Source organism: Cornus florida, unplaced genomic scaffold (genome assembly GCF_030987335.1).
Source record: "Cornus florida cultivar Cherokee Brave unplaced genomic scaffold, ASM3098733v1 CherokeeBrave_3.0.0_Hap2_Chr10, whole genome shotgun sequence".
NCBI lineage: Eukaryota > Viridiplantae > Streptophyta > Magnoliopsida > Cornales > Cornaceae > Cornus > Cornus florida.
In genome coordinates, this window is record NW_026775580.1 from 64,046,988 (window position 1) to 64,119,076 (window position 72,089).

The window sequence follows — 72,089 nt, forward strand, 5'->3', positions numbered from 1 at the left end:
ACATTCAAGTTTGGGGGTGCATTTATGCATTTTTGGTTTCATAATTTTTGCTAAGCAATGATAGTATAACTTGACACTTGTCGGAGACGAAGCATATGTTTAATACCTTGTGTATAGAAGTAATTGACATTTTTGAAAATAAAGAAAAATTTGAGTTGAAATGATCATGTAGATTCAAATTAGTCTGTATAAATGTCTCAATTAAATTCTCGCTGGATTTGACACTCTTTTAAGCTTCACAATGCACAGATGCACATTGGAAACTTAACTGTGAGGCATGCAACTTGATCGACCTTGACCTTGGCCTAGTTAATTTGATTTGATGAACCTGATAGATGAATATCTTTGGCATGATTTAAGTTGTCTAAAAAAAAAACTGAAAAGGAAAGAAAATAATGACCAGTTGACGTTCGTAGCCTTTCCAACTCGAGCTATTAAGCCCTAGGAGTGTCTCTACACTTAACACCCTAAAGCCATCTGGTTTGGGAGTTGTTGGCCTAACGCTTGCTACAAGGGTTGGTTAGAAAGCTTAAAGGACTTAAACATTGCACGGTCACTCAAAAAAAAAATAAACTGGTAATAAACATGGTTCGTTGGAGTTCGTAGCCTTTCCAACTTGAGCTATTAAGCCCTATGGAGTGTCTCTACAGTTAACACCCTAAAGCCATCTGGTTTGGGAGTTGTTGGCCTAACGCTTGCTACATAGGTTGGTTAGAAAGCTTAAGGGACTTCAGCATTGCACAACCATTCTATGTTTCGCTTATGAGTTACAATAAATTGTCAACAAGCAACAAAAGTTGTCTTGTAAATAAAATCATGCCTTAGGGACCTCATTTAAAGGGGAATTCAATGATTTGAAAACTTGTGCTTTGGAATTGGAAAAGAAAGTAAAAGCCGCATGTTGAGAATCTAATTCACTTTCACTGAAGCTAGAGTTGATTTCCATTCAAGAGATGATAATTGAGTTATTTATATAGACTTTGATGTTGATGCATGTATGTAGAAATGTATTTAGCCAATTTTTGTATCAATGCTTCATATATGCAAGGTAGTCTTCCCAATGACCCCATCTCCAGCTCTTTTTCTATTTCAAGTTATTTTTGAGAAATGTATATATCTTATTTTACCATGGATGATATTTTTGTAGTAGCAAGCCCATGGTTGTCTTTTCATTAAATTTTTCATTGTAGTTTTGCTAAGGGACTAGCAAAATGTAAGTTTGGGGGTGTGATAAGCGCCGAATATTATATATTCAAGCGCCCTAAATTGCATTAGTAAAGTCCGTTGTACGTTAATTTATGTAGATTATCTTCATTTCTATGTTTTTATGCATTTTCAGGTTCATTGGCCAAAATGGAACAAGAATAAGGCCCTGTGGAATCTTGAGCAACAAAAGGTGCCAATGCTGAATTCTGGCAGCAGTAGAACCTGGACTTTGATTGCCATTTTGACCTTCCAAACTCGAGAACTGGACTTTCCTCATAACATAAAAGATTTAGGGCTCTGAATTAGCTTTCTAAATCTTCAAACGGTTTGTCATTCGGAGCTCGGAGCAGAGAGTTATGGCCTTATTACCAGAGGTGCACAGAACTGCCTGGCAGCAATGAAATTCTGCCTTGATCTTCATTTTCGACCAACCATCCTTGAGAATTGGATCTTCACTAAAACATGAAATATTTAGAGCTCTGAATTAACTTTCTAAATCTTTAAACGGTTCATCATTCGGAGTTCGGAACGCAAAGTTATGTTTGTTTAACCAAAGTAGGTCTGGGCAGAGCAAGTGAAGCATGGAGCTTTTTACACTAAATTCGAGTGCTCGAGGCCTTGCTTAGAGTGCTCGAATTTTGGGCAGAATGCCCTTCGGAAATGGCTCATTTCAGCCCACTTGCACCTTGATTTCTTCATTTTGCTTTCCTCTTTAATGAAATGGTTGGAGATGTTGGTTGGTGGCCTTTTGGTGGTAGATAAGAGGGATATGAGCCACACAATAGGGGAGAGCTTCATTCTACAAGATTAGAGGAGAGAGAAGAGAGCAAAAGAAGGAGAGTTCTTGAAGCTTCAAGGAGGGTGCACGAAAATGGAGATGAGGATCAAGTTTCTTCTTCAATCTAGGGCCACCATGGGTAACTAAACCCTCTTCTAGGGATGTGATGAAGCCCTCTCTAGTAAGCATGTTCTAGCCTTAGTTTATTTTGGGGAAAATGATGTATATATGTGATTATTTCACAATCTAGAGTTACACTTGATGTAATGAACCTAATTTCTTATAAATGATTATGATGAATGTATTATCTTGTCTTAGATCATATTTTCTCATGATTGTATGCCTTGCATTTCTATAGTGACATTGGAAATGAGATTGTGAAATGGGTTTCTTGGCATGTTGTATGAGAATCTTGATATTCCATAACTTAGGACCCTCCTTTGATGGACTATTCTTGACTCTTGACTTCTTGTGCTCCTATCATGTGATTAAAGGCTTGATAATCTCTAACTTAGTAAGCATGTCCAATGCTACACACTAGTTTAGGTAGTTCAAACATGTGCATCTTTGATAGGTTATACTTGCCAATGATTTCATGAATTTCTTGAAGGAATGTAGTAATTTTGGTTGTAGCATTCCATGGTCACATATTTATGTTGTTTCCCCAATTTAGCTCTAATCTAGCATGTGTTTAGGGATGGAGCGGATTCATTTCCTTAGGCTTCTCTACTTGTATTATATCTCTGTACTTCCTAGCACATTACTATTTTATGCATTCGAAGTTCTAAGTTTAAGTGACAAACAACCAAAACCCTCTATAAACCCCTTATCATTCTAAGAACAATTCTAGACACTTAGGTTGCCATAGACTAGCGCAGTCCCAGTGGTTCGACTTGCCCGACCAATAGCCTTATTTTACAATGATTCGTGCTATTGCGAAGGTTGATGTTTAATTGACCAACCGATCATCTGCTCAAATCAAACATCAATAAAAACACCCGAGTATGACTCACATCACATCACCTAATCATCCTCAAACTGCCGTTCACGACACATCCCCTAGCCATCACCAATAGTAACAAACACTGGAAACACAATCCCTATTCAGTAACTCGTGCCGTCAAAACTACTTTCAAAATAAGCACCACTAAGAACCAATGACTTTATCTCCCTCCATAGAAGTGAGTCGACCAAATCAACCAAACCTTTACCGATGATCTCTAATAACACAACAAACACATACACAGGTTCATCCACCCACGGACGCGTACAACTGCTAAATGGAGAACAAGACTTACGACGAATGACGTCCTTACTAGGACTAGAATAAATGGAAAAGGTAAGGAACCCCACTCCCACCAGAGACTGACGACTCGCACCTGAATGCATCTGACAACCTGTCACACACCACCCATCAATCGTCCAACCATGGATACCCAATCTCACCTGAGATGAAATAAACTCCTTACACATAAGGAGGAGAACCAACTGAAAACATATACAAGACTACGACCATAACTCTAAGTGACCTCGCCACAAACGGACCGTCATACTCAGTCAACACTAGAACCTTACATACGTTACCCTGCAACACCCATGCTAACCAAAACCAATCAGATAAGAGCACCCATTGCTCACAACGTACAAACATTAGGAATATCCATAGCCTATCGGACACTGCATCCTGTTCTATCTGGAACCTGTTACTCCCAAATGACAACCTCTATGCTATACAATGACATTAGATCACCCATTACATCTCTACATTCTGGGTGACACTCCCTCGAACACCGTGCACACACGACCTATGACCTCAGTCACAGCAACCCATTGACTCGTCAAAAGAAAAAGGTACCTATATGGCAACATTGTTCTTATTTGCTCTAAAGACTAAACCATTCATAATTATCTCAACTAGCGCATAATCCCATCACCTACCTGACAACACACAATAAACAATTCATACTCTCTAATCTACCTCCGATCATACCTTAAACCATTAAGATCATCAGTACTAACATCACACTATAACACCATAACACCTCTACTGCCACTCATTCTAATAACAGTTCAACCCTATGATTCCATCGGACCATCAAGTCACCACTAAAGGATTTAAGATTATATCATCGTAACAAAAAAACAAGCATTAGTCTTGATATTCCCCATAATGATTACTACATACCACTAGAAAAGAACCTCAATACGGTAATATCTTGCCGACAAGTCCTCAAAACAAAATGAGCACAAAAATCCAGAATGCCCAACAACCAATTGTCACCTCAAAACCATCGACGATACAGTCAATCACTAACGCTTAATTGGCTACTCAAACCACTCTTTCTAAGTAATCCACATGCCTAAACAGGAGAACTTCATAACATAGGTTCAACACCATTACCTCCCTTTTTTACCGTTCCTCAGAATGCCCCGACAAAAGTCAAATGGGGCTACCAACTAGACCTACGAGATCACCGTCGTCCCAATCATTCTAATCATCAGTCTATCTCTTCGGATCCTCAAACAACTAGCACTATCTCCTGATACCCCAGACACAATTGAAATATAACCCTAGTCCATAGCTTCCAAATTCTAAAGCATAGTCCATTTGGTACACAATACCCATCATCTATCACCTTATCTGCAATTGACTAGTACTTTAATGACCTCATACTACTTACCTTATCGCACAACCTTGCACTACACAGCTAAAACTAACCACAATACCTCACCTCGAGACTCTCTCAATAGTTGTGACAACCTATAACCTAGTTCATCCGCTAAGCCAAACAATCAACTCACCGAGAGTCAATTACCCGCAACACGCTCCTATAGCTGTCCAAAATGACGGCACCAACATGACTCCAGTCAATGCTTACGTCACCCTAGACCTACAAAGTCCAACAAGTCCCCTTAACAGTTGTAACCAATTGGCTTCTTCGGACCGTACTAGAATACCCAAAATATACGTTTACACCCCATTGACTACACTCGCGACTCTAGCAACCTCTATCGCACCTATCACAAACCGGTTCGAAGAGAACCTCAGTACCAAATGGTGACCTAAGTCACAAACACTAACCCCTAAAAGTACCTCATGAAACCTTACATTGTACACTTGACCTCCATGATCACAGGAACCCACACACTAACACATGAAACTTATACGTCTCACCCTGGACACCACACTCTGCTATACGCGATCGTTCAAAAGTTATGCCCCAAACACCACACTATAAAACAACAAGAAAACTGGAACAACCACACACTGCTTAATGCAATCCGCGAGCTAGAACTGGCACCCAACATCCCTAGAACAATCGAGCTCCTCCCCTATTCAAGTCAAAACCTACACAACCATCAATGCTACAATAAGTACTCTACTGTACTAGCAACCATCCCGTACCCAACTGTATGTACACACGTGAACACACATACATAATAACCGTACCCCATACCATGATATAATCGTGTCCTATCATTTAAAAGTAAATAAACACCCCGTCTTTCATTTTTTCAAAAAAATACTTGCATAACTATGCCTAAATATTCGTCACAATACCATACGAGACATACTTACACCTACCGTGCTCACTATTTGCCACATTATAAAATTACACACACCATGCCTACCACTTGTCATTACCATACTTCTTGTACTTATCATCTCATTGCAATTAACATGCTTTCAATTACCTCACATAAATATACCGTATATATGGCCATGTAACAAAGATTTTAGCATTTAAACAAGTAGGCATGTGATCATATAAACAAGTAGGCAATTAAGTATGTTTTTCAAATAATTAAACACTTTGGCACATAAATTCATAAACTATGCAATCACATTCCACACAACCCTAGGTAGGCCTCTACCCGTCATCCAACTGGTTTTCGAACCATTGCTCTGATACCAAATTTGTAACGACTCCAACCCGAGGGTCCGAATCGCTAACCGGGTCCTTATCCGAACCCGAGGTCAACTACGGATATTACCGTCCTTTCCTATGTCAATATGTAATATACATGTCATCCCAAGAAATAATAATAAAATGAGATCATAGCTACAAAGTATGTCAAAACGGTCTACTAACCCAACGAACCCTGTGGAGGAGCGTCGTCCGCCACTTCCCGTCTGTGTCCTGAAAAATGTTAAATGTAATGGGGTGAGCAATGTGATAACCCTTTTTTTAAAAAAATTTTTAATTTTTAATTTTATTTTTTTTATTATTATTTTGAGTTCATTTTAGTGGGAGGTGTGGTTGCTATTTTAAATAGTTTATATATATATATATATATATATATATATATATATATATTTATATTAGTGATGATGGAATGAAACAATGAAAATGAAATAAGGGTGGCTGTTTCGTGGAAAGTGGAATTAGAATAAAACAAAGAAGTGGCGTGGTCCATTAAAGCATGTGATGGGTGTTATAGTGTTTGGATATATATATATATATATGTATAGTATGCTTGTATCTGATGGAGTAAAGAGGGAGCAGTATCCAAATGAAAGTGGGAAAAGAAATAAGGCAAAAGTTATTTTGGCGGGCCCCATTTGATTTGGTTTGTTTATATATATATATATATATATATATATATATATATTTTGTGTGTGTGTGGTGGAGTGGAAAGAAGGAGAATGTGTGGTGAAAATTAGAGATAAGGATGAGAGGTGGAGGAAGTGTGGAAAGAGAGAGAAAATTGTGATGATGGTGGTTGTGACTTGTGGGGCCCACTGAAGACTTTTTGGGCCAAATTTTTATGGCTTTGAATTACCTTCACATGGGTTTGGTCTCATAGAATAAAATTGTAATTTTTGTTTTGTGTCTATGTTAGGTAATGAAGATATGATAAGGATGGAATGTGATATTGTCTGATATCTTTTTGAGGGTATGGTAAGCAGTGTAGACGTGTGAATGGAGTTGGTGGCTTGAGTCGGTGGAATGGCCTTTAAATAAGGTGTATGTGTTTGGGTTTCTGTACGAGGAAAACAACATAGAAAGAGAGCCGAGACAGAGAAGAGAGAAAAAAATGAGAGAGTGAGAGAGAGAAATAGAGTGAGAAAATGGACTGCAGACAGAGAAGTCCGAGATTCTGTAGAGGAGGTCTTGGAGCTTGAAGGTTGATGATCCAGTGAGGAAATCTTTTTCAGTGTAGTCTATACCTTGAATGGCATGGGGAGGTTTTGCTTCAATGTTTTTATTAAATGTTTTCATGAAATGTATATGTATTTTGTTTATACTCACATGTATATTTTATTTTGTAAAGCTGTTTTATTAAACCTCCATGAAATTCTTGTTATGGTTTTTCCTACTGGGACTTTTTGTCTCACCACCCTCCAGTTTCAGGTACTGAAGATGAACGGGGATTGCTGGATACAGGCTTAGGATGAAGAGTTGGCGTTGCGAGTTTTATTTTTATTATTTGAAGAATTTTGCATATTTTTTTTGAGGAAATTGTTTTGTATAAAAGAGGGCATTTTTTTTTTTTTTTTTTTTTTTTTTTTTTTTTTTTTTTTTTTTGTGATCCTGGGTGTATTTTGATGTATCTGGATTTGTATAAATTGAGGATTTTGTTAGAATTTTTGGGTCATGACAAAATAGTATCAGAGCTGTACCTAGCCAGAAGTGTGAGTGTAGTGATGATGTAGACGGGTGTCAGTGGGCGAGTGTGTAGCACTGGTGAGCTACCACTTGTAGCCGGGTGTATGTGGGCAGATGACATTCACTGGTAGCTACTGGGATGGTTAGTTGGTGTGGTTAGGCAGGTAGCCCAGGTTTGTTATTGTTTGTTTTTTTAGTGGGTGGGCGGGTGACGCATCGACTAGCTACCACAACGGTTACGGAGTGTGTTTGCGGGTGACTAGCACTGTCAGCTACCACAACGTTCTACATATCACTATATTTCACATCGCCTGGGGTAAGGATTTGGATTTTGGTTTTGTGGTTGTTGGTGTTTTGGGATATACGTAGACTGTTGGACCTGAATTTCGGGGACGAAATTCTTTTTAAGTGGTGGAGATTGTGATAACCCGTTTTTTTTTTTTTTTTTTAAATTTTAATTTATAATAATAATAATAATAATTATTATTTTGAGTTCATTTTAGTGGGAGGTGTGGTTGTTATTTTAAATAGTTTATATATATATATATATATATATATATATATATATATATATATATATATATATCTATATTTATATTAGTGATGATGGAATGAAACAATGATAATGAAATAAGGGTGGCTGTTTCGTGGAAAGTGGAATTAGAATAAAACATGGAAGTGGCGGGGTTTATTGAAGCATGTGATGGGTGTTATAGTGTTTATATATATATATGTATAATATGCTTGTATCTGATGGAGTAAAGAGGGAGCAGTATCCAAATGAAAGTGGGAAAAGAAATAAGGCAAAAGTTATTTTGGCGGGCCCCATTTGATTTGGTTTGTTTTCATTATATATATATATATATATATATATATATATATATATATATATATATATATATATTGTGTGTGTGTGGTGGAGTGGAAAGAAGGAGAATGTGGTGAAAATTAGAGATTAGAAAGAGAGGTGGCCAAAGTGTGGAAAGAGAAGAAAATTGTGATGATGGTGGTTGTGACTTGCAGGGCCCATTGAAGACTTTTTGGGCCAAAATTTTATGGCTTTAAATTACCTTCACGTGGGTTTGGTCTCATAGAATAAAATTGTAATTTTTGTTTTGTGTGTATGTCAGACAATGAAGATATGATAAGGATGGAATGTGATATTGTCTAATATCTTTTTGAGGGTGTGGTAAGCAGTGTAGACGTGTGTATGGAGTTGGTGGCTTGAGTCGGTGGAATGGCCTTTAAATAAGGTGTATGTGTTTGGGTTTCTGTACGAGGAAATCAGTATAGAAAGAGAGCCGAGACAGAAAAGAGAGAAAAAAATAAGAGAGTGAGAGAGAGAAATAGAGTGAGAAAATGGACTGCAGACAGAGAGGTCTGAGAGTCTGCAAAGAAGGTCTTGGAGCTTGAAGGTTGATGATCCAGTGAGGAAATCTTTTTCAGTGTAGGGTTCTCTATACCTTGAATTGTATGGGGAGGTTTTGCTTCAATGTTTTTATTAAATGTTTTCATGAAATGCATATGTATTTTGTTTATACTCACCTGTATATTTTTATTTTGTGAAGCTGTTTTATTAGACCTCCATTAAATTCTTGTTATGGTTTTTCCTACTGGGACTTTTTGTCTCACCACTCTCCAGTTTCAGGTACTGAAGATGAACGGGGATTACTAGATACAGGCTTAGGATGAAGAGTTGGCGTTTCAAGTTTTATTTTTATTATTTGGATAATTTTGTATATATTTTTTTTGAGGAAATTAACTTTGTATAAAAGAGGGCATTTTTTTTGTGATCCTGGGTATATTTTGATGTATCTGGATTTGTATAAATTGAGGATTTTGTTAGAATTTTCGAGTCGTGACAAACAAATTGCTCAGTAGGTGGTGCCTAAGACGCTCCTCTTGTGACCCCGTAAATCCAAACAATGAATAAAACAGTGGGGAACGGAATCATGCTAAGCCGGGGAAAACACAAAATCGATTTGTTTCAAGTTCAAAATAAGCAACTGTCGTGCCATAGTTGCAATGCCATGTATGTCACTCCCCATTTTCAAAATCATCCATCACTTTTTAAACTGTTAATATAACCTGTCCGTTGGTGACTCCGCAGCGACACGAGAGAAGGATTGGCTACTGTCCCTAACCCTTGGTACTTCCGCGACGTCATTTGGGGCCAAGATAGCTCAACCACGCTAGGGTATTTCCCCTATTTCTCTCTAGGTTACAGTAACACACCGGCCCTTTGGTGACTCCGCGGCGACTGGGTTTTTTTAAAACCATTTAATCAAATTTCTTCCTAAAAAAAAAAATCCCTTTTCACTTTCATTTTAAAATACTTTGCTCTTTTCTTTCATGCCCAATGCTATGAATGTATGTCACGTATTTTTCCTATAATTTGAAAATAAAGGAAATTTACACTACACAATTTTACATGCTTCTTCATAGTAATTTCTAGGGAATTAATAGACATCGTAGGCTTGGAAATTAACATTTAAGCATGCTTTTCACATAATTTAATCAACATACGTAAGCATAGACTTCAAAAAAATAGCAATTGTATCATTTTCAAAGTAATCAATTCAAATAAAGCATGCTTGATAACAAATATTTAATGGAACTTCACAAGGGAATAAGAAATTGGGAATTAAGAACCCCTACCCTGAAAAGAAATTTTCCTCACTGGATCATCATAGCCTCAAGCTTTCGGCCTCCTCTGCAACTCTCGGACCTCTCCCTGTCGATTCATCTCGGCTTTCACTCACTCTCTCTCTCTGCTCACTCTATCTTTCTCGACTCACTCTATAACGACCCGAACCTGGGGGTCTGAACCGTTAGTCGGGTCCTTACTCGAACCTGAGGTCACCTACGTCAACCTAACATTTCAAGTGCCAAAACATGCTCACTAGGGTCAAGACTAAGCTTTTCCAAGATTTCAAACAAACCCAAGGGTCAATAGTGGATAAACGGGGGAAAGATAAAGAAACCCAAAACGGAAGCACTTCGGTCAATAGAAGTGGAGCTTCGGTCGGCCAAAACAGACCCTCCTGAACCGGTTAGCCGAAACTCTCCGTTGGTCAACCGAAATAAGAGAAGCCGAGAGCGTGCAAAGTTGGTTCAGTCGATTGAAATGAGAGATACTGAGAGGGTGCGAATGGTTCGGTCGACCGAAGTGGCATTTCGGTCGACCGAAGTGGCATTTCGGTCCACCGAAATGACCCTCCCGAGGCTGGAACCTGCTGCTGGGGTGCTGCAATCTAGAGACAAAAATGAACTAAAACAAAGACTTATTTAATATGATAGACTTGCTCTAACATCTCACAAATGAATTGATCTACAATCATAAACAGGTGCACCAACTCATGAACACATCAAAATAATGCTTGATTCAAATTACATAGTAAGCACATCGTCACTTCAAAAGTCTTTATTTACAACAAAATGGATTCTAGGTTTCAATTACATAATCATTTACATGCCCAATAAACTTAATACATCTTGTTACATGTACTACACAAAACAAGTTCAAGCTCTATAAAATTACATCCAAAGTGCTTTCCAAGTTCCTTCAATTCAGTGGTGGATTTTCATCCGCCGTTTCTTTGCCATGACCTGAAAAATCTAGATTATGATGGGGTGAGCGAATCGCTCCGTAGGTAGCACTTAAGACACGCCTCTTGTGTCCCCGTGAATCCATACAAAGAATAGAGCCATAGGAAATGGGATCATATCATGTCAGGAATGCACAACATAATAACAAATATCAATATAACCAATGCAGTGCCATGAAATGCAATGCATGCCAATGTCGCTCCCCATTTTTATCCAAAAACCATCACTTTCAAACGGTTAATATAACCCGCCCTTTAGTGACCCTGCAGCGACACGAGAGAAGGATTGTCTAGTGTCCCTGACCCTTGGTACCCCCGCGGCGTCATTTTGGACTAGCTAGCTCAACCACGCTAGGGCAATCTCCCTAGCTCCCTCTAGGCTATATTAACCCTCCTACCCTTTGGTACCCCCGCGGCGACCGGGTTTTCACAAAACCAAATTATCGAAACATTTTCCCCAAAACTCCCCATTTTCATTTCAAAACAATTCTGCCCATTCATGTCCCATGATATGCATGTACATCTCATGTTCTTAATGTCATGGATATGAGGGTTTTCATACTACATAATAGAGCATACTCCACAAGTATTCTAGAGAAATTACACATACCTTCACATCTCATTTCTAGCAAGTTCTATAACAATATAAGCATGGGAGATCAACTATTAGACAAAAGAATTAACTAAACAAGCATGTTCTCATATAATTCACATAGCAATCAATTCACATGTAACATTTACATCATCTTTAGAACAATTAATTCATAACAAACATGCTTTACAACAATTTATGAGATATAATTCACCAAGGAGCAAGAAAAACATGAATTAAGAACCTCTACCTCTAATTGAGCAAAACCCTTGAAATGGGTCCCCAAATTCGAAACCCAAAGAGAACACCAAATTTGAAATTGTTGGTACTCACGCGTAGAGCTCGTCGTGCTCTCCGTTTTTCCTTAAACGGCACTCTAAAATTCCAAGTATTGAAGTTGCAATCAAGATTTGAAGCTTGCAAATCAAAAGGAAAAAGAAAAGAAGAAGAAATGAAGGAGGAAGAGAGGGATTACAGGGAGAGAGAAAGTGAGAGACCAAAATGGTCTCTAAGCCTCATATTTGAGTTAGTGGTGGGTCCCACCATTCCCATTTTATTTTCTCTTTTTCTTTAGTTTTAATTTCTACACCACACATAAACATGTTTACACATTAAATTTACAACTACATAAAACTCAATAAATAAGAATAAATATGATGCAAATGGACCCAACCAAAATCCCGCACTCAAGATGTGAAAAGACGAAAATACCCTTACACCAACAAAATTCCAGAAAATGAAAAATGCTGAAAATTGGAAACATCACACACTCTCTCTGTGTTTCCTCTATTTTTTTCTCTATGCTCTTCTCTAATTCACTCACCAAAGTCACAAGGCAGATACATTTAAAGTAATAATGCACCGACACAACAAACCATACAATCTCTCTCTAAATCACCACGTGCACAATTCAAGCTGAAGTAATCTTACCCAAAAAATCAGCTAGTGGACCCACACATCATCACAAATATCACTCTCTTATCTCTTGAGCCGACCTGCCCCATTTCTTTTCCATCAGCCATACAAGGCCACGTGCATGCACCAAAGCCAAAACAATCTTTTTACCAAAAAGTCATCCTGTGGGCCCCGCAGATCACTATCAAAATCATTTCTCTCCTTCTAAATTCGGTACCTGGCCTTATCCTTCCACCAGAAACATTAAGGGCCAGTTTGGTAGGAAAGTAATGGAAGGAAAAAAAAAGAAAGGAAACGGAGGGTGATGGGATTTTGTGTTTGGGGTGAAATATGAGAAAGAAAAGAAAGGAAATAGAGGGGAATGGAGGGATTCAATTTGGTAGCACAACAATTTTTGTTATACTCCCAAAATTGGGAGGAATCGGAAGGCAACGGAATGAAAGGGCAACAAAATTTTGTAACTACCAACATTGCCCAAATTGATTAGTTGATTTAGACCCAAAAAAAAAAAAAAAAAAAAAACCATACACACAAGTTAGTAGTTGCACAGAGAGAGAGAAGGGGGGGGGGGGTAAGCTTGAAAAAAACAGTGACTGAAGCTTGCGAACGGCGAATGGCGAACACAAATTAGAACGGCGAACGATGAACGGCGATGGAAACTGAAAGATATGGGTTTTGATTTTTTGAACAATCTGAAATGATATGCCGATATGGGTTTTGAACTTTTGATTCTTGCAGACAGATATAATAACTGAAAGATATTGGTTTTGATTTTTTGAACAATCTGGAATGATATGCTGATCTGATTTTTGTAGATTTTGTAGTTTGTAGTTGCAGATAGAGAGAGAGAGAGAGCGTGTGTGTGTGGGGGGGGGGGGGGGAGGGCAAGTTCACAGTTGAGAATGAGAATAGAGATGGAGCGATTGGGGAGGCTAAAATGATTTGCCCTAAGAATATATATATTTTTATATTACATAATTAAATTTATATATTTATCCTTTAAAATATAAAAGGGTATAATAGTAAATTTACTAAAATACTTTTCTTTCATTTCTTTTCCCAAACATGTTCATTATCCTTTCCTTTCTTTTCCTTCACTAATCAACCAAACACGATAGGGGGTTAAAATTATCCTTCCCTTTCCTTTCCTTTCCTTTCCTTTCCCTCATAACTAATGTTATCCTCTTCCTTCAAACCCACCGTACCAAATATAGCCTATATATATATATATATATATATTAAATTAAAACTCATTAAACCATTCAAGTGGGACCCGCCCACTTCCACTTCACCATTACAATATTCTTTATTTCTTCATCTCTTATCATTTCGGCAGCCATATGCTATCTTCTTCTTTCAATTGATACGGGCGCGAATCACCTACTGTGAGATTCCTATGCAGTTCTTGTTGTGAGTTTTAAGTGGCCTACATTTTGCCACATCGTTGATCATTTAATAGCTCTTAAGGCAGCGTTTGAGTGGAATTGAGGCAATGTTTGGATCATTCTTCACCATCAATTATAAGTATCTTCACACATAAAATAAGTTATGCACATAATACAGACTAAGTAATGTCACATACAAACTTAACTCAATTCAACATATTGTGTTTGGCAATTATACCACCATTTATAAGTATCTTCACCCTTAAATTAAGGTATGTACATAAATGGTGATGTTACTTTTAGACTCCTGTGATATTACTTTTTAGATCCTGTGATTTTACTTATAAATGGTGGTATATCTTCACCCTTAAATTAAGGTATACACATAAATGGTGATGTTACTTTTACACTCATGTGATGTTACTTTTTAGATCATGTGATGTTACTTATAAATGGTGTATCTTCACCCTTAAATTAAGGTATGCACATAAATGGTGATGTTACTTTTAGACTCCTGTGATATTATGTGATGTTTCTGATTTTTAGCATTTTTTATTTTTTTTTCAGGATTTTGTCGCCGCAAAGGTATTTTCGTCTTTTCACGTTTTGCGTACGGGATTTTAGTTGGGTTTAATTGCATTTCATACTTTTTATTTTATGTGAATTATGTAGCATCCCTATAATGGTGCATTGCATATATTTGTGTGGTGTGGATTATAAAATAAAAGAAAAAGGGAAAAGAAAAAGATAACGGTGGGACCCACCACTATCATATTTGTAGGCTAGAGACCACATTTTTTTTTTTTTTTGGTCTCTTATCTCTCACTCTCCCGTAGCTCTCTATTCTTCCTCTCTTTTCTTCTTTATTTCATTTTGTTTTGCAACAAACTTTGAATCAAGATTACTCCTTCAATATTTGGAATTTTTGAGTGCCGTTTGCGGCAAAACGGAGAGCACGGCGAGCTCTACGCGTGTGTACGAGCGATTCCAACTTTGAGCCTCCCTAGGAATTTCAAAATTCTTGACCCACTTTGAGGGTTTTGCACAATTAAGAGGTAGGAGTCCTTAATCCATGAAGTCTTGTGCTTTAGTGAGTTAATCTACTTGAATTGTGTCTTAAAATGCTTAATTGTGTTGATTTAGTTTAAAATGACTTGATTGAGATATGTGAACATAAGAGGATGTGTATTAAATAGGTTGTATGAAAATCATGCTTATATGTTGAGTTCCTATGTCTATTATGTTTTTAAGATGCTTAAATTATATAGAATCAAGCCAATTGCTTAGTTGAGGTGTATATTTGCTAATTGAGTAATTGTGGTATTAAAGATCTATGTGAAGAACATATCTATGTGTTGATTCTTGATATGCCTATCATGCTAGATTTCATTGTATGAAAACATGTTGTAGTTCATTAAAAATTCTTATGAATTATGCTTTGCCAATTAAATTTTGAGTGATTGTAGAATGATGCGCATAGACATGATATTGATACATTCATGCATTGATATTGGGCATGAAAAAGGGAAGAATTGTTTTGATACGAAAAAGAAGAAGAATTGTTTTGATACGAAAAAGGGAAATTTTTGGGAAAGTGTTTTGATGAAATGGTTTTATGAAAACCCGGTTGCCTCGGAGTCACTAGAGGGTCGGTAGGTTAATGTAACCTAGAGGGAAGTAGGGAGACTGCCCTAGCGTGGTTGAGCTATCTGGTCCTATAATGACGCTGCAGAGGTACCAACGGTCAGGGACAGTAGCCAATCCTTCTCTCGGCGTTGAGGAGGTACCAAAGGGGGTTACATTAACAGTTTGAAAGTGATTGATTTTGAATGAGAAAATAGGGAGTGACATCGGCATGCATTGCATTCCATTGCATCATATTGATTAGGTTGAGATTGGTTGTTATGTTGTATTAACCCGGCTTAGTATGAGCCCCATTTCCATTGCTCTATTCTATGTTTGGATTCACGGGGACACAAGAGACATGTCTTAAGTATCACCTGCTGAGAAAATTGCTCACCCTACATACTTAACAATTTTTTTAGGTCTTGGAAAGGAATTGGCGGATGACAATCCACCTCACACTTGAGAGCATTTAGGAAGCATTTTGGATGTATTTTTGTAGAGCTTGAACTTATTTTGTAAAGATGTTGACTTAGGATGTATTACTTTTTCAATATGTAAAATATTTGGATTTTAGCATGTGCATGGCCAGTGGGGTAATGTAATTGAGTTGTACCAACATTTAATCCTTAGTGTATTTTGGTAACGTGTGGTAAATTTTGTTAACGTTGTAGTTATTGTTATTGTGGATGTTGAAATGTATTTATGTATGTACGTGAATGTAGTGGTGTGGGTGATTGGCTTTCAAAGTTGGTGTATCTCAGTGATAGTGAGTGAGGATAACCCAAACCAGTTGACGTAAAACTCCATACGTCGACCGAGTTGCATGAACCAGTCGACGTTGTACACGTTCCAAACCAGTCGACGTGTAACTTCCCACACATCGACCGGTATCTCGGCAGTGGGATTTTTCACTGTTCATAACCCAAACCAGGTGACGTATAATGCATATATGTCGACCGGTTTGAATTGAAAAATTAATAATTGTTTTAAACTTAATGAATTCAAAATGTTTTTTATTCCTTAATTACTCATTAATTTAAATTGGGTATCCAAATAATTTAATTGTAATAGATGGGTTGGGTATGGTTCTTGTCCCATAAACATTCTTCTTTTAATTTTTCTAATTACACTTTGGCACCCAATTGTTATATGAGTAATTACCTTATGGCCCAATCAAAGTGCAATAAATATATTTTAACCACCGAAAAGACAATATTGTCCTGGGCCTTATTTTATTTATTGCATGACACAAGTAAATGACGATTATGCCCTCGAGTCTCAAATTATTGATTTATAGCAAATTACCATCTTGCCCTTTTTGGACCATGATAATTGAATTTAACGTGAAAGGACCGTATTACCCTTGGACAATTCCAGGTCGGGTAAGGACCCGTTTAATGATCCGGATCCATGAGGATTTGGGTCATTACATATTACTTTTTAGATTATGTGATGTTACTTATAAATGGTGATGAAATGATACTTATAAATAGTGATGTAATTGCCAAACACGGACTTAGTGTCTGTTTTATGAAGAAATACGTGGCTAAACAAACGCCACAAGACAGTAGACTACAGGAACTGCATAGAAATCTCACAGCAGGTGATTCGCATCCCAACTAATACATAATATATATATATATATATATATATATATATATACACACAAATGCTTAATAAATCAAAAATCCATTTCTCCTATATGTAACAAAATTTAAATAAAATAAAAGTCTCTAATAAAAAAAATAAGCCTCCAATCATAATTAATCAAATTAATTACGAAAACTAAAAATATAAATATAATCTTAAAAGTCAGGATTGTCACATATATAGTGCCGCCACCCCCTACTGAAAGTTTATTATTTATAATTAAAAATTTACATACCTATAATTTTCTTAAAATCCTAAAAGTACCTCCACTAAATTATGACAAAATCTCACTATATATATTTGTTCCCATTGAATTTTTGGGCTCTAAATAATCGAATATCTCTAACTCCCTCATTTTGTTGCTCTCTGTCCCCATCCATTGCCTTTCTCTCTCTCTCTCTCACACACACATTTCTCTCTGTGTGTATGTATATATGTATTATAAATTTGATAATAATAAAATTCATTTCTTTGTTTATTATGGTTCAAAATTTTTCAGTCAAGTTGCATTGTACTCAATAAAACTATCAACTAATGTTACAAATTTTTTATTTATCATGGTAGTTTGATTTTTTTATTCTCTAACTGTTGTCCAACAATGTCCTTGCTCTGTCACTAATGGTTGTTATTGATAAAGTCTAACCACGACGCCCAAAAGTCAAGTATGAGAAATGAATATTCGTAAGCAAGAGTATTGTAGTCTGTCTTCATTTTCACACACCTTGTATTAGTTGTCTATTCCCATGTAATTGTATGCCGGCCAGTACCGTCTATATATACCCTTCAAGCTTTTAAAGGATCCCCACCCAACCATAATATTTACTGCCACTAAAGAGGCCAATATCATCTAAAGCAAAGCCATGATAAGCTTATTAGAAAAAGCACTCTCTAACCTATTTGTTTTATTCTTGTTTATCTTTGTCCTTACGTTGGTTTCTTCTTCTTCTTCTTCGTCTCATGTTGCTTCTTCTGCAACTAATTCTATGGGTGCTGCAAAGAGAACTGAGGGAGAAAAGGAAGCAAAGGCTCTTCTAACATGGAAAGCTAGCCTTGACAATGAAAGCCAGTCTCTCCTGTCTTCTTGGGTTGGAGGCAGCCCTTGCAAATGGGCCGGAATCAATTGTGACGAGTCAAGAAGCATCACAAGTTTAAACCTTTCAAGTTATGGTGTGAGAGGTACCCTCCATAGTCTCAACTTCTCATCCTTTGCCAACTTACATAGTCTTGACCTTTTCAATAATTCACTCTATGGGACCATTCCATCACATATTGGAAACCTCTCAAAACTCCTTTTTCTTCGTCTTTCTATAAATAAAATCACTGGGGGAATTCCATCGGAAATAGGCCAACTACCAAGTTTAAGAATCTTTTACCTCTCCAGAAACCTCATCAGTGGTTCTATACCACAAGAAATAGGAAATTTGAGCTCGCTTACTGACCTCTCGTTGTTCAGAAACTACCTTAGAGGTGCAATCCCTGCTTCCATTGGAAACTTGGGAAACTTAACCGCTCTACACCTCTGTTATACTTTACTTTCTGGACCAATTCCTTCCAGTATAGGAAACCTGACAAAGCTCACCCAATTGCACCTCCAAGAAAATCAGTTATCTGGCTTCATTCCTGCTGAAATAGGAAAGCTGAAATCGCTCTCTCTTCTAAGTTTGTTCAGCAACAAATTAACTGGCTCAATACCACAAGAAATTATTAACCTTACATGGTTGCATACATTGCATCTAGGTGACAACATGTTGTCTGGGTATCTGCCACAAAATATATGCCTCTCGGGGGTACTTGAAAACTTCACCATCTATAACAACAATTTTGTGGGTCCTGTCCCAAGAACCCTGAAAAACTGCACTAGCCTGCTTAGAGTGAGGTTTGAAAGAAACCATCTAACTGGAAATATATCAGAAGACTTTGGCATATATCCTAATTTGGACTACATTGATTTGAGTTATAATAAATTGTATGGAGAACTTACTCCTGATTGGGGGAAGTGTCAAAGCTTAAAAAGCCTGAAAATATCCCACAATAATATTTCTGGTAGAATACCAGCAAACTTTGGGGAATCAATTCAGGCACTTGACCTCTCTTCCAATCATCTAGTAGGAGAGATTCCCAGGGAAATTGGTAGGCTGACTTTATTATTCAACCTAATTTTGAGCGATAACAAATTTTCAGGCAATGTTCCATCAGAAATTGGGATGCTATCTAATTTGAGACATCTTAACTTGGCTGCAAATAATCTGAGTGGTCCTGTCCCCAAAGAAATAGGAAATTGTGTTAAATTACTGACCTTGAAATTGAGCAATAATAGATTTGAGGGAAGTGTTCCTTTAGAGATCAGTGGTTTGCTTTCTCTTCACGATCTTGATCTTAGTCAGAATTCACTTGTGGGAGAAATACCACCAGAGCTCGGAACAATGCGCCACTTAGAAGTATTGCGTCTTTCCCACAATGAGCTCTCTGGTTCCATCCCATACACTTTCAGCCAAATGTTAACCCTGACATCTGTTGATATGTCCTACAATCAGTTGGAGGGCCCTGTTCCTAACAACAAAGCCTTTCGTGATGCTTCAACAGAAGCATTTACAGATAATAAAGGCTTGTGTGGTAACATCACCGGTTTGATGTCCTGCCCCTCTAGGAAGATCCACAAGGCAGAAGGTAAGAAGGGTCGCTTAATCTTGATAGCGGTCTCTTCTTTAGGCAGTTTGTTTGTTCTCTTTATCATTGCGGGTGTATTATGTTTCATTTGGCTGAGAGTGAGGAACAAAGGAAAAATCAAGCCAGAGGATGCCCAAAATGTTAATTTGTTTGCAGTATTGAGCTATGATGGACAACTGGTATATGGGAACATCATTGAAGCAACAGAGAACTTCAACTCCAAATATTGCATTGGAGAGGGTGGATTTGGAAGTGTTTATAGAGCTGATCTGCCTGGCGGTCAAGTTGTTGCTGTGAAGAAACTTCATGCAATAGAGGATGACAGCACGGCCGGTCTGAAAGCTTTTTTAAGTGAGATTCAAGCACTAACAGAGATACGACATCACAACATTGTGAGGCTCCATGGTTTCTGTTGGCATCCACGACATGCCTTCTTGGTTTATGAGTTCATGGAAAGGGGAAGCTTGGAAAGTATACTTAACGACGATCAAGCAGCAATGAAGTTTGGATGGAGTAAGAGGGTAAATGTTATTAAAGGTTTGGCCAATGCTTTATCCTACATGCACCATGACTGCTCAACACCAATAATTCATCGAGACATATCCAGCAAGAATGTTTTGTTAGATTCAAAGGAGGAGGCAATCCTCTCGGACTTTGGCACAGCTAAAATTTTGAAGCCAGGCTCATCCAATTGGACCTCATTTGCAGGTACCATAGGATACACTGCTCCAGGTAATTTGCCTTCGAAAAAAGCTTTAAAAACCTATTTTCTACTACTGAGTTTAGCTTCTTTTTCTGGACAATATTTAGCATGATTGGATACATATATTTTGCAGAGCTTGCTTATACAATGGAAGTCAATGAAAAATGTGATGTATATAGCTTTGGAATGGTGATAATGGAAGCACTTCTTGGAGGCCATCCAGGAGTTTTCGTCACATTTTTATCAACTTTGACATCATCAACTGCCCGTCATACACTGCTGAAAGATGTGTTAGACCAACGTCTCTCACAGCCCATGAATGAAGTCGCAGAGGATGTGGTCTTTATGATGAAGCTAGCTCTTGCATGCCTGTTATCCAGTCCACAATCTCGGCCAACCATGCGACAAGCTTCTCAACAGTTATCAGCTCAAAAGTGGCCTTCACCAGAGATGTTCCACATGATAACATTAGGACAACTGTTTGACTTTTAGTAATTTTGACTTCCTACTTGTGTTTCAATATTTTCTCATCTCCTAAGATTTCTGATCTTTGCCTCTGTATCAATGAATTAAAGGTTGTTGCAAGATGGGATGAGTCTCTCCACATATGGTTTAGAATGATGACAATAGGACCCAAAAAAATGTTAATGACGTGTTTCAATCTCAATTCCATCGAACTATTTTTATTATATGGAACCTGTACATTAATAGGATTATAAATAATAGCATATATGAGATTTCTAACCTTAGAGAAGTTTTCTCTTTGTTTTCCTTCTCCTATTTCTAATACATACTTAAAAAAGGAAGAAAGAAAGAAAAGCCAAATACATCATTGTTAACGAGGCATGTCCTACAAAAGCCAGCCAACTCTAGCAGCTCCATAACTAGTGATGGACCTAGGAATTTTGTTGAGGGGGCCACTATTGAAGGAAACGAATTTAAAGATAATTTTTTTATAAATAAAATAAGGTTCAGAATAACCTAATTACTTCACGAGAGAGAAAATCAGATTCTTTTAGTATCTTTTAAAGAGTAATACTTGCATCCTGTGCAGAGGATGAACTTCATCGTTCCTGATGACATGGCCACCTCTAAGAATGACACCTGTCCAAAACAAAAAAACTGCATTAAGATGGGCAAGACCCATTTTTGAGGGTTAAACCCGTTTCCCTCAAATCTCACACGTATCTACTCTCTCTCTTTCTCTGTATATATTTCCTGTTCATGAGAATGGTGGAGAGAAACGGCGATGCAAGAGTCCGGCAGAGATGAGGACAGCGAAGGATGGTTCTTGGAGGATCTTGGATCTGTGAGCGAGTTGGCAGTGTGGAGGAGAGCTCGGAGGCGGCGCCGTCAAAGAAGAGGTTTTCTTGGAAGAGGAATAGGGTTCTGGAGTGGTGTGAACAGTCGCAGCGGAGCTGAGGGTGAGAATAGCAGAGAGTAGCGGCAGAGGGCGACGCGTGCGTGATACTGAGGGTGACGCGTGAACATGACGCGCCCCTGTTGTTGGTGCGAGTACATTCGGTGCCCTATCGCTGTAACTCGGACGTTGGTTCGCGACGAGGTTCAGGTTTAATTACGGCGGCGAGGTTCAGGTTTAATCACGGCAGTGAGGTGGTTCACGGCGACGGCAGGTTCATGGCGACGGTTAGTGGCGCACGACGGTGGTGACCACGGCCATGACAATTTTTGGAGATAGTGGTGTACCTGTATTTGGTGATTCAAGAGTTGCACATTTGGTCTGAAATATCTGGTTAATTCTCGATTTATTTTGTTGTTGAAGGTTTTTGATCAGTGAAGCTGGCAATTTTAGAGTGAAAATACTTGTCAGAATTGCTCTTTTCGTCCAAAGGAAGATCTGGTTATGTACAAGCAGGCTTGTGGATGAAAAAGATGTAAAAAAAAATTGATACCAAAAAAATAAAAAGGCCAGTGTAGATCCTCTCCACCACATCCTCCTCCGCATCTTCAATTTCTTCCTCTGCCTTCCCTTTTATTTGGATGACATTTTTTTTTTTTTAATCTTAATCTCCAGTCCCTCTCCAGTCCCTCTTTCCCGATCCCAGGCATGTCTACCTTCATTATCGTTTTTTGCTCATATTCATTTATATGGCACAAAGCATTCACACCTTAACTCAGAAACGGATATTCCATCGCTCCATCAAAAATCATCTAAATAACTATATATATATATATATATATATATATATCTAAATGAATCAAAAAAACAAAGTAAACAAAGGAGTCAAGAAAATCAGTACTCCATAGTAACAGATTCAGATTCCTCGGGAGGATGGGGAGCTGAAGGTGTGACGCTCGGCGAAAATAGAGGCGGCCACCGTCAAAGACTCGTTTGATCGGAGGAGGATCTTTGCAACGGTGAAGCATTTGACTGATAATGAAAACGGGTTTAACACCCAAAAATGGGTCTTGCCCATCTAAATGTAGTTTTTTAATTTGGGACAGGTGTCATTCTCAAAGGTGGCCACGTCAGTAGGAGGATGAACTTCATCCTCCCTGCTATTACTCCCTTTTAAATCTAAAAAAATCAATGAGGACAAAAGTATATATAATGGAGTATTTTAAAAAATTAAGTGGGGGCATTTCTTAAATTTTTACAAAATACATGAGTAATAATACAAATAAAAAAGTTTCCACTAGTCCTATGCTAGGTCAATGGCTGCCCATAACATAAACCAAAACGCTACGCACAAGTCAACAATGCTAAACCCATGAAAATTACAAGAGAATTTTTTTATTTTTTTTTAACCAAAGCATGAGTCACTGAACCAGAACAAGCTGATAGCAACCCCAATTCCCCAAACCCATGAAAATTACCAAAAAAAAAAAAAAAAAAAAAACTCATAAATTTTGGAGAACTCACTTGGCTTCCAATGTTGCTTATAACAAAATCAAATTGAAAACCCCTAACAAAAAAAATTTAGGAGAAAATTTTAAAAATGAAGATAAGTAGGGTTGGATTGCCAACAGTTATGATTTTAAGGAGAAAGGATAAGAGAGAGAGAGAGAGAGAGAGAGAGACGTTGATGAACTAGGTCTTGAGCTGAATAAACTTTATACTTCCATTCTCCAAGGAAAATCTCTCTAAACCTGTTCGGGTCAACATTATGAGCTTAGCCAAAGTAGGCCCAGGGAGAATGTGCCCCTGCCTGGCCTAGCTATAATTTGTATGATTTTTTATTTATTTTTGACATATATATGAATTTTTTAAAATAATGACCCCTAAAATTTTTAATTTCTAAAAGTATCTCTTAACTTTTTCTTTCTTTCTCTTCTACTCTTCAAATCCCTTTAATTTCTTGAATTTGCCTTCTTCAATCAAACTCTATTTTTTTCTTTTCAAAGTTCTCTCATTTTTCATTCTTAATTTTTTTTTTTTTTTTTTTTTCTACTTCTTAAAATTCTTCTTTTTGCACTACTTATATATAATGTGTGTAGTAGATAACTTTCTTTTCTCTTCTTATTCTTTTTATTTCTCTTCTTTTTATTTAAATTTATTATTTTAATTTTATGAACTTAATGGATGTAATTTCATGCAGCACTTTCAAAATACATGCATGGTTTGTGGTTTGGCCCAACTTTTTGGTTGAAGAGTTGGCGTATAGAGAGAGAAAGTGTAAGATAGGCTAAAATCCTTTCATTTCTTCCACTCCACCGACACTCTCTCTTCTCTCTCCCATTCTTTTCTTTTTCATTTTACTTCAACCATTTGACCTCCAACCTTTGAGATTTTGAGCTTGTCATAGAAGGAAACTTGACGGGGACTATGAGAAGAACAAAACCCCTCAATCAATTTCGGATTTGGAGCACATTTTTCCTTTGGAGTAGCTAAGGTTTGCTCCTAATTTGAGGTAGGGGTGTATTATGCTTATAACCTGGGAGTTCTTGGAATTTTATGACCATTGTGTGAGTTATGCATACACTTGTGTGTGTGGGTTGGATTAGAGAGCTTATATAATGACTTAATTGTATGTCCATAATGTTTTATTGAATTCTTATGTTAATTTTCTTGTGTAACATGTTATTTATTTTATTGTTGACATTATTGATGTTTGTTAAAGTGCTAAATCTTAGTGTATACAATTACTTGTAATTAAAGTGCCTCACATGTTGTGGTTGTTCATGGAATTATTATATATTTGTTATGTTGTGAAGGTTAATTTTGAAGATATATAAATCTATCATAATTTTAAACACTTAAAATTTGATATAATGATAACATGAAATCACATGACTTTAAAATACACAGTTTCTTGACATTGCAACAAAGATTATGCCATTATAGTGATTTGGACCATTGGGCATGGATTGTGTGATTAATATAATTTATGTGCGCTTGTGAGGTGCAATTTGGGCATATCATGTTATATAGAATATTTTGTAGACTTGTTTGTTGATTTTGGGAGATACTCGGGAGTTGTTACTTTGAGAATGCGAGCGCTTGGCGCTCATGGGTGAAACATGAGTTTTTCCACTTTATATTAGCCAATCAGTTCGTTTCAAGTGGACTAATAATCCGAGAACGACTATTTTTATTTAGGTGCATAGCATGGCTATGTGACCGGGAGTGTGGGTGTGTTCCAATTTATCCCATTACTTGATTTTGACTTTTATTTCCAAGTTGGCATTTATGTGTTATTACAACTTGTGGATTTATGTAAATTACACTATATGGTTTATGCTTGTCTTAATGAACGGATTAAAATTATTTATGCTAGACTAGGATGATCCTATTTAGGTTTCCCTTGTGTTGTAAATAAGAGCAAGAAAATAGAAGAGAAGATTCTTCTATATGACTTAGATATGAGTACATGTGGGTTTATATAGGAACCCAAGACATACACTCAATACATTAATTTAGTTAATTACCAGAAATTAAGCTAATCAAAATCCTATAATCAAGCTAGTAGATTTTATGCATCAGAATATTCCTATAATCAAGCTAGCAGATTACATATAGCTGTTAGACCAAGAGGGGGTTGAATTGGTCTAATTAAACTTTTTCTTTAATGAAGGCAACACAAGTTAAACACTAATTAAGCACATAACACAAGGTATACAAGGAAACCCTCTGAATAGGGAAAAACCTTAGTTTTTGGCCTCAGCCAATAAAAGCATCCACTAGTTGTATGTATCTTGTTACATACTCAGCTGTCTCATTCTCTGCACACACCCATGCATCAGAATAGACACTAGTTTTCACAGCGCATCCACACACACTACTACACCACAGCGCATCCACACACTCCCCCTGTCCTCAGCAACCGCTCTTGGACCCAATAAGCTCTCACAGCTTAATCAACAATGGGGTGATGGATCATGCCTCACTACCATTATCAACAATGGGGTGAGGATGTAAAGCTTCACTACCATTTACAATAAGTATCAACACAACAACACTTGTTTTATGCAAGTAGTTACTCACTAAGCTGTCCCACTTTCCAACCACCTTCTACTCACTAGGACACTGACTTTCACTTCACTTACACATACACAAGCTCATCAACAATAAGCACACTTGCACTCCCCTTGTCCTAAGCAATCCTGCTTGGACTTACAAGCTCTCAATAGCCAAATCAACAATAAAATAAGGTGTTAATATACCAAGTACACAATGCTTCAGCTGCAACACAAGATAAGAATGAACACACATAGCTTGAAGTAGAACAATATGAAACCCTAGCTTTCTCTTCACTGCAACTGGAAGGATCGAACTGTAAAATCACAATATAGCTTCACGTGTTGCTCACACTAGGTTCCTATAGCCTTGAATTAGTTCAACTGACTTGTTCAAATAATTCTTGATCAATAGACAGCAAGTACATAACACGTTCAACAAACAAGGCTTTAAAACCCTGAGAAGGGTAAATCAGTCAAATCACCTGAACCTTGAGTAAATGTAGGTTCTCACAGCTTCACATAATCATAGCACACTTGCACAAACAATGTCTTCAATAAGCTCAGCAAGATTATCACACTTCAGCACAGAATATCCTCGACACAGAATAGCTTCAGCACAGAGTAGCTTCAGCACAACACAACTTTAGCACAGAATAGCCTCGGCACTAAAATAGCTTCAGCACAGAATAGTTGTGTCAACCTTTAGAATAGATCAGAGCAGCTTGAAACCCAAATTCACTACTTAATACAGCCCTTGCATCAGTTAATTTGACAGTAGCCTCATCTCAGCAATCAGTACACTCCTCAGAGTTGATTCAATGAGTTTTTCTTGCATAGATGAGCATCAAACAACAGAGAAAAACTTGCTTGACATAGTATACTAGAGATCCTCAGTTATATTTCAGATTAATACACATGCTCAGATAGAAATCACATCAAGAATAGCATGGTATATACTCTTCAAAGCTCAAATATCACTTTTCTGGCTTAAATATCTAATAACTTAGATTTACAAGGCCGAACAACAACATGGTCAGGTTTGTGGCAACTTTTTAATTTTAACAGCCTCAAATCAGTGATTGAAGCTTGCTAGAATACTTAACATGTAACTCATAGCAAGATATAGGCAGTGTATACTCAAATTAATAGACTAAATCAGAAAACAAGCTTGACAAAGGGATTAAGATGTCAAAACTTACTTCAGCTCCACTTTGTACAAGTGAGCACCTCCTACAGATGTAAGAATCACAAACAAACTTACTTGAGCCTTATTCAAACCACAAAAACCTTCACAGCAATTTTTGAACCTCCACAACCCCCTTGTTACACTAGAAAATCAGCAACACCGGATCTTCAATGCTTTGGTGATTCAGTGTCCCTTTTTTGTTGATTTCAGAGATTAAATTCAGCTCAGAACCTCACAAATTTTCTCTGAAAATCACTCAACATATTAGCTCACGAGACTCTCATTCATAGCAGCTCAATTGAAGCTCATAAGGCCTTAAGTCAGTGCGCTGTAAATTCAAGAGGCTCAAAACCTAAGGAGCCTTATAGCAGCATATTTATAGTGACACTGAATTGCACAAGGCCTCACACACCACGGATATACACCTGTCACCTCAAGCCAATGATTGAAAGAACATATTTCAGATGTTTTCAAAGCAATGGACCAATGCAGGCTTGCCACCTTAGCTAATTTTGTCACTATTCTACCAGCTATAGCAGATTACAAGTTTGAGTACTAAATTCCATTTCTGTCCAAACTTAGCCTCTAAGGAATGATATATTCTTTCATATATAAGCTCTCTAGGACCACTAAGACGTGTCACATTCTTCTCTAGGACCACTGAGACGTGTCACATTCTTGAGCATAGCTAACATTCTTCTTTGGGACCATTGAGACGTGTCATATTCTTGAGCATATCTGATATTTTTCTCTACTTAGCACTGTATTCCTCACAATGCAGGTCCAATTTATTTGCAATGCAGGTACCAAAATATACATATATATATCCTTGAGGATGTGGCTAAGATTACATAATTGCCCTTCACAGTTGGCACTTGTCACTTAAACCAAATGATGCTTGCTGCAGCCCATTTAGCTTTCGACCTTTAGCCTTCAACCTTGTATAGAAATGCCTTCAGCTTATTTAGCCTTCGGCCTTTAGCCTTTAGCCTTGTATAGAAATGCCTTTAGCCTTCAACCTTCAGTCTTCAGTCTCCAGCCTTTATCCTTTAGCCTTGTATTCAAGAATAAACCTCAAAATGGGTGATACCATTTAGCCACAGGACTGGTATTTTGTCATTCAAAGAGTAAACCATATCAACAGTAGCAGAATAGTCAACTTTCCTAATTAATTACAGGCTGTAAACAACTTATATTCATGACACTCCCCCTCAAGCTGGAGTAGATATCAACAGCTCCCAGCTTGCTGCAAATAGAGTCGAATGCATTCTTTGGAAGAACTTTAGTGAAGATGTCAGCTAGCTGATTGTGAGAGGGCACAAAAGGAGTTACAATCTCATTTGAAGCCACCTTAGAACGAATGAAATGACAATCCACTTCAATGTGTTTTGCCTATTTATGAAAAATTGGATTGCTAGCAATATGAATGGTGGCCTGGTTATCACAGTAAAGAGGAGTTAGATCTTTGTAACGACCCGAACCCATGGGTTTGAACTGTTAACCGGGTCTTTACCAGAACCCGAGGTCACCTAAGCCAATTCACATCATGTCTAGTATCAACACATCATCATCGTGCTTTAAATGTGTCCCAAAAAGGCTTTAAGATGGATAGACCAGAAGAAAGAACAAAGAAGGATCAAGCAGCTTCACTTCGGGCGACCGAAGTGAAGCTTCGGTCGGCCGAAGCAAAATCCCCTGTACGGTAGGCCGAAATGGCTAACCGGTCAATCGGTTGAGAACCCAAAACTCCCAAAAGCTATTGGAAGAATCGGTCGACCGAAGTGCCCATTTCGGTCGACCGAAATGGCTCGGCAAGCCCTGAATCAGCCACTGGATTACTGTGATTTATGGGAATAAAAAAAAATGGCTTACGCAAGAGTTTAAAACTGAACTAAAACCTGCTCTAACAAGCTAATAAATGACCTTCCACATTCCAATCAATTGAAATTACAAGTTTTACATGCCCAAAACATGATTCCAATATGATTTACAAGTGTTGTAACAACATGCTATACAAAGCTTTACAAAGTGGGTTCTAATCTCAAAAAGGTAACCAAAAGTAGTCCTCTAGTCCAAGTTAAGACTGTGGTGGATTGTCGTCTGCCATTTCTTTTCCATGTCCTGAAAAATATTAAATATAAAGGGGTGAGTGAATTTCTCAGTAGGTGGTGCCTAAGATACACCTCTTGCGACCTCGTGAATCCAAACAATGAATAGAACGATAAGGAGCGGGATCATACTATGCCGAGTGAAGTACAATATCAATTTCAAGTCCAAAATGAACGATGTGATGCTATGGAATGCTATGCCATGCTATGTTGCTCCCCATTTTCAAAACCATCCATCACTTTCAAATTGTTAATACAACCCATCCTTTGGTGACTCTGCAGCAACACGAGAGAAGGATTGGCTACTGTCCCTGACCCTTGGTACCTCCACGACGTCATTGGGGCCAGTTAACTCAACCACGTTAGGGTGATTTCCCTAGTTTCCCTCTAGGTCATATTAACACCACGGACCTTTGGTACCTCCGCGGCGTCCGGGTTTTCTCAAAACCACTTTGTTAAAACTTTTCCCCAAAAGTCCCTTTTTCCTTTCAAAACAATTCTTTCCCATTTTTTTTGCCCAATGCGATGCATGAATGCGTCATGCTTTCCCATATCATATCAATGTCCATTATCATACATCCAAATTTAAGCTCAAATTACATAACATAATTTTACAATAAATCCCAAAGGAAATAACATGCTTTCACATCAAGAAGTTTGGCAATTTCTAAACATAATAGGCATGAAATATTACCAATTAAGCATGTTTTTCATATAAATCAACTACTACACATAGTCATGGGCTTCATGTACAACAATTAAATCATTTTAGAGGCAATCAACTCAAATTAAGCATGCTTGTCAATAAATAATGAAGAGAAATTCACAAAAATACAAGACGTTTATGGATTAAGAATCCCTACCTCAAGAAATGCAAAACCCCCCAATTTTGTACCCTAGATTCAAAATTTCAAAGTGCACCAAACCAAGAATTGCTCTGATTAAATCGTAGATCTAGACGTGCTTTCTAATTTGCCATAAACGGCATCCAAAAACTCCAAAAGACGAGAGAATAATCAAGGATTGAATTTTCACTTGGAAAGAGAAAAAAAAATGAGATGAGAAAAGGAAGAGAGAGTGAGTTACGGGAGAGAGAGAATTGTGAGGTCAATTATGGCCTCTATGCCACTTAAAGATAAGTGGTGGGTCCCACCACTTTTTAATTAAAATTTTTCTTTTTATTCTTTATTCTTTACACCAAAATTATATATATATATATATTCCTACACATAATAATTCTCAACCACATATAACACATTAGACAAAATAAATGTGATGCAAATGGACTCAACCAACATCCCCGTATGCGACAATTTCGGTAGTAGGTCCCACACGGGACCGTTAGACCCGAAAAATGAAAAAATGCCATAATGGCCACCCTTGCATTTAAAAGGGTCCTGAACTTAGTAAAATATCCCAATTAACTCATGGACATATCCGGCACACCCCACGGTGTCTGGCACGTAAAACGAGAAAAGACGAAAATGCCCTTGCAAAAATAAAAAATCCCAGAAAATGGAAAATGGTAAAAAAAAAAAAAATTGGAAACATTACAATCTTGCACTAAGATTCCACACTCTTGTAGAAGGCTTCTCAACCAAGTTAGCTCGCAAGTTGTGTGAGCCATTGCACGGTATTCAGCCTCAGCACTAGATCAAGCAACAACTGATTGTTTCTTACTTCTCCAAGTCATAAGATTACCCCCAATAAAAGTACAATAACCCGCAGTTGATATTCTATCTGAGGGAGTACCTGCCCAGTCTGCATCAGTATACCCTTCAATGTGAAGATTTCCTGAAGATTGGAAAAGAAGACCATGGCCTGGAGCACCTTTGAGGCACTTTAGAATGTGTACAATTGCATTCATGTGAGGGACCCTGTCACGGCCCAAATTTTCTAATAAAATGCTCTGATACCATTTTGTCACGCCCCAAAAATTCTAATAAAATCCTTAATTTATTCAAATCCAAATGCATCAAAATACACTCAGGATCATAAAAAAAATGCCCTCTTTGATACAAAAAGTTAATTTCCTCAAATATACACAAAAAATTCTCCAAATAAATACATAAATCCTGTAACGTGAACTCTTCCACCTAAGCCCGAATCTAGCAATCCCTGTTCATCCTTGGTACCTGAAACTGGAGGGTGGTGAGACGAGAAGTCCCAGTAGGAAAAACTATAACAAGAATTTCTTGGAGGTTTAACAAAACAGCTTCACAAAATATACATATTCATGTGAGTATATAAGCAAAATAAATACGAATTTAATTAAAACATTTAATAAAAACCATTGAAGTAAAACCACTCCAAACCATTCAAGGTATAGAGAACCCTACACTGAAAAAGAAATATTTCCTCACTGGATCACCAAGTCCTCAAACCTCCGGTCTCCTATACAATTCTCAGCTCCTATTTGCAACTCTCGTCCCTCTCTCCTCAAACTCTCTCTCTGTGTACTAATTTAGTGACACACAATACACAATTATATAGGCAAATGCATTCCACCAATAGTACAAAAATCAGCTAATAAAAGCCACGTGCATAAAGTAGCCGAAGTCAAAAAGTGGGTTTGCCAAAACCTTATCACCTCATTCCTTAATTCCAATACACTCATTTCAAGCCTATCAGACAACCCCCCACGTGAAGGACTAAGTTCAAAGAACTTATTGCCACAAAATCAATTTCGTGGGCCCCACCACATCATTACTTTTTCCTTTCTTTCTTCTTTTTCCCTTTTTCCTTTCTTTCTTTTTCTCTAAATTTTCGGCTGGCAGCACTCATTCTTCTTATCTCAAGGCAGATGCAATATATATATATATATATATATATATATATATATATATATATATATATATATATAATATGCATACAAGAACACATCTAGCTCCTTAGTAGACCCCACAAAAAACATCATAACCCATTTCTCTTTCCACAATTTTTGTCCATCTACTGCTCCATTTTGCTGTAATCTCCATCAGATCAAGAAAAGTAATATAATTTCAATTGCAAAAAAAATAAATCAAATAGCTTAATCATGAATCTCCAATTTAAAATTAGATAAGACAACTAAAAATCATGAAATAAATATAATTAAAAATCCTAAAAATCTGGGTGGTCACAGACCTGTGGGTTGGTCATGAATTGACTCACCACACTAACTACATATGAATATCTGGTCGAGTGATAGTCAGGTAAATTAGCTTACCAACTAGTCTTCTGTACATCTCAAGACCATCAACTAAGTCACCAACATCAGACATCAATTTCTAATTGGCCTCCATAGGTGTAGCAATAGGTTTAGCTCCAAGATGACCCATATCTCTCAAAATATCAAGAACAAATTTTCGTTGAGACAAATAAATGCCTTTATTTGATCTCGCAACCTCAATACCAAGAAAATAACGAAGCTTGCCCAAATCTTTAGTAAGAAAGTTTGAACTAAGATGACCAATCAAAGTCTGAATGCCATTACTGTCACTTCCAGTAATTACAATGTCATCCACATAGACGACCAATATCATAATACCATGTTTTGTCTTCTTAAATAACACCGAGTGATAAACCTTACTTTTAGTCATTCCATGAGTAACTACAACTTTTTTGAATTTGTCAAACCATGCTCGAGGAGACTATTTAAGTCCATAAATCGATTTATGGAGATGACAAACACACTCCCCCTTGGACTCAAACCCACGTGGTTGAGCCATGTACACTGTCTCACTCAAATCTCCATGCAAGAAGGTATTCTTAACATTAAGTTGATGAAGGGGCCAATTAAGATTTGTAGCAAGAAAGATAATAATATGAACTGAGTTTAGCATGTCCACAGGAGAAAAAGTTTCAATGTAATGAAGACCATAGGTTTGAGTAAAGCCCTTAGCAACAGGACGAGTTTTTAACCTGTCAACAGTACCATCTGGATTTTGCTTCACTGTGAAAATCCATCGGTAACCAACAATGTATGCACTTGTGGGCTTAGGAACAAGCGTCCAAGTATTATTCAAGTGCAAAGAATGCATTTTATCCTCCATTGTTTTTCACCAACCAGGATGGGAAAGTGTGAGGACCTGCATTTTTATTATTTTTTCGAACATTTTAGCATTCATGCATTTTATTTTTATTGTCAAAAATATAATTATTTTGCAAATGTGAATTAAACATCATTATGTGTTAAGAAATATTATAGACTACGTTATGCAAATAGCATATTTGTCATTTAGTATTTCATAAAGGGCATTATGGACTTTTTGTTTTACAAATGGAATACATGGTATATGATAATTTGATAAAGGGCAAAGTAGACTTTTACTTTGCAAAATAGCATAATTGACATTTGGTTAGTTGTGAAAGGGTATTCTTGACTTTTATCATGTAAATGGCATGAATTGTATTTAGTAGGAAATAAAAGGACTTTTGAGTCATTTCTTATGATTTTGGTTTTAATCCATGGAGGGGATGACATGTGTAGGTGTATGTGGTTGCACCATAACCATTCATTTTATAACATATAGTATGCCTAGTGTTTTTGTTCTTAGAAACCATTTTGGTAAAACCCAATTTTCGTGCTTTCTATTTCCTTTCCATAGTGATACATTTTAAGCTAAATTTTGGAAGCTTTGTGTTGGGATTTTGATGGGACTTTGTGAAGGAAAAATGTTCCTTAGATAGTGAGGGTTCTTTTGATATCAAACTTGAGTCCATTTCTTTTGTTGCTGGGTTTGGAAAGTGGTGTTAAAAGAAGAGGGTTTTGGTTGCAAACAAAGAAGGAAGTGTTCTTCATTTTCTACCTTGGAAGGCTTTGATCCATCATTTGAGTTACTTTAAGTTGTGATTGTTGCTGAGTTTTAAGCTTCTTTGAGGTAGGATTACTTAACTCTCACACCCTTTACCTTTAAGGAATCAATTCTATGTGTTTTGTGCTTAAAACATAGGCAGCTACTTGTTTTTCACAATTTTGGAATCACAGCAAGCTGAACTTTAAAGGATCATAACATCCTTGTTTTAAGTCCAAATTGAGCGATTTTTGAGTCTAAATTGACTAGCTCGAAACAGGCTTTCCAATGATACCAAATTCAGCCTTAGACTCCAACTGTGGAAAAAGTTATGATCTTGTAAACATAGGCTGCCAGTTTTGCGCTGTAATCTGCATAATTTCCTGCACAGTGACCTGAACTTCAACTGACCACAACTCCCTCATTTTAAATCCAAATTGAAGCGATTTTTGAGTTTAAATTGACTAGCTTAAAACAAGCTTTCCAACGATACCAATTTCAGCCTTAGATTCTAACTGTGGAAAAAGTTATGACCTTGTAAATATAGGTTACTACTTGAAAATTAGAATGTTGGTTGTTATGATATGGGAAGTTTTGTACTTGATTTCCTAAATGTTATTAAGCACTGTTTACATTGTTATACGGCAAATGTGAGTTAGAAAACATGCTTCTTATGTTATACAACCATGGGTTACTTAGCCTGTTAATTTACCATGCTTGTGTGTGGATTAAAATGCAATACCATGATATTGTATATGAGTTAAGATTTCTATATTTATTTCATTATCTGTGCACATGTTATACAAATGTACATGCATCTCACATGAGCATGGGGGGTGATGTTGGAATGAGAAGGAAAGTGCAAATGTTTTATTAAATGGTTTTGAAAACCGGATAACAGGGAGGCGCCTTATATCTGTGAGTTTGGAAAAGAAAAAGGGAACTGAATCAAAGATTTTAAAACCGGACAAGGAGTTGCCTTGTTTGTGCAGTTAATGGAAATCTAGAGAAGACGTAGGAGTTGCCTACGCGTAATTGTGTCACTAGGCCCCAAATGATTACAAGGAGTTACCTTGGATTAGGGATAGATGATCAATTCTCTTCTCGTGGTATAGGGAGCAGCTCTGGCCGGATTACATTAACTTTTTGTGATGGAAATAGGACTTTGGGAAGTGAGAGGTGTCAGTGACATTAGCATTGGCATTGGCGTTACATGGCACTTCATTTTATTATCTCATATGATATGTTGCTTTCCCCTGAGCTTGTATGATCCCTTTATCTTTTATCCGTCCTTTGTTTAGATTCACGGAGGTATTAAGGAGTGCACTTTAAGTAATTCTTACTGAGCTGTGGTTGCTCATTCCTATTTTATACATATCTTTTCAGGTCATGGCACGGATGGTATGGAGGGTGTTCCTCCTCAGCTGTAGACAGAGTCAGGGCTAGCGTTGTAATGTTTTGTTCCGCATAATAGACTATGTTTTGTCTTATATTTCTTTAGAATTTTCCTGGCATGTAATAAATGTTCTTTTAGACTTTAAAACTTTAAAGTTTTAATATTGGCATCTTATCTATTTATTTTCAGTCTTGATTTTATAAAGGGAAATGGATAGGTGGATGCGTGGTTGAGACAAGTTACAAGGATATTTATTAATTTTGAGATTGTGATTATTTGTGTGTTGTGTTCACAATCCGGACCATGGTCTAGGGACGTGACAGAAAGAGCCTCCTTATATATTTTAGGAAAAGAGACAAGATAAGGATATTGTGAAAGCTTTAAATGAAGGAGATAAATGATCTTAAGATACAAAATTAGAGATAGGGTGCTTAGTACAAGACCTTTTACCTTTACGAATGGCAATGGGAATGTTAGGACTAAATGGAGGAGTAAGATCTGCAAGCGCCGAGGAGAGCAATGGAGGATTTGAGGATGGTGCTATTGGGGCTGTAATTGGTTAAGATAGGCAATGAGAAGACCGGAGACGTTTACGAACATAGACCTTAGGATATGAAGGAATGAACCTAGTAGGATATTAAGGCACGAAAAGAACAGGTAGGGGACGAACAGACTCTTGGAGTAAAGGCTCTTGCAGTTGACAACCCTCCGTAGAGTAATAGGGAACATTTTCAAAGAAAGTCACATCAGCACATACAAAATGTTTTGTTAATGTAGGACTATAACATCGGTACCATTTTTGAGCACGAGAATAACCAAGAAATATACATTTATGTGCACGAGGGTCAACAACAAGGATTGGACCATTCTTTTGTTCAGCAACTCCATTTTGTTTTGGTGTATCAACCCATGAGGTTTGATGAGTGATACCCTTTGACTCAAAGAAGTGCTGAAAGTTATAAACTTTATACTCAAGAGCATTATCAGTACAAAGAATGTGCAACTTGGCATTAAATTGATTAGTGATTTCAGTATAAAATGATTTAAATGCATCAAACACTCGAGAGTGATCTTTAAGAACATATAACCAAGTCAAATGGGAATGATCATCAATAAAAGAAATGAAATAACGTGCACCAGACAAACCAGTTGTTCTCGCTGGACCCCAAACATCGAAGTGAACCAGCTCAAAAGGATGTAAACAAGGACCATCAGGTCGACATTTAAAAGTGGCTCGATGATGTTTACTGAGCTCACACGTTTCACAATTAAAAGTAGAAAATGAAGGTAAAGAAGGGACTAAAAGACACAGATTGGCAGTTGATGGATGTCCAAGTCTATAGTGCCACTTATATGGAAAAGTCGTGGTATGAAAGACAGAGGAAGTTAATATGGGAGAGGGTTGGAAGTAGTAGAGACAATCCATTTCATATCCCCCACCAATCATCCTCTTCGTCTTTAGATCCTGAAAAACACAATGAGAAGGATAAAAGGTGACGGAACAATTTAAAGTAAAGGTAATTATATGAACAGATAATAAATTAAAAGGAAATTGAGGTAAGTGTAAAACAGAAGAGAACGTTAGACAAGGGGTAGTAACTGTGCCAACCCTTTGAACTGGAGATTTAGAACCATTAGCAATTGTAACAAAGGAATGAGGGGAAGTACTTGAAAGATTAGAAACGAGGGATTACCAGTCATATAATCGGAGGCTCCAGAATCAATAATTCATGGCTGATTGGATGAGGAATTGAGGCAAGTGTTACCTGAAGCACCCAAGGTGGCAGTTGAGGGAGATGAAATATGAGTACGCGCCATTAGTGAATCATACTCTACTTTAGAAAGAGCTACAGTCTCTTCATCAGCAGGAGTGAAGATCTCCTCTTCAACAGTAGCATGATTAAGCCATGTGGGCTTGCCATGGAGTTTCCAACATTTGTGCACAGTATGGTTGGTGCAATTACAATGAGCACATTTCTTGAGGCCACTACGACCACCTTGAAAATTTCGACCTTTATTCGAAACATGTCCCCCACGACCATTATGGAAATTATCAGAGCGCCTAATGGGTGGTGCAAGGGCAGAGTGATCGGCTTTCTATGGAGCAGATAGGTTGGCCCGCCAAATACGACTATAGGCCTCACTAGCAGATGACAAAAGTGTACCAGCAAGAATCTGAGAACTAACAGGAGCAAATTCGGGTTGAAGAAAGAAATTTTACGACGCAAAATTCTTCCCTGTACCATTTTTGAGTCTCCATATCAGTAGTCAAAGGCTGATACATATTCAATTCCTCCCACATACCTTTCAAGGTGGAGTAGTAATCTTCAATAGAGCGATCTCTTTGTATAGTGGAAAAAAGATCCTCATAAAGCTGATGAATCCGAGAGATGTTTTGCTCAGATGAATACATCTCCTTCAGGGCATCCTATATCTCCTTAGAGGTTTCAAGAAAAGAGACATTGTTGAAGACCTTGGGCTCCATACTGTTCTACAACCAAGTTATAATTTCGGCATCTTCTTGTTCCCAAGCATCAACCAATTTGGCATCAGTAGGTTTGGTTGACTTAAGATAAGAGAACTTCCCTCAAGCTTTCAAACCAACTTGGATAGCTCGGGCCCAATAAAGGTAATTGGGACCCTTGAGTTTGATATTGGTCATAAAACAAAGAACAGAGAATCTTTAGCATCTGTTTTGTCACCCATGGAGACCAAGCAAGAACGAGATGAGATCCGAGTAAGAATAGGATCCAAGCAAGGTGTTTAGCAAGAGAATTCTTTCCAAGCAAGGCTATGCTGTGCCATAGAATCGACGAAACTGTAACCTTTATTATTATTATTTTTACATAATAAAACAAATAATAGATATTAAACTGTTTACATAAGAAAATGTAAAACTAAATAGAACTCTAGCAGAATAAAAAAAAAATTTTAAAAAAATGATAATAATAACAAACTAGAATTCTTAGAAGGCACTAGACTTTTGATGTGAGAACAATAAAGAGTAATGGTAGAGACTGAGTGAAGAAGATGAAGATGGGAGTTAGGTCTCTGAAACAATTTGAGGATGCCATTTAGGAGTAAATTTTTCAAAAGATTGATATCTTGCTCGCATTTATGGTCCACATCATCCTGAATTTGTGATTGTTTTGAGATTCATTCAAGGATTCTACACTAGCACCGGTGCACACTAGCATTCATTTGTGGGGTACATGCTTTGTTGATTATTGAATTGGTTATATCCCAATTGGGCTAGTAGTGCATTGAAAGCTTTCATTCTTGATAAAGGTGGATAACAACCCCTTTTCATTGAGTAGCCGGGATTCTTGCCTCATTAAGCAGTGAACTTCTCACGCCGAAAGGTGGAGGGCCCAAACTCTAGGTTAATAATTGATTATTATATAAAAAAAAAAAAAGAAAGTTGCAAAAGTAATAAAAGTGAGGACTTCTCCCAAAAGGTGAGAAGTAGGAAATGATTAGATGGTTGTTGTGTTGATTTGTAGCCTAGTTGATTTGAGTTTGTAAGTCCGTAGGGGTGTCTTAACACCTAATGCCCTAAAGCCATTTGGTTTGGGAGTCATTGACCTAAAGCTCGCTACATGAATCCTCTAGAAAGCTTAAGAGATCAACACATTGCACAATATTTCCATTTTTGATCCTCAATAAAAAAAAAAAAGAAAAAAGAAAAAAAAAAAATAGAGTGAAAAGAATAAGCGCACCTAAAACAATAAAGTTTTAATAAAAGGTCCACTTCTTGTCTTGATGATTGGACTAGATTTGTGTGCTAGTTTGAGGGTAAGGATGTGATTACTTCTCCAGTTGGCTAAGATAGCAACACACTTGATGCCGGACCTCTCACATGGATTCTAGACTTATTTCGATTTTCATGATCATTTTCTTGATGTGTGGAGGACCATGCTTGCTTGTTTGATGTTGAGATTTTGGGAGATTGCTTGGAAATGGTTGAAAAATTGCATACTTGAGGTAGTTTTCTCCCAATGCTTGTTTGCAATATTGGTGCCTCTTTTGAAAGAATGAGCTTAATGTTTGTGGGTATCATTTCTGGAAACCCTCACGAGACTTCACTAGTCCACTAGGGGTAACCTAGGGGTTTAAAAAGCTTGTTGCATATGCTAAATGCAATCGTGTTCCCTACGAAAATGGTGTTATCATTTTACTTGTTTTCCAGTTTATACTTGTTTAGTTGTTCATTTCATTCCTTTACTTCTTAGTTCATTGCTAGGGACTAGCAATAACTAAGTTTGGGGGTGTGATGAGCACCGAAAAGTGCGCATTTAAACCCGTTAAGCTTAAGCATTCTAGTACCTTTATCTATCTTACTTTGCCGTTTTAGACTTATTACGTTTTATTTATATTTTCAGGCACTAATCCCAAAATTGAGCTAACTCAGCCAAATAAGAGCCTAATTGAAGCAATCCTGAGATAAACCAAAGGAGGGAGCAAAGTGGAGAAAGAAAGGAGCAAAAAGGAATTAAGTTGTGCAGCTGAAAAGTTCGATCGATCCAACTTAGAGTTCGATTGATCGAACATCTATGATCGATCACAGTACTTCTCGATAGATCCAACCTTGGCCTTTGCTGAAATTCCAAGTTCGATCGATCGAACATCACCTTCGATCGATCGAACCCTATTTTGTCCTATTCAAATGATTGATCTTATCCACAGCTGTACGCCTACCAACCACTGTTGTCCTTTTCCCCATAAATATCTTCGAAATATCTCAGCCTTGTCCTTATCCGGAGGAGTCAGACCACTTCGATCGATCCAAGATGCAGTTCGATCGATCGAACCCATCTTTGATCGATCCAAGTTAAGGTTCGATCGATCGAACTTCCTCCAACGAGAAAAAGTTAAAGTCCAGCTCATTTACTCCGTCCTTCATCCAATCATTGGAGAATATGCCTTGCACGACCACAGCTCATCATAGGGTGTATTTGACCTACCTATATAAAGAATATGATACAGTTCTTGGAAAAGGCTCTAGAGTCTCTTGTCACACATTGAAAATCATCTTGGAGGCTATTCTTGGAGAGGAAGAAGGGAGGAAGCTAGAGCAACCATTGGAGGAGATCTTCACCAACAAGGAGTAGCCATGGAGTTAGCCCTCGAGGGTTGGATCATCACTACCATGAGTGGATAGACATCTTCTTGGGGTTAGAGTTAGCCCCAAGCATGCTTTCTATACTCTAATCTTGTGTATTATTGAGGGATTAGTATTGTATGATACATCTTGATATTCATGTATATATAAATCTTGATTATTTCATGGTTTGTATGGTTTAATGCTTCCAATTGACTATTCTATTCTATCCATATGTCTATGTATGCTAGAGTAGGATATTCATGTGCTTATCTCTAAATTTAGTGTTTTTGATGCATGTCTATGTGTATTGATGCTATAGATCTAGAGATTATCAAGATGATATGCTTAATGAATGCTATTTTGGTTTATTTGATGGTTTATGCCTATTCTTGATGGTTTGTGCCTCTCCCCTAGTCTAGATAGCTTTATTTTCATGCTAGTAGTGTAGATTTAGTGTAGTGGTAGTGTAATGTTAGATGGGAGGACAATCTACTCTTGATGTTTGATGTTCCATGCTTGTGAGTCCAAATGGCATATTCCTCTAACATTGTGTTGCATGTGGATTGTGAGCTTAATGAAGGATTAATGACTTGTTTTGATTTATTGTGCTATCCCCATGTTGTCTAGACAATATATGCTCTATTGTTTAGATATATTGTGCTCTTCACATGATGTTTAGACAATACTTGCTTGATTTGTCATCCTTGCTAATTGAATCAACCTAATACACACACACCATTATCATATTGCAACACATCCATTACCCTCAATTGATCACTTGTTAGTAGTATAGAAAAGTATTGCTTGGTGGTGATCTCTACACCCCAAGACCTCTCTCTCTCTCTTGTTTACTTCATATTATTTTATTTAGTTGAATTCAATTTAGCTTAATTAACCAACCCAATTCTCTTTTGCAATCATTTGGTACGCTAGAGTCGAAGTTGAAATTCCAACACGTATGATCCCTTGGGACGATCCCTACTCACTCTTGCTACGTTAGTAGTGGTGTTGGTAGTGGTTTTTATAAATTTAAATTTGACATAAAAGGCTTTTCTTGAACCACACATTCACTACATTTAGTTTGGCGTTTACAAGCGACCTTGTCAGATTTTGGCGCCGTTGCCGGGGATTTTAAATTGGCAACGTCGAATTGTGAAATTCAATTAGGATTAATACTCTTTTGATCGTGTCTTTTCTTTCTTTTTATTTTCTGTTTTTGATTACTTATTAAGTTTGTTCTTCATTAACAAGGTGCATTGAGCAAGGAGCTAGCTAAGAACTTCAAAGCTAAGGAGCAAAGCAAGCAAAAAGGAAAAAAAAAATGCTAAAAATGAAGAGTTGCTAAAAAAAAAAAAAAAAAAAAAATTTGCTGAGCTAATCTTTTAAATTTGGAGTTGAAGTGCTAAAGGACTATTGTGAGACCTTCTTACTCAATCTCCTTAGTTAAATCGGGGGCCCACGTGGAGGCATTTATTTGACATACATTGCATTTGAAAATTGTGGTTGTGAAGTTTAATTGCATTGTTGAAAAAGTTGCTTATTCGTGTTGCATTGTGCATGCATGGTTGTCGTTCATTGAGACCTACTCTTGTCCCTCTTGATTTGCATTTAGAATCCACTATTAGGAATCCAAGGGGAAGAGGAAGTTCACATAGAACCAATCTACCAATGGACACTCTCAATGATGATCATGTTGAAGACCTTGGTCACATAGACCAACAAGGCATCCTTCACCCTAATGTGCAAAATAATAATATGCAAGTTCCATTAGGCATGCCTAGGCCATACATTCATCATCCTCCTCAACAACAAGGCCAAATTCCAATGGGAATTCCAAGGCCAATATATGCACCACAACCCCCCATCATTAATCAAGCTCAATATAACCAAGGTGTCCATGTTGCACCTCAAGTTGCTAATCCACCACTCGCATTGAGAGATCACTATGTGCCTAATGAGTATAATGCACCCACATGCATTCAATTGCCACCATTTAGAGCACACCATTATGAGATTAAAGCACAAACTATCCAAATGCTACCTAACTTTCATGGACTTCCTAGTGAAGAACCTTACAAGCATTTGGATGAGTTTCTTGAAGTTTGTTCTACCGTTTGATACACGGACATGCCTGAAGAAGTTTTAAGGCTGAAACTTTTTCCATTCACCCTTAAAGATAAGGCGAAGTATTGGTTTAACAACCTTAGGCCTTTTTCTATAACTTCTTGGGCAGAAATGCAACAAGAATTTTTGAAAAAGTACTATCTGGTTTCGAAGACCAATGCTATGAGAACCACCATTAGGGAATTCACACATGGGGAGGGAGAAACTTTCCACGAGGCATGGGAACGCTTCAATGAATTGCTTAGGAAGTGTCCTCACCATGACATGCCTAAATGGCAATTGGTCCAATTCTTCTTTGAAAGCTTATCGGATAATTATAAAGGCATGGTTGATGCTTCAATGGGAGGTTCTTATATAGACCGGCAAGAGGAAGACGTGTGGCGTCTTTATGAGAGCATGAGTGAAAACTCTTTGCATAGAACATTGTCATCTAGGAATGGTAGAAATTCTCAAGGTAGGAAGAGTGTTGGCTTGCATCAAGTTGACCACTCAAATGATATAACCGCCGAGATGAAGTCTTTATCTCAAAAATTTGATCAATTGATCAATCAAAACTTGGCGAATCAAGTGTCTTCCTTTCCTAACCATTCTCCTAGAGCTCAAAATGAATCATGTATGACTTGTTCTAGTGTTCTTCATTCTACTTCTAATTGTCCTCATGGACAAATTCAAAATGAACCCATTGAGCAAGTTAATGCAACATTTGTGAACCAAGGGAACAATCCTTATGGTAACCATTACAATCTCGGTTGGAGGAATCATCCTAATTTTTCTTGGAAAAACCAAGGGGAGGGCTCAAACTATTCCCAAGGCAGTTTTCAAGGGAAATACATTCCACCTCCACTTCAAAACCAAGGATCCCAAGGTTCAAGACCATATAACTCACAAGGAAATCAATTTGTTAATTCTCATTTTCCTAACCAATCATATTCTCAAGGAAATTCTAGAGGTTCCGCTTTTGAGGAAAAGGTTTTAAATGCTTTGGGCACTCTAGAAGCAAATACTCAATTGTTGCATTCTCATTCTCAATCAATTGCCAAGCTAGAAACCCAAGTAGGGCAAATAGCTGAAACACTTAATGCTATAGAGAAGGGAAAGATGCACATGAATGCCCGAATCAAACAACAATGTGTTGTAGAAACCAAATCCTCATTGGAAGGGCATAATGTTGAGCATGTCAATGCGGTAACAACCTTGAGAAGTGGTAGGGTAGTAGACAATCAAGTTAGAATGCCTAATGAAGAGAGTGAACCGGTATAATCTCAAGTTGTCACCCGTCCCGTTCCACACACTATTCCTCCTTCATTGCATGTGCATGATCTTGAGAATGAGAAGCCCTTAAATTATGAGTTGAAAGATGATTTCCAAAGAGATTCATTGAAAACAGTGTTGAAAAATGTGTTTGAGAAAAGTTCTTTGAAAAATGTTATTCATGATTCTTCTTTGAAAAGTGATTTGAAATCCAATGAATCGAACAAGTCCAATGCTGAAAATTCTTTGAAAGAAAATGCTGAAAGAGTTTTTGAAAAAGCTCCATTTCCGGATGCCTTGAAAGGGTCCATTTCAAAAGAAAGGCAAAAGACCAAGAACAATGAGATAATGGATATGTTTAGGCAAGTCACAGTCAATCTTCCACTTTTGGATGCAATTAAGCAAATTCCGGCTTATGCCAAATTCTTGAAGGACTTATGCACCCAAAAGCGGAAGAACAAGAGCCAAACGTCAAAAAAAGTGGTCTTAACCGAACAAGTGAGTTCCATTCTACAGCACAACACTTTGCCAAAGTTTAAGGACCCCGGTGCACCTACAACATCTTGTGTTATTGGTGAACATGTCATCAATTAGGCACTTCTTGACTTAGGGGCTAGTGTTAACCTTCTTCCCTATTCGGTTTATATCAAATTGGGCCTAAGTGAATTGAAACCGACGTCGGTGGTTTTACAACTTGCCGACCGATCTATTAAGAAGCCTAGGGGGATAATTAAGGATGTGTTGATTAAGATTGATAAGTTCTTCTTCCCGGTTGAATTTGTCGTCATTGACACGGAACCGGTGCCCAATCCAAAGAACCAAATTCCGGTTATCCTTGGCCGTCCTTTCTTGGCAACCTCAAATGCCAACATAAATTGTAGGACGGGGATAATGAAGATTTCTTTTGGGCACATAAGAGTGAAGTTGAACATCTTTAACCCCACACCCAATCCATTTGACAAATATGAGGAAGAGGTTAATGTGGTAGAGGAATATCATGATCTTGCTTGTGAAAGGAATGAGCTTTTGTGCATGAACAATGTTTCAAAGCCTTCATCTTCATCTTCAGCATTGCATGCAAGAAAAGTGATTTCGAACTCTTGTTGTGAAAGGGCGTGAAAGCCCAAGGAAAGTTTTGACAAGGAACTCAAGATGTCTTTTGAGTTTACCCCAACAAGTTCTTCTAAGAACTATTTGTTGGGAGTGACTCGAAATATCTCTCATCCCAAAAAGGAGGGGATGCATTGCAAGATCTTTGATCCGGGTTAAAAGAACCCTAGGTCTTGCTAGAGATGTTAAAGACTAGCACTGAAATTCGTTAGGATGTCAAAACCCTATTCCTCCCTCATTTCTATCTTGCATTTTGATTCTTGCGAAGTCTAGATACTGTTTTTGTGGTTCATATACATTGGAAGGAACTGAGTAAGGGATTGCATGAGCATTCAAGTCATTTTGAGCATTTAGGCATAATTTCGATCGATCCAAGTTTTAGTTCGATCGATCGAACTTTGGTTCGATCGATCTAACTATGGACTCGATCGATCCAGCTCTCATTTTGCACCCAACACTTAGAAAAATTTTAGACCTGCATCCAAATTCCAAAATGCATGCTCTCGGGATCTCCAAATTTTTAAAAGTTCGATCGATCGTAAACCATTTCGATCGATTAAACTACCTTTCGATCGATCCAACATATGGTTCGATCGATCATGAGTCCCAACACTTAGAAAAATTTTAGACCTGCATCCAAATTCCAAAATGCATGCTCTCGGGACTTTTCAAAAATTTTCATGTTCGATCGATCGAATTCCAAGTTCGATCGATCCAAGGTTCCAACACGTGTCAACTCTTGAACCCTTAAACTTGTACATTCTTTATCCTCTTCGATCAATCGAAATCTTTCTTCGATCGATCGAAATTTGCATCTCATTAATCTAATTTCCTTTGATTTTTCAAAATTCATTTCAAAAAAAAAAAAAAAAAAAAAAGAAAAAAAAAGAAAAAAAATCCAAAATTTCAAAAAAATGCCATTAAGAGTGGAAACCTAAGTTCGATCGATCGAACTCCATCTTCGATCGATCGAACTCTACATATCGTGTTTTTAAAATATAACCGAGTTGGATCGATCACTTTGGATCGATCCAACTTCAAAAGGAAACCGAACCCTAGTCTCCCTCTTCTCTCAATCTCATCCTAATCCGGCAAAAACCCAATTCCCAATCATCTTCCCCATCTCCGGCCAGCAAATTCCGGCCAACTCAAGTCTCATTTTCCCCGCGGCTTCACACCTTTCTCTCATCTCTTCTCTCTCAGTTTAGAGGTAAACCGAATGCAATTTTCTTGATTCCAAGCTTAAATTGATGCATGTTATTGATTTTCTATGTCGAATCATGTTATAAATGTGTAAATCGTCCATTATTGAAGCTTGAATTTCCTGTTACATGATATACATATACATATCCATTCGGCCGAACCAAATTGGGGATTGTGATGTGATTTGTGGAGTTCGGGAAGTGTTTGGGTGTTGAGGATTAGATGTTTGGTGTGTAGATGGGCCCACAAACACGTTTGTGTGGGCCCCGTGCTCTAGAGCTCATAGATCTGTGACTTTTCAGATTCGGCATTCGCACAGTTCGATCGATCGAACTTGTGCTTCGATCGATCGAAGTAATGAACTTCATTTCACTACCTTCGATCGATCCAATCTTGTGCACTTTCATGCTTCGATCGATCCAAGTGTTGGATTGATCCAATTCACTTCGATCGATCCAACTTTTGAATATTTTTCACTTCGACCGATCGAAAATTTCTGTGATCGATCGAACTTAAAGTTCGATCGATCGAACTTTCACAGATCACACATACACACTCCATTCATCTCATGTTGTCTTCATGGTATCTTTATATGCACAATGCATGTGATATTCCACATTGGATGCATTTCATACCTACATTGCTTAGCATGATTCACATTTCATCATCATCATAGATTCATGTCATTTGTATTTTGTCTATCTTATTTGACATACATGTTTCTATTATGCACTTAAATTCTTATATCTGTCACTGACTTATATTGAAATTTTCTTGTCTTTTTGCAGATCATGGCTCCACGGTATAAGAGTACAGCCAGGCGATCTTCGGGGCCACAGCGACCCCGCAGACATATACGGCCCAGGATAGAGATGGTTGCAGAGCCATCTCATGCTCAGGAGGAGCCCACACAGGCTACTTCCCCTCAGTCCCCATCCCACGAGGCTGAGGAGGGAGCTGACCACGTGCCATCTACATCCCAGGCTCCTCCAGCCTTCACACCATCACCTTCTCCTGCGCGCCATCAGGCAGATGCAGCCGCCATGCCATCACCGCAGCCACCTCTACCGGCTCAGCGCCGTGACCAGTTGCTGCCGAGATATGCAGCCATGACCGTGGCTCAGGAGTCGTACTTCGATACTGAGTACTTCTCCGAATCTATCCTGACCCGGTCTGGCTATCAGGATATCATGCAGCAGGGCCTCATAGCCATCCTTGCCCCAGTCACCGGCCTTGTATACCCGCGACTGGTGCGGCTATTCTTTCAGCATCTCCAGCCCTCGCCACGATCTACCGCAGAGATGATCACTACACTGGACGTCCACAAGATTGTCATCACAGTTGACACTCTGGTCCGTGCTTGCCGGTGCCCACACCGGTGTCCACCTGAGCTTGCAGAGACATACCCGAGGCTGCATAGGCCTTCATTTTCTGACATGGCTGTCTCCTTGACAGGCCATCATGCCGGTGGTTAGACATTCGCCACCAGGACCTTCTTGCCTGACGACCTCTGGTTTATCGACACAGTTCTCTTCCAGAATATTTACATGGCGGGCCATAAGATCCAGAGGCGTCAGGACTACTTGACAGCTCTTTACGCTTTTTACACGGGCTGCTGGGTATCTATCCCAATCCTCATCTGGAGCGTGATGAGGTTGCTGTATGATTTTTTCATTTCCAGGAAGGACCCTAAGCGGTCCAAGGTCTTACCCTTCGGACACCTCATCACGCAGATCCTTCTTGACCAGCGCTACAAAGTGCCCCCAGATGAGGAGCCCCTTGCACGGTCTAGCTTCTATAGGAGGAGCGACTGGAATAAGAGCTATAATGCTCTTATTTAGAGTCTTCAGGAGCCAGCTGTAGAGGCAGCAGCTGAACTAGAGGAGGAGGAGGAGGCAGCCTAGGCACAGCCGGCACCTCCAGCAGCAGCAGATATCGCAGCGGACGACTCACCAGTCGGTCCGGCTACCGATCGCATGGACATTGACCTGGAGCGACCTGCTAAGGAGTATGCCGATGCTGCAGATGATGCTGATGCCGATGATACCAGTGATCGAGCCGCTGCTCAGGAGCGAGTTCGGGAGTCTTCTTCAGAGGCATCTCTGCCTGAGTCTCCAGTTCCCACTCCCGGATTCGGAGCACGCTTGCAGACACTGGAGGAGGACGTAGTAGCCATGCGTGCCGACATCACTGCCCACCGAGCTGAGTTCACCTTTTTCAGGGCGGATGTCATGGCTTGCTTTGCCGATCTCTCCAGCCGACTCCCTGCACCTGCACCCGCACTTGCACCTCCAGCCATTGCAGATCTTCACGATCAGGCCTCCTGATACTCCACTTCCAGTTGTTCTATGCTTTCATTTCTTTTATTCTGGATCTGTATTATACTGTCACTGTTACTGTATTATACTTTGCGGCCGGTTTGTCAGCTTTATTATTTTATTGATGTACCTGCACTTTATATTCTCTATATATTGCTTTTTGATTATGGATGTCTCTTAGTATCTCATATTTGTATGTTTGACTCCATCAGGTACACCACAGTGACTTCAGTGAGAGAGTGCTGCCCAATTTTTCAGGACCACTCTTACACCTCTCTCTCTATTCTCTATTTATCCCATTTTACACTTGCATGTCCACTGTGCACTGATTATCCTATCTTGTTATCTAATGAGTTTATCTGAGTGCAAACTTTTCAGGACCACAGTTTATCCCAAGTTTGGGGGGGCCATGCCACCCACTTTGGATACTTCTATCCTGATCATTCATGTCTAAAGCACTGGTATACTCTTTCCTTTGTTCTCTTCACACATTAAGGACAATGTGCAGTTTAAGTTTGGGGGTATTGGTGTATATTTTAGTATTACTTTAAAATTCAAATTTTGAGCATGTCTTGTGTATTTGAGGGATATTTCTATACTTGGTCCATTTCTAGCTATGATTTTGATCTTTTGAGGACTATATTGCTTAAAATTTGAAAATTGCTTGACTTGAGAGTCCAATACTCCTTGTATGCCTTGAGGATGCCATTTTGGAGTAAATTTTTCAAAAGATTGATATCTTGCTCGCATTTATGGTCCACATCATCCTGAATTTGTGATTGTTTTGAGATTCATTCTAGGATTCTATACTAGCACCGGTGCACACTAGCATTCATTTGTGGGGTACATGCTTTGTTGATTATTGAATTGGTTATATCCCAATTGGGCTAGTAGTGCATTGAAAGCTTTCATTCTTGATAAAGGTGGATAACAACCCCTTTTCATTGAGTAGCCGGGATTCTTGCCTCATTAAGCAGTGAACTTCTCGCGCCGAAAGGTGGAGGGCCCAAACTCTAGGTTAATAATTAAGTATTATAAAAAAAAAAAGGAAAGTTGCAAAAGTAATAAAAGTGAGGACTTCTCCCAAAAGGTGAGAAGTAGGAAATGATTAGATGGTTGTTGTCTTGATTTGTAGCCTAGTTGATTTGAGTTTGTAAGTCCGTAGGGGTGTCTTAACACCTAATGCCCTAAAGCCATCTGGTTTGGGAGTCATTGACCTAAAGCTCGCTACATGAATCTTCTAGAAAGCTTAAGAGATCAACACATTGCACAATATTTCCATCTTTGATCCTCAATAAAAAAAAAAAAGAAGAAAAAAGAAAAAAAATAAAATAGAGTGAAAAGAAAAAGCGCACCTAGAACAATAAAGCTTTAATAAAAGGTCCACTTCTTATCTTGATGATTGGACTAGATTTGTGTGCCAGTTTGAGGGTAATGATGTGATTACTTCTATAGTTGGCTAAGATAGCAACACACTTGATGCCGGACCTCTCACATGGATTCTAGACTTGTTTCGATTTTCATGATCATTTTTTTGATGTGTGGAGGACCATGCTTGCTTGTTTGATGTTGAGATTTTGGTAGATTGCTTGGAAACGGTTGAAAAATTGCATACTTGAGGTAGTTTTCTCCCAATACTTGTTTGCAATATTGGTGCCTCTTTTGAAAGAATAAGCTTAATGTTTGTGGGTATCATTTCAGGAAACCCTCACGAGACTTCACTAATCCACTAGGGGTAACCTAGGGGTTTAAAAGGCTTGTTGCATATGCTAAATGCAATCGTGTTCCCTACGAAAATGGTGTTATCATTTTACTTGCTTTCCAGTTTATACTTGTTTAGTTGTTCATTTCATTCCTTTACTTCTTAGTTCATTGCTAGGGACTAGCAATATTTAAGTTTGGGGGTGTGATGAGCACCGAAAAGTGCACATTTAAACCCGTTAAGCTTAAGCATTCTAGTACCTTTATCTATCTTACTTTGCCGTTTTAGACTTATTACGTGTTATTTATATTTTCAGGCACTAATCCCAAAATTGAGCTAACTCAGCCAAATAAGAGCTTAATTGAAGCAATCCTGAGATAAACCAAAGGAGGGAGCAAAGTGGAGAAAGAAAGGAGCAAAAAGGAATTAAGTTGTGCAGCTGAAAAGTTCGATCGATCCAACTTAGAGTTCGATTGATCGAACATCTATGATCGATCACAGTACTTCTCGATAGATCCAACCTTGGCCTTTGCTAAAATTCCAAGTTCGATCGATCGAACATCACCTTCGATCGATCGAACCCTATTTTGTCCTATTCAAATGATTGATCTTATCCACAGCTGTACGCCTACCAACCGCTGTTGTCCTTTTCCCCATAAATATCTTCGAAATATCTCAGCCTTGTCCTTATCCGGAGGAGTCAGACCACTTCGATCGATCCAAGATGCAGTTCGATCGATCGAACCCATCTTCGATCGATCCAAGTTAAGGTTCGATCGATCGAACTTCCTCCAACGAGAAAAAGTTAAAGTCCGGCTCATTTACTCCGTCCTTCATCCAATCATTGGAGAATATGCCTTGCATGACCACAGCTCATCAGAGGGTGTATTTGACCTACCTATATAAAGAATATGATACAGTGTTTGGAAAAGGCTCTAGAGTCTCTTGTCACACATTGAAAATCATCTTGGAGGCTATTCTTGGAAAGGAAGAAGGGAGGAAGCTAGAGCAACCATTGGAGGAGATCTTCACCAACAAGGAGCAGCCATGGAGTTAGCCCTCGAGGGTTGGATCATTACTACCATGAGTGGCTAGACATCTTCTTGGGGCTAGAGTTAGCCCCAAGCATGCTTTCTATACTCTAATCTTGTGTATTATTGAGGGATTAGTATTGTATGATACATCTTGATATTCATGTATATGTAAATCTTGATTATTTCATGGTTTGTATGGTTTAATGCTTCCAATTGACTATTCTATTCTATCCATATGTCTATGTATGCTAGAGTAGGATATTCATGTGCTTATCTCTAGATTTAGTGTTTTTGATGCATGTTTATGTGTATTGATGCTATAGATCTAGAGATTATCAAGATGATATGCTTAATGAATGCTATTTTGGTTTATTTGATGGTTTATGCCTATTCTTGATGGTTTGTGCCTCTCCCCTAGTCTAGATAGCTTTATTTTCATGCTAGTAGTGTAGATTTAGTGTAGTGGTAGTGTAATGTTAGATGGGAGGACAATCTACTCTTGATGTTTGATGTTCCATGCTTGTGAGTCCAAATGGCATATTCCTCTAACATTGTGTTGCATGTGGATTGTGAGCTTAATGAAGGATTAATGACTTGTTTTGATCTATTGTGCTATCCCCATGTTGTCTAGACAATATAAGCTCTATTGTTTAGATATATTGTGCTCTTCACATGATGTTTAGACAATACTTGCTTGATTTGTCATCCTTGCCAATTGAATCAACCTAATACATATACACCATTATCATATTGCAACACATCCATTACCCTCAATTGATCACTTGTTAGTAGTATAGAAAAGTATTGCTTGGTGGTGATCTCTACACCCCAAGACCTCTCTCTCTTGTTTACTTCATATTATTTTATTTAGTTGAATTCAATTTAGCTTAATCAACCAACCCAATTCTCTTTTGCAATCATTTGGTACGCTAGAGTCGAAGCTGAAATTCCAACACGTATGATCCCTTGGGACGATCCCTACTCACTCTTGCTACGTTAGTAGTGGTGTTGGTAGTGGTTTTTATAAATTTAAATTTGACATAAAAGGCTTTTCTTGAACCACACATTCACTACATTTAGTTTGGCGTTTACAAGCGACATCGTCACATGACTGGAAATTTAGAGACGTGGAAATACAGTGCTCGGCTAGAAGAAAAGGAAAGAGTGCTGAACTGAACTCAAACATTATGTGCTGAACTGAACTCAAACATTATGAGAATTCATTACTGAAATGAATGCTATATGGAATAGCAAACTACTGCACTTAACGTAAAAAAAATATGTAATTTCATTGCTGGAATAGAAAGTACATGGACTAGCAAAGTGCTAAGTTTAGACAATATGTAAATTCATTGTTGAAATAATAGATACATGAATAACAAAGATGCTGAATTGATGTGTTGTGTGCTGGGCAGGCAGGGTTTGCAACTTAATCCTTGGTGCACTATTTATAGACCTCCTTGCATGCAATAACTAAGATGTGGCAACTTCAACAACTTCCACTTGGCCTAGTCCAATGCTGCCAAATGTCCTATGTTCTCGGCAGTTCCTTTTATTTTTTCCACCATCTTCTTCCTCATTCCTTCTTGCAGTAGATTTCCTCTGAGGTTTATCTTGAACCATGTCCCTTTAGTCTTCCACGAACTTATATCGTGGGTAGTTTTAAAATGGATCTTCCACTTGTCTTCTCCATAAACTGACACATATCCTATGTCTTCTTATTCTTCTTGCTTCAAGCACGATTTTAGTAGCCCTGTTATCCACATTGTTCTACAACCACTTCAGTTAGTGGTGGTAGTTGTATGTAAGACCACCACTTTCAACAAATGTATTTTGTTTGGCCACTTATCCCACATTTTTTAAAGTTTTTCCTTCTGCAGAATCCTTCCCTCCGTAATGCATGTATGTATAAATTATACACACATCGACATTCCTTTGGCTTTAGGTAACCTCTTCCAATTGAACTTCCTTCCTTTCATAGCATTATATCCGAAATTACAGCCACTTCTCCTCATCATGAGTGCACACATATGTATGAATATATATACATCCATGATGCCAATCATCACCCATACTCCTTTTCCTTTGTGACTTTAGACTTCACGATGCCATGAACTCCTAAATTTTGGTTCTTCTTAACATGGATTGGTGTCCACAACTCCTGTAGCTCCTCTTCTTGAAACTTTTCTTCCATGTTCAGAATTTATGGCGTCGTGGCCTCCAAAATTACAGCAATTCTTTTATCCCAATGTGGGTTGTATAAAAATATATATATTTAGGAATATATTTTATATTTCTAGAAATAACACCCCAATTCCTCATTGCTTGACTTAGTCAGACATAGTTGTTGAGAACTCCCTAGATGTTAGGAGAAAATCTAGCCCCACATCTTGCTTAATCAACCTTGATTTCGTAATTAAATGAAAATATCCATTTAATTGGTTTCCTATAAGAATAGGACTTTTCATTAATAAAATCAACTCTTAAAAGAATTGATCTACCCTAGCAAGTTCAGTAGAACTCGCCACGTGTTAATGAGCCATTGGTTGGTTGATCTTGACTTATATATTCATATAAGGTTGCACTCATGATAGTGACTCCATGCTACCTTCCTATACTTTTAGGATATTATATCCAAAGTTGGTAAGTCCTAATAGGACTCGCCACTTTCATTCAATTAACAATTCCACGTGGTTTTAATATTCCAAAGGTAATTTGTCAGAGTTGCGCTCAGGCGTGACAAGTTCCATTGGAACTCGCCATGTACGTCTTCTCTATTGGTAGAATATATCAATAATTCCATGTCATACCTTCTTCTTTTGGATAATTAGAGTATTACTTGTTAAAACTAGCCATTTGTCGTCTTTTCATTAAGTAAAAAACAATGGAGTAAACAGTTGGTGATAGATATCCACCAAACCTCAGCATCACGTGTGAATGAGAAGGATGCTAGAGAGGTCCTCAATCGATCTGTGGGTACTGTTATACCATCAATCTTCTTGACCGTCTGGTCAAGCCAAGACTCTGACACTAGTGGGTCAAAACCCCCTGCAAATGGCTCAAGCTTGAGCCTCTGAAAGGTCATGAGGTAGTCCATAGCTGGGTTAGCCACTGCCGGCTCTGGAGGCCTCAATCCTGCAGTAACTCTCCAAACCATCTCCTCTATGGCCATTGTAAATCCACGTGTCATCTCTTTCGTCACCTGTGTGCTATCAAGAAGCTTGACGGTATAGCAGTACCCACAGATCGGTTTAGGACCTCTCTAGCATCCTTCTCATTCACACGTGATGCTAAGGTTTGGTGGAGATCTATCACCGACTATTTACTCCAATGCTTTTTACTTAATGGAAAGATGACAAATGGCAAGTTTTAACAAGTAATACTCTAATTATCCAAAAGAAGGAGGTATGACATGGACTTATTGATATATTCTACCAATAAAGAAGATGTACATGACGAGTTCCAATAAAACTTGTCACGCCTAAGCGTAACTCTGACAAATTACCTTTGGAATATTAAAACCACGGGGACTTGTTAATTGAATGAAAGTGGCGAGTCCTATTAGGACTTACTAATTTTGGATATAATATCCTAAAAGTATAGGAAGGTAGCATGGAGTCACTATCATGAGTGCAACCTTATATGAATATTTAAGTCAAGATCAACCAACCAATGGCTCATTAACACGTGGCGAGTTCTACTGAACTTGCTAGGGTAGATCAATTCTTTTATGAGTTGATTTTATTAATGAAAAGTCCTATTCTTATAGGAAACCAATTAAATGGATATTTTCATTTAATTACGAACTCAAGGTTGATTAAGCAAGATATGGGGCTAGATTTTCTCCTAAAATCTAGGGAGTTCTTAACAACTATATCTGACTAAGTCAAGCAATGAGGAATTAGGGTGTTATTTCCAGAAATATAAAATATATTCCTATATATATATATTTTTATACAACCCACATTGGGATAAAGGAATTGCTGTAATTTTGGAGGCCACGATGCCATAAATTCTGAACATGGAAGAAAAGTTTCAAGAAGAGGAGCTACAGGAGTTGTGGACACCAATCCATGTTAAGAAGAATTGAAATTTAGGAGTTCATGGCATTATGAAGTCTAAAGTCACAAAGGAAAAGGAGTATGGGTGATGATTGGCATCGTGGATGTATATATATTTATACATATGTGTACACTCATGATGAGGAGAAGTGGCTGTAATTTCGGACATGATGCTATGAAAGGAAGGAAGTTCAATTGGAAGAGGTTACCTAAAGCCAAAGGAACGTGGATGTGTGTATAATTTGTACATACATGCATTATGGAGGGAAGGATTCTGCAGAAGGAAAAAATTTAAAAAATGTGGGATAAGTGGCCAAACAAAATACATCAGTTGAAAGTGGTGGTCTTACATACAACTACCACCACTAACTAAAGTGGTTGTCGAAGAATGTGGATAACAGGGCTACTAAAATCGTGCTTGAAGCAAGAAGAACAAGAAGACATAGGATATGTGTCAGTTTATGGAGAAGATAAGTGGAAGATCCATTTTAAACTACCCACGATATAAGTTCGTGGAAGACTAAAGGGACATGGTTCAAGATAAACCTCAGAGGAAATCTACTGCAAGAAGGAAGGAGGAAGAAGATGGTGGCCGAAATAAAAGGAACTGCCGAGAACATAGGATATTTGGCAGCATTGGACTAGGCCAAGTGGAAGTTGCTGAAGTCGCCACATCTCAGTTATTGCATGCAAGGAGGTCTATAAATAGTGCACCAAGGATTAAGTTGCAAACCCTGCCTGCCCAGCACACAACACATCAATTCAGCATTTTTGTTATTCATGTATCTATTATTTCAACAGTGAATTTACATATTGTCTAAACCTAGCACTTTGCTAGTCCATGTACTTTCTATTCCAGCAATGAATTTACATATTTTTTTTTTATGTTAAGTGCAGTAGTTTGCTATTCCATATAACATTCATTTCAGTAATGAATTCTCATACTGTTTGAGTTAAGTTCAGCACTCTTTCCGTTTCTTCTAGCCGAGCGCTGTATTTCCGTGTGTGTAAATTTCCAGTCATGCACTTTAATTATCTTAATTTCCAGTCCTACACTTTAAATTACTTTAATTTCTACCCTTACACCTTCAATACCTTCTTCATTTCCATTACCATAGAATAGTTTGAAATCCTTGTTCAAAGGAAAAAAAGACCCTTTGAAGGTGGTCATTCCAGACCTTCGTACAATCGTCTAATCTTTATAAATTTCTAACTGGATTACTGTTTGGATTTCCACTTTGGAACTACTGCAGTTCCTGGCATGCCCACACACCACACTATTCTATCCACATTCCACACTTTCTAGAGAGTGGAAACGGTGTTTCCCTGCGAGCCGAACATATTGGCACGCTCGGCGGGACATCTAGACAAATTGTTCAATGGCTAGTAGAAGAAGGCAAGGCAAGTCTATCCAAGACCCTACCAAGATTGAAAAGTTGCAAACTAGTGAACTTCCAGCTGAAGGTTCATGATTTGCACCTGACGACAGTGATATGGTGGAAAAGTTTGCCTAAACAATGGCAAATGGTCCCATCGTGGATAACATCCGCATAATGGCTATGTAACAAGACAAGTTTGCACAAGACCAAGCAAGAGTCGCCCAAGACTTGGCCAGAGTTGCACAAGACCAATTTAAGTGTCACGACCTGAAAATTCTAAGAAAATGCTCTGATACCATTTTGTCAAGACCCAATTTTTTTTTTTAATTTATAAAATCCAGGTTATCACAATCTCCACCACTTAAAAAGAATTTCGTCCCCGAAATTTAGATCCACCAGCCTTCGTATACCCAAAAACACCAATAACCTCAAAACCAAATCTATATCCTTACCCCAGGCGATGTGAGCTACAGTGATATGTAGGACGTTGTGGTAGCTGCCAGTGCTAGTCACCCGCCCACACACTCCGTAACCGTTGTGGTAGCTAGTCGATGCGTCACCCGCCCACCCACTAAAAAACAATAACAAATCTGGGCTACCTGCCCAACACACTAACCAACCATCCCAGTAGCTGCCGGTGAACGCCATCCGCCCACACACACCCGGTTACGAGTGGTAGCTCATTAGTGCTACACACTCGCCCACTCACACCTGTCTACAACATCACTACACTTACACTTCCGGCTGGGTACAAGCTCTGATACCTTTTTTTGTCATGACCCAAATTTTCAAATAAAATCCTCGATTTATTCGACTCAAAATACATCAAAATACACCCAGGATCACAAAAAGAATGCCCTCTTTTATACAAAGCCAATTTCCTCAAATATACAAAAAAATTCTCCGAATAATAAAATAAATCCTCCATGCTAGCTCTTTAGCCTAAGCCCAAATCTAGCAATCCCCGTTCATCTTCAATACCTGAAACTGGAGGGTGGTAAGACAAAAACTCCCAGTAGGAAAAACTATAACAAGAATTTCATGGAGGTTTAACAAAACAACTTCACAAAATAAACATATGCATTTCATGAAAACAGTTAATAAAATCATTTGAAGCAAAACCTCCCCATGCCATTCAAGGTATAGAGAACCCTACACTGAAAAAGAATTATCCTCACTGGATCATCAAAGTCCTCAAGCTTTTGTTGCGCCCTCTGCAACTCTCAACTCACTCACTGTCTGCTCAAACTCTCTCTGTCTTCACTCTATTTTTTCTCGGCTCACTCTCTCTGTGTATAGTCCGTTTGTTTTTCTATCTTATCTGCCTTAACTTCATTCACAACACAACACATTAAATAGGCAAATGCACCGACTCCTCACACAAAAGCTCACCACAAAATAAGGCCACCTGCATAAAAACCAAGTCAAAAAGTTGGTTTGCCAAAACACTCATTTCTATCTTCATCATATCAATTAATACAACATCATAATCCAACCCACGTGATCAAGTCTGTAGTAGCCCACCTGCCATCTCGCAACATATATATATATATATATATATATATATATACAAAATCAAATCATTCAGATAGCCCACGTGAAGCCATAGACTTTTGGCAACAAATAGGAACCACAAAATCATTACAACTTTTTCATCTTTCCTTTTCTTTTTCTCTAAATCGGCTCTTGATCTCCATCTGACCAATGTATATATATAAATATATGTATCATATATATATATATATATATATATATATATATCACATACACATGCAACAAAAAAATCAAATTTCAACCCATCAATATCTATATCAAGTGGGACCCGCAATTTTCCTTTCTTTTCTTCTCGGCAGACCTGCCCAACTCCCTTCTTTCAATAGATGCAATATATATATATATATATATATATATATATATATATATATATATATATAAGGTAACAAAACCAAACAAAAACCTTCAAAGTTTGTGGGACCCGCGCCAATACAAAACCATTTCCATTAATCTCTAATTTCTACACCTTGCTGCCACCTTTCTCAGTTTTCTCTTTTCATTCCATAAATCACTATACAAAAACAAACCACATTAGTACATTAACCACCCATCAGATTGTTATATATAAATATAAGAACAAAATCAAATCAACTTCTAAAACAAAATCTCCAATAAAAATTTAAATACTCAATCTTAATACCTAAAAATCATAGGATAAAAAATCTTTAAAATCCGGGTTATCACAATCTCCACCACTTAAAAAGAATTTCGTCCCCGAAATTAAGATCCATCAGCCTTCGTATACCCAAAAACACCAATAACCTCAAAACCAAATCTATATCCTTACCCCAGGCGATGTGAGCTACAGTGATATCTAGGACGTTGTGGTAGCTGCCAGTGCTAGTCACCCGCCCACACACTCCGTAACCGTTGTGGTAGCTAGTCGATGCGTTACCCGCCCACCCACTAAAAAGAAATGACAAATCTGGGCTACCTGCCCAACATACTAACCAACCATCCCAGTAGCTGTCGGTGAACGCCATCCGCCCACACACACCTGGTTACGAGTGGTAGCTCACCAGTGCTACACACTCGCCAACTCACACCTGTCTACAACATCACTACACTCACACTTTCGGCTGGGTACAAGCTCTGATACCATTTTTGTCAGGGGACTTTAAAATGATCTAAACTTGTCCCAAACATTCAAAAAATGTGACATACTATAATCATGGACAAATATACCAACCCTTGATCCCATTACAACATCATTTGATTCATTTACATGGAGTTTATACATAGTCTTTGTATTTGACTTTAATTTACAACAAAATGGAATCAATGTGCATGGTAAAGTTACAGGGCCAAGAGAGCTAACTTAATACATTTCTCAAAATAAAGCTTTAGAAAAAGAATGGCCTATCTACAAAAAAAAAAAAAATAGCAAAATGATCTTCTAGCAACTCTTAAATTTGCGGTGGATGGTCATCCGCCATTTCTTTTCCATGACCTGGAAATTCTAAGAAAATGCTCTGATACCATTTTGTCACGACTTGAATTTTTTATAAAATCCGGGTTATCACACTAAGGCTAGCCAAGATCATGCAAAAGTTGCTCTTGCTAACGAGCGAAAGCTAACAGAAATGGTAGACCAAATCTCTTATAGATTTGAGTCTATGTTGGAGTGGTCCATTGGAAGCTTGACACAAGCCATAGCCACTCGGCCAAGCAATTCTGAAAAGACTCCACAGTCGGCTTTCCAAGTCGGTAAGCCGGCTACTTTTGTTGAAGGCAGTCTCTCTCAACAACATGTAAGTTCATTCCTTCCAACTCTACAGCAGATGCAATCCCTTCTAATGGCATAGACGTACATTCCAACCGCATCTGCAGCACAGATGACCATTCCATAATCAGTGTCCATGCTAGCCACTCAGCAAGTTCAGAACTTTCCAACTGTGGCATTCCCACAGCGGACATGGCATGACCAGCCTGGCCAATTATGGCCATACCATATTCCTCAAGAACAATAGAATGTTCCACCTGTGAACATTCAGCCAGCCACACCTGCACCTCTAAGGCCACATGTGGCCATACCGATGGCGGTTGGGGGCAGCCTCTTTCAAGGGAGCCACTTTTGGACCAAGAAGGAAGGAACCATTAAAGGAATAACCTTTTTGATGCCAACCCACTGCCGATGGCAGGTGGGGGGCATCAAGGGGTTAATTAGCCTCAAGGGAGGCTAGATAAAAACCTTCCACAGCCCATGGCATTTGATAGAGGTCAATTCGTAGAATTCCTCCAACAGGAATTTAGTCTAACTCGAAGAGGTGGAAGACCAGCTTACAGAAAGCCCTATCCAGAGTTCATTAACAAAGTTGAGTATCTAAGGAATTTTAGAATTAAAGGAATTCACAACATTCAATGGAGAGGGTGAACAGTCCACATATAGAATATATCAGCCGTTTCACTGTCCAATGTGGAGAAGTAGTAGCTAATCCATGGCTAAAGGTATATTTGTTTCCAAATACATTGACTAACTATGCTTTCAGGTGGTATTCCAACTTGCCAGCCAACTCCATCCAAAGTTGGCAACAATTTGAGGATTTATTCTATACTTAGTTTTATAGTACTGAGTCTGAGGTGTCCATGGCAGACCTTTCTAGACTTCATCAGTTACCTAAAGAGTCGGTGATCAGCTTCCTTTCTAGATTTAAAAGGGCCAAATACAAACACAATTTGTCTTTGCCACCAGAAGAATATATGAAAATGGCCGTCAATGGTTTAGAATTTGAACTTCATAAGAAGTTGAAGGAGTGCTGTTCCATGATTTATTCGACTTGGCTAGCAGAGTGGCTAAGTATGAAGATCTCCTTCAGGAAGAGCAAGACCGTAAGTCTTCTTCTAAGGGCACTTACTATCGTGATCTTAACTATGAGGTATTTGCCACTGGAATAAAGGGAGATTTGGAAGTTAATATAGCTGAACTCAATACAAAGAAGGCTTATACTTGCGAGGCTTTGGCAAAATCAAAATCAGTCACGACCAACTTGCAGGCCACCTTTGGTTCCAAGTGGAAGGGGGTAGACCCTTCCAGGAGTTACTCTTTTGACATTTCCAAAGTCGAGCATATCTTTAATTTGCTCATGGCTGACAAACAACTGATCTTTACAGTAGGCCATAAGATACCAACGGCTTCTGAAATGGCCGAGAAAGAGTATTGCAAATTCCATAATTAGTGGAGCCATTCCACTAACAATTGTGTAGTTTTTTGTAATATTATGTAGAAAGTAATTAAAAATGACAAGCTGAAGTTTCCAGAGAAATCAGAGTTAATAGGTGTTAATGGCAATCCTTTCCCCAGTGTCGTTGCAACAAACGTTACTTCTCTGGTCCTGGAGCATCCCAAAAAGAAGGTGGATTTAATAGATACAGCAGCCAGTAGAAAGTTAGAAATTCCTAAGGCAGCAACATCCATGGAAAAAAATAGTGGCTGAGTTGTAAAAGCAACTCTAAGAGGCTCAGATTGCCTTAATCCAGCAGGGTTATTGCCCCAAGTGTAAAATTTAGAATGAAGGTTACCGTAGAGATTTTCCAAAAGAGAAGCAGAATGAGAAGCTTTCCAATGATGACCGAGGTCAGAAAAGGAAGGTCTATAACCGGTTAACTTTCCAAAAGGTGGAAAACATAGTTACTGTAACCATTCTAGAGAAGGAAAGCCGAGTCTATACAGAAAGAAAGTCATCGGTAAGGAAACTAGAATTCCTTCTAAGGAATTTGGAAAGGAGTAGGGTTCCTTATGAGGCAAGGCCTCATCCTAGCAGAAGGTATGAAAGCAACAAGCGGCAAGGCAGAACCTCTGAAGGTGACAGGTATTCCAGGCCAAGATTGGCCTCAGAAGTATAGATCAGAAAAGGGAATGAACATCTCCGTCCAAGAATGGTTAAGCCCCCCACTTCGTAAAATGAAAGGTGGAAGAGGCTTAATCATCCCAAGTTACCTGTTCATGAGGATTCTTATTTGACTGACACACAAAAGTGAAGGCAACAAAGAAAAAGGGCTAACAAAAGAAAATTATGAGAGAAAGGCCATGGTTGGTGCAATGGGCCAAAGAAGAATACTAAGCCATCAGATTTATCAGAACTTCTAGCCAAAGGAAAGGAAAAAGATCCTGATGATTTGCTAGATCTTGATTCAGAAGTGGGAAATTCCTTGATGACATACAACTTTCCTATAAAAGAGCAAACGGACTTGGAAATCTCCAACAGTTCCAGTAGCAGCAAGAGGATTTGTTTTGGCAACCTTTCGGGTAAGTTTACTTACAATATAGTAGCGGTTCTTCCTTTATTTTTTGAGCCACATCCAAATCAGCCAACTTCAATGGAAGGAGATATAGTAGACACAAGTCCTCCCATGGAAAGCCCTGGATAGTCTTGTTCTGGTCCATTCATAATGGAACCAAATAATGGTATCCATATAGAAGAGGTTTTCAAAAATGAAGCTGAGCATCTTTAGAAATTAAAAGGGGTTGTAATTAAAGAAAACAGCTCCACGACTCCAAAAAAAATTGTGTTGGAAAAGCCACCATATGGTATGACTAAGCAGCTCAAACTTTTATATGTCAATGTACTGGTGGAAAGAAGACCCTTGGCAAGAGTTTTAGTAGATAATGGTTCAACTCTGAACGTTGTTCCAGTCAATGTCATATGCATGCTTGGAAAGTCGCCTGAAGACATTATTCCAACTGATGTATCCACTAATGGATTCACAGGAGGAAAAATGAAGACACAAGGAATTCTATCGTTGGTATTAACGGTGGGAGATAGAACTTCAATCACAGCCTTCTTCGTCATTGAGTCCACAGCGGCCTATAATTTGCTTTTAGGCTGTAAATGGATTCACCCGAACTTTTGCATTCCATCTTCACTCCATCAAATACTGATATTTTGGGATGGAGATGGGGTAAAAGTGGTAGAGGCTGATAACCGGCCATTGTGGCAAGGGTTTACCATGCAGATGCTGAGTTATATAGCGAAGAATTCATTCTAATTAGATTTATTGGAAAGGATAGCAAGGGCCGTCCAAGGAAGGCCACCATGAGAAGAACTCTTACCGAAGAGGACATAAGGTATCTTTTCCAAGGAACACTAAGGCCAACAATTCTACGTAAGGCCGGTGCTCAATGCTGCCTTTTAAAAAAAAGTTTTATAAAAGAGAAGCCTGAAGAAGATAGAGTACTTAGCCAGGCGGTTAATTGCTGTTTTGCCAAGTTGAAAGCATACCTAGCCGAACTACACCTGGAAAGGACTGCAACTACCAGTACCTCATTTTCAACCAATGTTTTGGAGATAATGGAAGATACTTAAGACAAGTTACTAATAGATTTGAAGGCAGCGTCAATGAAGTTAGATGATCTTAAGGCTGAAGTGCAAGATCCACTTTTGGAAGTTAATCTTAGAACGGAGTAAGACCCTCGGCCTACCTATATCAGTAAGCTTTTGGAACCAACCTTTAGAGAAAAATTAATTTCCTTACTTCATAAATATAAAGATTGTTTTGCATGGACGTATGAGGAAATGCCAAGACTTTCTAGATAACTGGTAGAGCATAAACTGCTAATCAAGGAAAATTTCAAGCCTTTTAATCAGCCTCCAAGAAGGATGTCCCAAGAAGTTGTTCAAAAGGTCAACGAAGAGATAGAAAGGCTACATAAGGCTGGTTTTATAAGAACTGCCAGGTATGTTGACTGGATTTCTAACATTGTTCCAGTTATTAAAAAAATGACAAGCTAAAGGTATGTGTGGATTTTCGGAATATAAATCTTGCAACTCCAAAAGATGAATACCCTATGCTTGTTGCTGACCAGTTGGTGGATTCTGCTGCTAAGAATGAAATTCTTTCATTCATGGATGGATATTCTGGGTACAACTAGATTTATATTACAGAAGAAGATATTGCTAAGACAGCCTTTAGATGTCCATGATCCATTAGAACATTTGAATAGGTTGTCATGCCATTTGGGTTGAAGAATACCGGAGCAACATATCAAAGGGCTATGAATGACATTTTCCATGACATGATCGGCCATTTCTTAGAAGTCTACATTGATGATGTAGTCATCAAATCCTCAGCCAAAGTTTAACTTTTTCATAATCTGAAAATGGCTTTTGAAAGAATGAGGCATCACAAGTTAAAGATGAATCCATTGAAGTGCGCTTTTGGTGTTTCAGCTGGAAACTTCCTGGGTTTCCTGGTTTACCAAAAAGGTATTGAGATAGATCAAAATAAAGCAAAGGTGATTATTGAAGCAAAGCCACCGGCAACTAAGAAAGAACTACAAAGATTTCTTGGTCAGGTTGGATATTTGAGGAGATTCATTGCCAACCATGTTAGAAAGACTCATGCTTTCTCCCCATTGCTGAAATTGAAAGGCGCTGAAGAATTTAAGTGGATAGAACAGCATCAGCAAGCCTTTGAAGGTTTGGAAAGCTACATGGCCAACCCTCCAGTGATGATGCCTCCAATCAAGAAGCGGCCTTTAGGATTATACTTATCAGCCGTTGATGAGTCAATTGGAACCCTTTTAGCCCAGAATAATGAATGGGGAAAGGAGCAAGCCATCTATTATCTAAGTAGGGTGCTCACTCCAGTAGAATGTAGGTACACTTCCATTGAAAAGTTATGTCTTTCCTTATATTATGCGGCTATGAAGTCAAAAACCTACATGTTGCCAGTAGCCGTGTATATAATTTCTTAAATAAATTTGATTAAGTATATGCTCTCGAGGCCTTTGATCATGGGACGTATTAGAAAGTGGTCATTGTCTTTAATGGAGTTTTCTTTCAAATATATTCCACAAAAGGTTGTCAAAGGAAGCGCAGTGGCAGAATTTCTAGTAGATCATCCTTCTACCAAGATAGATTTAGAAGTATGTGATGAGGCGGATAATCTCTACCTTGACTATACACCTTGGACTTTCATATTTGATGGATCAAGTATTCATGATGGAGGAGGAGTTGGAATAGTCATCATTTCACCAAAAGGAAGAAAAACCACATTTTATTTCTTCTTGGATTTCAAGTGTTTGAATAACCAAGCTGAGTATGAGGCACTAATTATTGGGCTGGAAATCCTGGTAGAGCTAAAATTAGATAAGGTCCAGATCATTGGAGATTTTAACTTGATACTTAGCCAATTTTCTAAAGAATATAGATGTCTCAACTGGCATTTGAGGCCTTTCCACTCTTTGGCCTTGGAATTACTTTGTCAGTTTGATGATTTCCAACTCAAATATTGGCTAAGACATTTGAACATAGAGGCTGATGATCTAGTATAACTAGCCTCTCGAGTAAAAGTCCCACTGGGTGTAGAAGAGACCTTGATCACAATCAAAAGAAAGACTCTTCCTTCAGTAGAGTCAGGATATGAGATGGCAGGTCATTTCCAGTCTGACGAGCCAGAAAGAATCAAACCTACCAAGAAGGTATGGGGGATTTTCAATGTTGATATAGATATATTAGGCGTGGATGATTGGAGAACACCGATTATTCATTTCTTGCTGGATCCTAGTGCCAATGTGGACAAAAGAGTTCTGCTTTTGGCACCTCACTATATTTTGATGGATAAAGATCTCTATAAAAAGAGTAAAGAAGATGGACTTTTGTTAAGATGCCTTGGCAGGAACGAGTCCATGAGAGTGATGGCAAAATCACACCTTGGAATATGTGGAGCACATCAAGCTGGAATCAAAATGAGATGGCTTCTGAGAAGGTAAGGTTATTATTTAAAGGCATATTAAAAGATTGCATAGAGTTTGCAAAAATTTGTATTGCATGCCAAGAACATGATTCGGTCTAAAGAGTTCCAACTATAAACATGCAGCCAATAGTGAAAATATGGCCCTTTAGAGGGTGGGCTTTGGACTTTATTGGAAAGTTAAGGCCACCATCTACAGACGGCCTTACTTATGTAGTAGTTGCAATGGATTATTTCACAAAGTGGGTGGAGGCCATTCCATTAAAGACCTGTGAGTAGTCAACAGTGATTAATTTTATCAAGAATCACATTATACACATGTTTGGAATTCCAGAAACTTTCACCACAGATAGAAGCCTTTCCTTTGTTAGAAACGAGGTTATTGATTATTGTGCTGAATGTGGCATTCAAGTGATCAGTTCTACTCCATATTTTGCCTAAGCAAATAGACAGGCAGAAGCTTCCAACAAAGTAATTCTCAACATCCTTGAAAAGATGATTGAGAATTATCCAAAGGAGTGGCATCACCTGCTTTTTGAGGCCCTTTGGGCTTGCAGTAATTCAAAAAGATTAAGTATGGGCGTCACACCATATATGCTTAGATATGGACATAATGTCGTTCTTCCAATGTAAATGACCATTAAGTCTATAAGGTTGGTTTTCCAAAATAAGCTAACTCCAACAGATTACAATCGTGCCATGTTGGCAGAACTAGAAGTCCTTGATGAAGTTTGTCTCAATACCTTAGACCATATTATTGCTCAAAAAAAGAAAGTTATGCGGGCATATAATAAGAAGGTCGAGGCAAAGACATTTGTTGAAGGAGACTTGGTATGGCAAGTCAAATTTCCACCTTGAGTCAAAACCTTGGAATATGAAAAATGGACACCTAATTGGGATGGTCCTTACTTGGTGGAACGAGTCTTTGGAAAAAGGGGCTTATAGATTGATGAACATAGATGGAGGGTCCCATAAGCATCCTGTAAATGAGGTATACCTGAAAGAGCATCACCCTTCTATCTATGAGGATTGGAAATCTACAGTCTTTCAACTGGCCACATAATATGGCTGGTACCTTCCTTTCCAAGTAAACCAGAAAGTTGGAAAGGAAGCATGATGGGCATGCTTTGGCCATTTTGGTAGCTAAGTCAAAATGTATGAAGAATTCATTTCAAGAAGAGGCTAAGTACTTGAAAAGGTACATTGGCTAGAGCCATTAAGCGGACTTAGCTGTATTTCCAAGATCAGCTAATTTCCTAAGTATAGACCATTTCAGTGAGAAAGAAGCTATACTACATGGTCTAGGTTTTGTTCATGTTAGAAATTGTTCATCTTTCTTGTGTATACATGCATTTCCATTGTGGTAATTTCTTTTATTTCTTAGAATTCCTTTGTTATGGAAAGTTATTTTATGGCTAGGCCTTCTTGTTAGTATATGAAAGAATTTTCCAGTTTCAATGACTTATAAAATTTTCATATAAATTATAGAAGAGGCATATGCAAAAGAATTGAGAAATAAAACATCATTCCATTAGATACTCGACTTCATTACAAATTCTAAAATGGCCACTAACCCTAAGAACTGGCCATAAGTAATTTCAAAAGTTATCTATTTATTCCCATCCATTAACCCATAAGTTTCATAAAAGAACTATGACGAGGCCGCTCGATATACCCCAAAATAATGTTGTGAATGTGCGGTTCAAGAAAAGCCTTTTAGGTCAAGTTTAAATTTATAAAAACCACAACCAACACTACTACTAACGTAGCAAGAGTGAGTAGGGATCGTCCCAAGGGATTATACGTGTTGGAATTTAACTTTAACTCTAATGTATCACAAGATTGCAAAGAGATTTGGTGAGATGATTAAACTACTTCAATTAATGAAAATGCAATTAAAATAAAACTAAGTTGAGATAGGGATTTAAGAGATATGAAGAGATGTCTTAGGGTGTTGGAATCACCACTAAGCTCATGTAATTAACCACTTACTTTCCATTAATGGAGAATACATTGTTGTGAACAAAATGCGACTACCAATTGCAATATTAGGCATGGACCATCTAATTTAAGAATGAATTGTCTACCTAAACTAAATGTAGCACAACCCATCAATTTTAAGCATGACCCATCTAACTAGTAACAATTGTAGCACACATCAATCTAGAGAATCATGGAATTTGTAATAATAAGCCATGGAATATCTAAGCAAGCATAGATTGTCTACCTACCTACAAGCATGAATTAAATTGTATAACAACCCATCAAGTAATTGTATAAACCATCAAATTAATTGACGAATCCATGCTTAGCCATCACTAAATCCTTAATTAATCACACATAGACATGCAACCAACATAGAGAATCTAGTGTAGAGATCAATTCCCCAAATAATCACACATAAGACAACATGTAATTAAAATAGAGAATCATAAGGAAGAATTAAATCAACAATCACAAGGCTAGAGCACTAATCACAACAATATATATATAAATCCCCAAAAATAGAAATACAAGGGTTTAGATTACACAAGACTTAGGGCTCATCTAAGCCCTAAGTATAGATCTAGCCAATTATAGAGGAGGTGGATGTAATCATGGAATCTCCATCTTCTTCTTCCTCTTCTTCTTCTTCTTCTTTGAAGCTCTAGAGATGGAGAGAGAGTGGATCTAGAGATGGGTTCTTGAGATGAGCCTCCACTTCCATCTTTTCTTATAACCCTGATCTCTAACTTTTGTAGAGAGAGAAATAAAAATTACAATGTAAAAGTAAAATAATAAAAAGCTTCTTTACAAAATGGGTCACTTCCCTTTATATAGAAGGTTCTTTTCTTAGTCACTAAGTCAGGAATATAGCTCCAAAAATATCTAATCCTGTACTATGTGGTAGGTGGGCTTTTGGGCACGCACGGGAATAAGACAGCTCACTGCCAGCACAAGTTCGATCGATCGAACCTTGGACTTGGATCGATCGAATGTTGATGAGATCGATCGAACCTAGGCGGCACCTTTTGGAATACTGACAAGTCTCTGAGATATTTTGGGATATTTTGGGAAAAGGACAAAAGTGGTTGGTAGGATGGTATAGCTGGATAAGATCAATCATTTGGATAAGGACAAGAATGGTCGATCGATCATAGAAGGAAGCTGGATCGATCGAACTTTGGGATCTCTGAAAAGGGACAACATTACTTGGATCTATCTTTGAAGTGTTGAGTTCGATCATGTTGGATCGATCAAACTTTTCTCTGAGATCGATCGAACTTGCTGAATTCCACCCTTTTTCTTTCTTTTGCTCTATTTTGCTCCACTTTGCTCCTTTCTTTGATTAATCTCAGAATTGCTTCAATTAAGCTCTTATTTGGCTGAGTTAGCTTATTTTCGGGATTAGTGCCTGAAAATGGAAATAACATGAAATCAATCTAAAATGGTAAAGTAAAATAGATAAAGGTCCTAAGCTTAAGGGGTTTAAAAGCGCACTATTCAGTGCTCATCAAACTACATCAAATAGAGGCAAGACTATTTCTAAATTCCAACCAAAGTTTCGTTGATTCTTCGAGAGTAACCAATGCCTTAACTTTAGCATCCTCAAATTGTGGAAATTCATTAACCCGTTTTTCCCGTTCTTTCCTCAAAGGCTCAGATGCATTGACAAGGGCACTAGCTGTTTGGTCCAATTCAAATTCTTTAAGTTCCACCTGTTCCAATTCCCTTTGGATCCTAGCCAGTTCTTTATTCAATTCCTTTTTCTTGGCCATAAGCTTTTTAGCTTGTTCCTTGATTTCTGGGTAGAGCTCTAATGAGAGTTGGAAATCCTTAAGAGCTTTATCTTTGAGCCTAACCTCCTTTTAATATTCAAAAATTGTAGAAGAACTAGAGCTCACATGGGCAACAATGAATTGGAGTTGGTGTTTTAGTTTGGTCAAAGAAGCTTGGACGTACTTTGGCAATTCAGGATGTTTTTTTAGGGTCATTATGGTGCTGGCCAAACTCTGGTGGAAAGATACTACATCCTTTACATCATGAGCAAGATAAGACAATAATTTTTCTTTGGCCACCATGATAGCATCATCTGAAAGTCCTGGAAACATGACGACACTGGCACTTGAGGTAGAAGTACTGGATGATTTGGTAGCCTTGATCACTTTATAGAGATTGGCCAAAGCTGGAAGGGCTCTTCTCTGCACCATGAAGAAGGTTGAGGTAGACAATGAAGGTGTGGCTTGAAGTGAGAACAAGTTTTTATTAGATAGAAAGAAAGAAAGGAGGTGAAGTTTAAAAGTATAAAGACTTGCCTCTGGGATGGAAGGAGCATAGCCTGTAGAAGTTCCGCCAGTTTTAGAAAGAATGGATATTCTAATAGTAGAATTTGGAATAGGCAGACTTTTCTCACTTTTACTGGTTTAACTCTCCATAATTGAAGCTTGAAGTGTCAAGTCCTCTCCTTGTGCAATTTGTTGGTCCAGATGGATATTCATGAAGTTGTGTCCCATAGAAGAGCCCTATTAGTTAAGTTTAAAGAGGGTTACAAACATCTTAAATTGATGAAACTGGGAAGGGACAGAGATTGAGACTTATCAAAACAAATTCTTTGCACGGCTTTGATTTTTTGTGTTTTGGAGAGCCTTTGGAAGAGTCCATGAAGTTAGCTAGAAAGGTTAAGGTGTTGAAGGCTGGGCCGAACCTACCGGGGCAAGATGCCCCCATTGATTTTTTTATTATTATTATTTTCATTTTACATAAGATTTTGTTAAAATTATAATAATGCCTCTTCAAAATATTGGCTAAAAACCCATATATAAATGAGCTGTGATGTTCCGTATTTTTTCAATATATTTTTTTTTTGTATTTATTTTATTTTTGCACCGTTTAGTGAGTTGTGTGGGTTCTAGAGTTCATTTATGGCATTTCCTTGAGTTTAGAACTCTTAGAAATGTATTTCTAGTCATTGTAACATTTTTCATATTGTCGGGCTGGGAGGCCCTGTGCAGGCCCCACGCCTAGATTTTTCATGCTCAGAAATATTTTTCGTGTACATTTGCATCTCATAAATATTGTTTGATTCATATATAGGTGTATATGGATTTAATTATACAATTGTAGCATGTAGTAAATATTGCATAAAAGGGCATTTTAGACAATTTATGGGTCAAAATGAGACCCATGGGTTGACCAAAAATGTGACTAAAGTGGGGGTGGACCTCATTTTTTTTGCATTTCCTCTTTTTCTTCAGCAGTGCACTACTCCCTCTCTCTATATATCTCTTTTTCTCTCTATAAACCCAAGTTTTACACACTTAAATCCATGATTTCATCCCTTTACACTTGGAATTGAGAACTCATAAAGGGCAACACTTTGATCCGAACATATTTACATTTGGAGGATTTTAGGGGAAATTTAAAATTAGGGCTTTTGCATATTGAGGTAGAATTGTCTAATTTGTATAGTCCTTAACTCTTATAGTCAATACCATGTTTTTCCTATTAACTAGCATGCTAATTTGATGTTCATTGTGTAGTAACGTTTTAGGGTTTCATGTATGTTGTGATTTATACTAAATTTGTTGGCTCATATGTGGTTCTATGCTCCCCTTGTGATTAAATTTTGATCATTATGTTAATTTAATTACTATTTGTAAGAAACCATATTAATTTGATGTCATCTTGCAATGAAAATTGATATATGTTATGGCAAGCATGCTTTAAGTTGTAAATTGATTAACGTGATACTAAGCATGATGTGACATTATTGTGGTTATGATACTACATGTTAATTCATTGCTTATGTGAAGTCAATTCTATGAATTTAGTGTTGTTAAAATCTTGAAATTCCTTAAATACATGATGAGAAGTAAAATTGTTGAAGTAGGTTATACTTACACTCATATGGTATTTCATGATCTTTAGGTGTGGTGTGTAGAGATGAATG

The 72,089-nt window shown here is 38.0% G+C and overlaps 1 protein-coding gene, 1 long non-coding RNA gene and 1 pseudogene across 2 annotated transcripts; 2 read left to right on the top strand and 1 right to left on the bottom strand.

The window, feature by feature from the left end:
* The first annotated feature begins 18,311 nt into the window (after window positions 1-18,311).
* Window positions 18,312-21,234, top strand: LOC132277719 (MDIS1-interacting receptor like kinase 2-like). The gene is made up of 2 exons (XM_059779563.1): window positions 18,312-20,771; window positions 20,876-21,234. The coding sequence occupies exons 1-2, from the start codon at window positions 18,356-18,358 to the stop codon at window positions 21,232-21,234; spliced, it is 2,775 nt and encodes a 924-aa protein (XP_059635546.1). The 5' UTR covers window positions 18,312-18,355.
* Window positions 21,235-34,008: 12,774 nt separating this feature from the next.
* LOC132278839 (uncharacterized) lies at window positions 34,009-35,866 on the top strand. Its single transcript, XR_009471139.1, has 2 exons — window positions 34,009-34,319; window positions 35,619-35,866. It is a non-coding gene; the product is annotated as an uncharacterized LOC132278839 (long non-coding RNA).
* A 7,155-nt stretch (window positions 35,867-43,021) lies between these two features.
* On the bottom strand, window positions 43,022-43,122 carry LOC132280584 (small nucleolar RNA R71; annotated as a pseudogene).
* Window positions 43,123-72,089: the final 28,967 nt, after the last annotated feature.

Coding starts and splice junctions, on each gene's coding strand:
- LOC132277719 (XM_059779563.1), top strand. CDS start 18,356: ATGGGTGCTGCAAAGAGAACTGAGGGAGAAAAGGAAGCAAAGGCTCTT. Junction 20,772..20,875: donor CATAGGATACACTGCTCCAG/GTAATTTGCCTT, acceptor TATATTTTGCAG/AGCTTGCTTATACAATGGAA.